Source organism: Triticum aestivum, chromosome 7D (assembly GCF_018294505.1).
Source record: "Triticum aestivum cultivar Chinese Spring chromosome 7D, IWGSC CS RefSeq v2.1, whole genome shotgun sequence".
NCBI classification, from domain to species: Eukaryota; Viridiplantae; Streptophyta; class Magnoliopsida; order Poales; family Poaceae; genus Triticum; species Triticum aestivum.
Window position 1 is genome coordinate 6782214 of NC_057814.1, and position 68978 is coordinate 6851191.

Genomic DNA, 68978 nt, shown 5'->3' on the forward strand with positions numbered 1-68978 from the left:
CAAGTACCGAACGCACGGCACCTCCGAGTTCAGCACACGTTCAACTCGATGATGTCCCGCGAGCTCCCATCTAGCAAAGCTTCGTCGGAGAGTTTCGTCAGCACGGCGTGATGATGGTGATGATGATGCTACCGACGCAGGGCTTCGCCTAAGCACCACTACGATATGATCGAGGTGGATTATGGTGGAGGTGGGCACCGCACACGGCTGGGAGAGATCAACAGATCAACTTGTGTGTCTAGAGGTGCCCGCCTGCCCCCGTATATAAAGGAGCAAGCGGGGAGGCCGGCCGGCCCCCTGTAGGCGCGCCAGGAGGAGGAGTCCTCCTCCTAGTAGGAGTAGGACTCCCCTCTTTCCTACTCCGACTAGGAGGGGAAAAGGAAGGGGGAGAGGGAGAAGGAAAGGGGGGCGCTGCCCCCCCCCTCTCCTAGTCCAATTCGGACCAGAGGGGGAGGGGCGCGCGGCCTGCCCTAGGCCAGCCTTCTCTCTCTCCACTAAGGCCCATAAGGCCCACTATTTCTCCCGGGGGGGGGGGGTCCGGTAACCGTCCGGCACTCCGGTTTTCTCCAAAACCACCCGGAACACTTCCGGTGTCCGAATATAGTCGTCCAATATATTGATCTTTACGTCTCGACCATTTCAAGACTCCTTGTCATGTCCGTGATCATATCCGGGACTCCGAACTACCTTCGGTACATCAAAACACAAAAACTCATAATATCGATCGTCACCGAACTTTAAGCGTGCGGACCTACGGGTTCGAGAATTATGTAGACATGACCGAGACACATCTCCGTTCAATAACCAATAGCGGAACCTGGATGCTCATATTGGCTCCCACATATTCTACGAAGATCTTTATCGGTCAAACCGCATAACAATATACGTTGTTCCCTTTGTCATCGGTATGTTACTTGTCCGAGATTCGATCGTCGGTATCTCAATACCTAGCTCAATCTCGTTACCGGCAAGTCTCTTTACTCGTTACATAATGCATCATCCCGCAACTAACTCATTAGTCACATTGCTTGCAAGGCTTTATGATGTGCATTACCGAGAGGGCCCAGAGATACCTCTCCGACAATCGGAATAAGAAATCCTAATCTCGATCTATGCCAACTCAACAAGTACCATCGGAGACACCTGTAGAGCACCTTTATAATCACCCAGTTACGTTGTGACGTTTGGTAGCACACAAAGTGTTCCTCCGGTAATCGGGAGTTGCATAATCACATAGTCATAGGAACATGTATAAGTCATGAAGAAAGCAATAGCAGTAAACTAAACGATCAAGTGCTAAGCTAACGGAATGGGTCAAGTCAATCACATCATTCTCCTAATGATGTGATCCCGTTAATCAAATGACAACTCATGTCTATGGTTAGGAAACTTAACCATCTTTGATTAATGAGCTAGTCAAGTAGAGGCATACTAGTGACACTATGTTTGTCTATGTATTCACACATGTATTATGTTTCTGGTTAATATAATTCTAGCATGAATAATAAACATTTATCATGATATGAGGAAATAAATAATAACTTTATTATTGCCTCTAGGGCATATTTCCTTCATGGTCGCCATAGTAGGAGGTGGTTCCCCTCCTTGCGGTGGTGGCTCCGGTCTCAGTAGTGACGTGGCTCAGCAAAAGGGTGACGAGGGTGATGCTACGTGCGAAAGCCCTATGTCGGCCTCGGTCGGCATCGGCGGTAGCGGCGCACTGCAGCGTCGGATCGCTCCCTAGAGGTGCCGTTGTGTGATGCACTGGTTCCTTCGCCTACTCTGTTCGTTCTCCGGGTGAAAGCCTTAGATCCAGCCCCTGGATCGGACGGCAGCGGCGTCCACGACGTCGTTACCACCTCGGTGGTGCCTGTCTTCGGAGACGTTGCTCCATGTTGCTTGCCTGAGGTTTGGGTGGTGTTTGGCTGGCTTGAGGTTGGTGGTCAGTGGTGGTGGTGCGGCTGGTGGTGTGTTTGTGCGGCCGGCTGGGGTCGACGGTGGTGTGTGATGTGGTGGTGGTGGCGCGGCCGGCTTGCGCTGGTGTGCACGGTGAACCGATTCGGGTGTAGACTCGGCTCCTTGATGCCCTTCGGCTTCGCTGGCGGTGCCGCTGTTGTGATGTAGCATCGGCTGCGGGTGGCTCTTCGTCCGGGTGTGGACTCGGTCTCTCGTTGCCCTTCGGCTGCACCAATAGCCTTGAGGCACCATGGATGGTCTCGGTTGATTGGAGCTCTTCATCTACGGTAGTGGTTTTCTCGTGCGGCTCAGTTGGTAATGGCTGCTCAAGACCCTCTCATGGTTGCCATTGTGTTGTGGCGAGCTTCGTGCTCTTGGTGTTGTCTCAGTTCATCTTTGCTCAAGGTCGGCGCAAGATGCCTCTCAAACTTACTATCGTTCCGTTTTCCTGTGGCGGAGCCCTAGTCAAGGTTTGTGTCTGGGATGACACTCATTGATTGTGGATGCTCCTGAGTTGTGTCATGGGGGCCGGTATGCTTGCCGATGCGTTCGGCTGTTTGCAAAGTCTTGGTATTGTGATCTCCCGACGACACCCCACATCTACTTGCGTCTCTCGTGGTGATGGTCTTATGTCTACTAGCTTGGTCGTGCCTTGTATGGTTTTCGGCCCAGTTTTCCTTAAAATGGGTCAATTTTGTAAGGTTTTCGATTCGGTTTTCCTTATAAACTGCATCACTCCTCTGGCATATTTGGCCACTTTGAGTAATATATTCAGGTGGAGGAACTCCTCCCCCGGTGATTCTCAAAAAAAAAAAACATTGTCTCTTCTTGGGTGCAGAGAATTCATTACAAGGAACCATAGTGGAATTAATCTCCTAAAAAGAGTGAGCATCACTTAATTCTGTCATGGCAAGGCTATTGACCGATGCTGTGAAATCAAAAGAACAAGCTGAATCACAATTGTTGTAAGGAAGAACCTGAAAGATTAGCAATTTTGATACAAAAATTTACCTGAGATGGCTGGTACACTACACGGATTGGTCTTTCCTGCCAAGAATGGCGAGGGTGAGTTCGCGCTAGTTTCCTCCATTTAGAAGAACAATTGCCTTCTCTTCTCTGCTTTCCTAGCAAAAATTTAAATGGAGGCACATATCACAAACTGGATACAGTCCGAAGGAAGTGCAGGCTACTGTGCTAAAAGGAGTGCTTCTGAAACTGAAGCAGCCCTATAGTGACAATTTTGATTCCAATATGTACTGAAAATTAGCATCCACTAAATTGATTGCATTGCAAATTATAAGCACCACAATCAGATGGAAATCTCTTGATTACAGTACATGGTAGCAAGGACCAAAATTGGAGCCGACTCAAGAAAAAAAATCCAGTGCAAGCACGTTCTAATGTGGGATGGTTAGGACATACAGTACTAGTTTTCTGTGGGAAAAAAATGCACTTACTACTAACCTGCCTCCCTTTAGATTAATGAACAGTAGATGTTGTGGCACCGAGAAGTCTCCACTGCCGTTGCTACTCCCCCAATATCACCACCAGAACAAGCATGGAATGGTGTTGTATACCCGGTACTTCTCGGCAGTAGACAGGGAGATATGTGGGGAAGCAATTTCCTGGTTAGGGTTAAGAACTGACTCGAACAAGGCCGCCGCAGTCCGCGGTAGGGGACTTCGTGGTTCAGAGGGGAGGTGGGAAAGATCTGGGAGGAAAAGGCCACCGCCGTCGACGAGGGTATTTTGTGGCTCGGAGTGTGGGCGGGGAAGTGCTGGCTGGCAGCGGCAGTCTGCAGGGCATGGCCGACGGCGCCGCCGCCGCCGCCGAGATTGGATTCGAGAACGGAAAAGAGCTGGCCTGAATGGGAGTTTTCTTTGAAGTACAAAATGTACAGGGCCTAAATGCAAAATGTACTGTAAAAGAGGCTGGAATCCCACCTCACCGTATCTGTACCATGCATCCAACATCCAATGGTCCAGGATGTTGGATCGCACGATCACAGCTCAAGTACTGATCCTATACTAGTCGTGCCCCCCCCCCCCCCCCCCCCCCCCCCCCAACACCGTCACCCCATCTTCGCTATCGATTTCTCAACAAAAAAAAACTTACTGTTGTGGCTGATGCAGCCGCGCACCCGCCAAAACGCTTGCACACAGCGTGAGGGCTGCACAATGTTCGCTCGGAGTTTCTTTCTACACAACGAACATTCTCGGTATGGTTTTTCAGCGCGATTTAATGCCTACCATCGGATTTGGCCCGTCGACGTTGCGCATACCGAGAACGTTCGTTGTGTAGAATTTTTGTTTTTCATATTAAAAACACGTTCAAATAAGGTCATTTCCAATTTCCAAGCCGTCGCGCCAAGTTCCATTTGCTGATTTGCGATCGTTATCAAACTGTTTATACACAACAAGAAGAAATCAAGGGGGAAAAAAACTGGTGGAATCAATGGAAGTCTAGAAGCTAGTATTATCACGCACGCGTCACGCTCGGCTCACGAAGGCCTCGCTCCCGACCTTGATGGCACCAAAACCACCGCCGCGAGCGGCCAGTCCGCCCACCGCCGCGCCGCGACTCGTCTGCTCTGGCCGTTTCAGCGCGCAGGCGCCGAACTCGCACGGCCCGTCCTCGGCGATGGTGACCATCGCCGGGCGCTTCCTCCGCGCCGGGACGGCCGCCGGTGCCTGGCTAAGGTGGACCTTCTTCTTCGCTGCCCCGACGTCCGCCGGCTCGGGCGCGACGCGGCGCTGTTTCGACGCGGCGCGGTCCGAGCTCGCCCGCAGGTGCATGGTCGTGGCCGGCCCGCCGAAGCCGCCGGGGCCGCGGCCACCCACGACCGCCCCCGCTGGCATGCGGGCGCGCGCATCCGGACATGCAGCTCACGTAGAGGTCGCACGCTCTGGACAGCGCGCGCATCGGCGCGCCGAGGCAGAAGAAGCACCCGCTGGTTTTCCCGCCACCCTTCTTCATCCTTCTGCCTGCGTGCCGGAGCTGCGTTGGCTTCTTGCAGAGAAACACAAGATCGAGCGCTGTAGATTGCCTGCCTTTAAACTCGATGGCTGGCTGCGTTGTGAGAGTGTACAATGGCACCTCGATCACCTCGTGATATATATATATATATATACGCTTCCATTAATTCCGTCGACGTTGCCCGTTCCGTCCGCGTGAACTGCCGCTTGGTGTTGACGTTTTTGCGTTCACGTTCATATCCGTGGGGTCGGCAGGTTTCTGTGCCGGCGGATAAGAGGGAAATGGTCAGAATCGGCAATAATTTTGATGGATTCGCAGGAATTTGTCCACGGGTTTGGAGGATAGGGTCGAGCTACAAGTTGATCGGCTGGCCAACTCTCACGCGCTGCTTCTGTTGATCCAGTGAATCATCATTGCGTACGTGCATGTTAGCCGTTTTTTGCGTGTCTGTTGCAATTCTACCGGCAAATATATCCTTATTTAGTACTAGTACTCCAATAAAACTTTTCTACCGTTGCTTGTTTCAGCGCACGTATACCATAAGACAGCAACCTCTACTGTTTCGATTGTCTGCTAGTAAACCATGTCTCCTGTCCTGAGGGAAGCTACCATCTCTTTTCCTTTTGTTTTTAAATTAAAATATCTGATTGGCCACTTGCCCCTTGATTTTGGCATAGAGAGGACCAAAGAGAAAGCACAAGACACGGACACACCACCACCATTAACATTTACATCATCCTTCCTTAAGCAAAGCAATTAGGAACGGGAGATGTGGACTTTGGAGCAGAGGAATTACTCATGTTTCTCGGGGTCAACTTTGAAAATTAACCTTTCCAAAAAAAACATTGAAAATTAACCACATCGCCGCCGTCGATTTTTCATCTACTGGACGGATGCGCACCCGTTTGCGAGCCGAAGCACCAGTCCTCCGATCCGCCGCCCGCCAGTCCATATCCCCTACCGCCTACCGCACGTCACTTGACCAGCCAGCCGCCCCACTCCACCTGCACCCTCCCTCCACTACGGCACGAGCTCCCGGCGATGTCGTGGCTCGCGCGCTCCATTGCGGCCACCCTCTCCTCCGTCCCCGACGACGACGATGACTGAGGCGGAGGGAGAGTATGGGCCCCAGTCCCCGCGGGTCGCCGGGATCCGGAACGACCTGGCTGAGATCGGGGGCAGGGTGAGGAGCGGCATCTCGATGCTGTCCAACGCCAACGCCGTGGCGGAGATCTCCAAGATCGCTTCGTCCTTCCTGCCTTTCGTGCCTGAGGAAGAGGAGGAGGAGGTGGATGCGGTGGGCGTGACGGAGGAGGTGGTGGTGTTCGTCTGGCACATCTCGACCTCTCCCGAGACGTGGCTCGATTTCCCCCTCTTCGTCAACGACCGCCACGCCGATGGTAAGACCCAGTTGCTTCAGACTTTTCTGCTCGAGTTTTATTTGCACTAGACTATTATTTATGTGTACTATGCACTTGTGTGGTTATGAGATGAGATGTAGGTGCAGCAGAAGACTCTGAATTCTGAAACTCAGATTATTAGAGAGGAATCAGGTGTTTTAATCTATGTCTTTGCAGTTCTGCTCAAACTGTGTTTATACTGCCTATGCTGTGGTTAATAGAATGGTGTATTTGCTAAGTGTGCAGACATGAGGGTGCCAAATCCACCACATCATGTTCAAACTGACTGTTTCTCGTCATTTTTGAAGGTTTGCCAAATGCCAATGAATTGTGCTGAATTAATTAACTAAGGCCCTATTTGATTCATAAGTCCTAGGACTTTTTTTAGTCCCAACTTATAAGTCCCTACTTGTTTGGTTCCTGGGACTTAACATATATGGACTAAAAGACCATATGACAACTAGAAGTCCCTCCTTGAGAGTCCTATTTCATAAGTCCCAAATGCCCACTTTAAGTCCCTACAAGTCCCTCCTGTTTGGTTTAGATGGGACTTAAAGGGACTTATTTAAGTCCCTACACCAATAAGTCCCTGTAACCAAACACCCCCTAATATGTTGGCACTCCATCTGATTACATTGGCGGATATTAGTTCGACAGAGTGGGTGCCTGAAATGAGTTACTGTGTCTAGTCTCAACGGGGCTTTAGTTTGAGTTTGTTTGTTTAAGTGAAGTGGTAATTAGTTGGAAGTAATTTAATGACGAAGTTTTGGAGTATAGATTGAGGATTTTAATACCCAGTATGCACCTTCTCATAAATGCTTATGATGAAAATTTGTCGCTTGCCATGTATTATTAGTATTGAATTGTTACAAAGCCACAATTTCTGCAAAAACATCAGGATTAACTATACCATTTACTAATCTACAAGACATCCCAAAGCCAGAGATGAATTAGAAAACATCAAAACACTCAAGTGACAAAGCTAGATGCAGACTCAAAGCACATATGCCAGCACAACTTAACCTGATGATTCACGTAAACGAATCAAATATGGTTGTTATAATAAATTGCTTGCTTGTACCATTAAAAGTTTTACTTATTAAGACACACACATGAAGTCCCTAAAAATAAATGAGTTGTGTCAATTGCCCACGCACCTTTGATCAAATAACTCAAAGAAGCACTTGACCTTGACTGCTTTCTATACTTGGTGGGAGTTAAGCTTGTTTTCAAGGAATCAAGGTTCCTGATGATATCAGTACATGTACACAATATAATCGAACCAAGTACATTTATCTAGCAATTTTTGTAGATTTTAGCTTTTGTACATAGACTTATTGCTAATCTTCCTGTTGTTTATGATGTAATCATAATTTTTCCTACTTACCAAACTTGCGGACCATGGAATTTTCATTGACTACTGTACTTCTTTGTACTAACTTGGCGTAGTAATCAGTCGCAAATATGTTTTTAGGTGACCACGAATACTTATTACTATATGCTTAACATCATGCTCTTCTTCTCTTCATTATGTGGGAGTTTTCTTGCCATTCATGCATCTTGTTCCATCATGTCAGTTGTATCTTACATATCATGCCTGACTGATTTGCTCAATTCCTTCGCTTATATCTGCTATGCTTTTGTGTTCAGATTTTGAACTGTCAGATACACAATATGAACATGCATTGGCTATAGAGCGTATAGTACCAAGCTTATCATATCTCAGAACCGAACTTTGTCCGACCAATATGAGTGAAGCATGCTTTTGGAAGATCTATTTTGTGCTTCTTCACTCAAAGCTCAACAAGCAAGATGCTGAACTTCTTTCAACGGCACAAGTATGCTCCCTTCTCTGTCTTATTATTTTTGTTGTGTTTTCCAAACATTCTTAGTTAATACAGATTATCATGCCATCTTGCTGCAATGCATGCAAATCTATAAATAGCTTTGTAAACAGAAACATGTGCCCATGCATCTGATTTTGTTTACCTGTTTCCAAATGGGGCCTCTCATTTCCAAATTTTCATCGCTTAAGAGTCACTTTTGGGGTTGTAGCTGACTAGCTGTAGTGGTGAAGTCTTTTATCAGGAATTCATCTTTTGATCCCTTCTATATCTGCAATACGTCATATTGCATGTTCACAAGAAAGAAGACATCAATCTGCATTCTCATTAAGCATGAGATAGTGAAATTCCCTGATATTTCGTTCTATGCAACTGTATGGAATTGGATCTGGATTGTTCATCCATTGTTGAATATGGGATTGAACATGCATGGTCTCGTAATATTGCGAGACTTGTCTGAAACGTCTAAGCTGGGAAATCAGGTCGATTTATCTGAGTACTGAGAACGAGCTTCAGAATATCTGTAGGACTTAATAGTGGCCCTTGTTGGCTTTATGAACAAGGATGGAGTGTTAAATCCACTTCCAGCCAAATATCAATTATGATAAATCCACCATGTACCATCATCATTGGAACAGTCTGGCTAAGTTTATATGATCTCTGTATGCTAAGTTGAGGAGATTGTTAATATATGATCTCTCTTAAATCTTTATGCATATCCAAGCTCCACATTGCCTTCTCATTGCAGATACATTAAGTCACTCGTCATGTTGAATCTATCGCCTGATCAAGTTGAATATAACTCCGCGTTGTTAATTTTTTCAATATTCTTGTGGTGGAAACAATAAGGATTGCTTAAACTAAGGTCTTCCAAATGGAAATATCAGTGTAAAATATAGCGTACTCCCTAGTCCCTAACCAGCAACCTGAACAGCAGGAGGATATGTTATGGGCCGTTAGAATTTGGATTGTGAACTAAGATTATCTTATTTTGTCTAGTATGTTTATGATCCATGGACAATTGTACTGTCAATATAGTTAAAGAATGGTGTACCATCATGCATGTGGAATGTTGTGGATCATATTATGATGTCATCGGTACCATATATACTATCCTGTTGTCAAGATAACGTATGCTGCATACTAATATATCACCCTTGGAAACTTACATTGACAACACCAGTGAGAATTGAGAAATGTCAGACTTTGTAGTAATGTTGAAAAGGGGTTCTCACGATGATCTTTTGCTAAATATCACCTTATTGAGATATTTCTTTCATGCAGATCCTGGAAGCAAGAGAAGAGTTATTGCAAAGCTCCCCAAGGATGAAAAATGTAGCGCCTGAGGGTCCTAGGGGCTCATCAGCAAGCAGCAATGTTCTATCTACCCAAGCTGAAGATAGAGAGTTGTCACCCTCAAGCAGCGGGGTACAGTACAGGGTCCTCTACGACTTCATCATGGTCTTCAACTCATAGAAGGTGAGCACCCCGTCTCCGTTGAGATCGAACCTACGCATCATGGCGCGGTACCCGCCGACGTCCCGGCTGGCGCCCGCCTCAGGCTCGTCGGCGTGATGGCGCGATGAGAAAGCCCGTGTGCACGCACGGTATATGTAGGCGTACAATACGTGTGCACGGCACAGTTGGCGGTGCCCCTGAACTCATCGAAGCGCCGTAGTACAATCAAAGGAAGTAGCATCCGCCCGCGTCGCCCCGGGCGACACGGGGGAACCCTAGCGCCGCCACCGCCAAGTCCCCCTCGCCCCCTCCCTCGCTTCGCCGCCGCTGGAGGGACCGCCGGCGGAGTCCGCGTGCGCCCCAGGGAAGGTGGCGGTGGGGCGTTTTCCCTCCCCGCGGCGTTGCGCGCGCATGCGCTGCCTGCGTTGCCTTGGGCGCGGGCGAGATGCAGGGCCACGGGAGTGGCTTCAGCGCGGGGAGAGGCCGGATCTTGGCCAGGCTTGGCCGGATCTAGCTTCTCCGCCCCGGTTGGACGCCCTCGATGTGGTGCATGCCGTGTTGACGGACAGTGCTCATCGACTCCATGGTGGGGTCGTGGACGCTGATCTGCGGCGGGTGGCGTTCGACGGCGAGGTGGGGCTCGGTGGCTTCATGATGGGGCTGTGAGATCCGGCGGCCAGCGAGGGCTGGATCCCGAGGCGGCGGCCCCGGACGGCGGAGGATGTGTCGGCGGCTGTGGACTCGCGACGGGCGACGCGGCGGCCATGGTGGTGGATGATCCGTGCACAAGACGCTTGATGGAGGCCATTGGAACATATCTGGGTGAAGACCTGCTCGCGGCTGCTGCCGAGGCCGACGATGGCGGCACTATTCGGTGTCGTTCCCTTGTTGAAGGCATCGCTGTTGAGAAGTTCCAGGCCACTATCTGCTACCTCCGGGGGAGACCCTAGATCAGTAGATCGGATGACGGCGGCATTATTGTGTCGTTTCCCTCTTGTGGCGTCATTCTTGGAGGTGTACACGGGCTCGAGGGACCAATGGACGGAATATTTGGTGGAGCGGTGATTCACCCTACACATTAATGGTGGCGTATCTCGGCGGCGTGGCGCAGTGGAGACTCGGCGTCCGATGTGTGGCGAGGGACTCGCGTAGGAGGGTGGCGTTATCTGGCGTCGATGGCAGAGAGGCCAGGCAAGGTGGATGCAGCAGTACAACACTGAAGATGGATTGGTGGCAGGTGGCTGCGGTGGCCTCATACCTGGCAGGCGTCCTGGTTGAGGAGTGCGCCGGACTGGTAGGTGCCCCATACCCGGCAGACGTCCTGGTTGGGACCTCAGGTCTTAGATGTTTAGGTTTTACTGCGATGTCTGTTTGGTATTAGGCCCAGGCTATCAACGCCCCTTCATCAATTGGATAGGAGTAGCGACAGTTGTTGCTTAGACGGTGGCTTTAATCTTACTGTTGTATGACTTTGTAAGGTCTTATGAGAATAATTAATAAAATGGCCGTATGCATCGCCCAGATGCAGAGGCCGGGGGCCCTCCTCCTTTTCTTAAAAAAAACAATCAAAGGAAGTTCACCAGGCCAATATTGAAGTTCAATTTTAAGTGGCACGGCGGTTCTAGACAAATCCATGGTTCTCGCCTCCAGGTTCTGCTATATATATTCCGTCAAACAAATTCACTGGTCCAAAATTTAACTCGCTCTTGTTGTCACCGTAGGAATTAGTTGCTGAAGTTAATCAAACACCATTCCCAGTTTGCTCGCCCAAACCAAAGATTCTCAGCTATAAATTCTTGCACAGAAGAGCTCCATCTCAATCAGCACCCAGTGAACTTGGCCAGAATTCCTATCATTAGCTTCCAGTGAATGGCTTACAAAGATTTTGGCTAGCTAGCTTCTGCTGCCGGTGCCATGCATGTATGCACGTGCGCGTGCTGAGTAGTTCATTCACATTTCGGTAGACCTGCAAAGAAATTAAGCGTCCCACTGCGTGTTGCCAAAGAGGGTATAGCTCCTTGGCGGACGCAACTTCGCGGCAGTTTTCCTTTGTCATTGCCATGGGATGAGACCGTCACATGCTTGCTCGTTTACAAGCCGAACCGCACCAGGCTCTCCTCCTCACTGTGTGTGTGTGTGTGTGTGCAGCTCACGCTGCGGCTGCTCGACACGTAGTCGGTGTTGGGGAGGCCCCACGCCGATCCAGTCGCTTTCCTTCCTTCTCTCTCTCGCTGCCTGGCCACTTAAACAGCCCCGGCCGGCCTCCACCACCAGCGTCGTCGTTGTGCTCTGCAATTGCCGCTCGAGCCCCTTGAGGAAAGAAGCATACCAAGCGACGAACCTCGCTTGCATCCGACCAGCGAGTGACGGTGAGTCCCCTCCATCTCCGGCCACCTTGCTAATGCTAATGTGCTTTTCTTCTTCTTCCTTCCTGTTGAATTAATATGGCGACATGAAATTAGAGAAGGGGAACTAACCTACGCTGGTGCTGAGCTTGGACAGCCATGGACGCCGGCAAGACGCCTCATCCGCTGCCTCTGAGCGCGGCCCAAAAGCAGATCCGGGATGATGTCCCACAGGTCTGCGGATGGGCGCTCTTCAACGCCTTCGCCATCGCCGGCGGCCAAGCATCCCTCTACATAGCTGGCTACACCCACCTCGCGTGCAACCAGGTAACTAACTACCTGCCCGTGTACTACCCCATGCTTGACATTGCGACCGATTCATCATGCGCCAAAGTTGATATGGTGTCCTCTGCAGTCATCATCCATTCTGCCCTGCCTCTGGATCGGGATGCTGTGCTGCGCCGCAACCCAGTCGGCCGCGGCGGCGCTGGCGCTGCTGCTCCCATGCCACCGTCGCCGGGCCATCACCTACCTCGCGCTCGCGGTCACTGTCCTCTTCCATTGCATTTACGCCATCCACTTCCGGATCTCCCTCGCCGCCTACCCAGGAGGATACATCTTCGGCTGGATCTTTTACACCGTGGTCATCTGCTACATGGTGGTGCGCGACCTGACCTGCCTGACCGATCTCCTTCGAGGTGATGGTTGGGGCAAGCAGTAGTGCAGTACGCGGTCTATTAGTTCAGCTAGCTAGCAGCAAGCTGCAAGGGATCATGTCCGTGGATCAGCTCATGAGGTACTGACGAGAGCCTAGTTCTACTTCTAGGGAATAATATAGAGTATACATGCATTAATTCCGCTGTGACGATTGATGGAGTTGTGCCGTATTTGCGAATCTAGTAGCTGGCTGGTGTAGTGTTAATATCCAGATCGACTCCAGTAGTTGGGCAATGCTTTGCCGGATATATAATTAGACTGGATGGATTGTGGCTATCTTTGATGTATTCGACCTTAATTTTCTCCATATGTGATCGTCAGACATGAGTTATATGCTTATTTAGCACCAGCTTCGGTATAATTGATGTTGCTGAAATTGCTGCTGCAGTGTATATCCATGTTGCTGCTTTGTATAATTCGACCTTTTAGTTTCACAGTTTTCCGAACCAAACAACTTCAGAAGGGAAAATGTGTAGACCCTTTTAAGTTATTTGCTCGAAAAAAAGAGAGTAAATACATGGAGCTAACTTTGCAGTGTATGTGAGCGCCCCATTACAAATACGTGGGAAATCCCAAATATGTAGGCACGAGTGAGTCAACTGACAAGTGTAATTCCCACATAAATACAGTTTATATAGAGCTATTGATGGATGACCCCACCGATGTATACATGCAAATATGGTTCACCCATGTAGGCTAATGGTCTAGACATAATTAGCTCCCGTTCTCATCCGATGACTCTGATTCGCTCCAAGGATCGGAGTAGGTGACCTCTCGGATGGTCGGGAGGCCAACATTTTCGTCGTCGTTCGTGAAGTAGATTGGTTCACCGATACTGCTTTCCTCGTCGTTCGTGAAGTAGATTGGTTCTCCAATACTGCTTTCGTCGTCCGAGATCGACACGACATCGACCAGGTTTGTACTGTCGCTGGTGGTGAAGCTGGTGACGATGCAGTCCTCTGGCGTATGGCCGATGAGGCAGTTGCCACAGACAATCGCGACGAGCTGAGAGGTTTGCGCGGGCCGCTCTGGGCATATGAAGCCGGAGCAACCCCGAGCCCCCGTTATCCGGGGAGAGGGCGCCGCCCACTTGTAAGGTTCCGACGCCCATGGCGAAAGAATTTGGGGGCCAGCTTGTATGGAGGTTGGTGGCGTGGACGTTAAGGCCGTGGGCGACATCATGATCTGTTGGTCTTGGGGCCTCCTCGGGAGGATGCATTTGTTGCTGGTGATCATGGCAGCTGGACACTAGTAGAAAAACGACCTTACGTGAGACATATTAGTCCCGGTTTGATTTTGGCCTGGTACCATTACTTCGGTTCGAACGACTATGCATTAGTACCGGTTCATGTTAAATCTTTAGTACCGGTTCGTGGCGAGAACCGGTACTAAAGGGGTGGTGGCAGGCTGGCGTCAGGCCGGGGCCCCACGAGCCCCTTTAATGCCGGTTTGTGACTAAAGGTCTACCTTTAGTCCCGGTTTGTGTCACAAACCGACACTAAAGGGGTCTTAACCTATAGTCCCGATTGGAGACACAAACCGGAACTATAGGGCAATTTTCAAACTCTACCCCATCCCCCCCCCCCCCCTATCGCCTTTTCAGTTTAAAAAAAAACAAAAGAAAATGAGAAAAACTTCAAAAATTAAAATTCTTCGAGATGTAGTTATGTTACTGCATCTACTAGTTAGGTAAATTTAAGAACATAAGTTTCGACATGTTTTGCAAAAAAGTGTGATGAAAAACTAAAACGACTATATCTTTTGCATACGATGTTGCAAAAAAGTATAATATATCAAAATGTTCAGCACGAAAATCCGCATCCGATTTTGACCGCCGTAGGCCGTTTTGCATATTTTCAGAATCCTCAAACTCTAAAAGGAAAAAAAGATATGCTCAAATTTCAGTTTTTTTGAATTTTGGTTAAATCTGGTCAAACTGTGGTCAAACTACTTATTCAAGAAATATTAGTGTTACTAAATAATTATTCAAGACTATTAGTGTTACTAAATAATTATTTTATTTTTTGTGAGTTTTGGTCAAATCTGGTCAAACTGTGGTCAAACTATGGTCAAACTACTTATTCAAGAAATATTAGTGTTACTAAATAATTATTGTTTTTTAAAATAATAGTTTCAAACTCAAACGGTGAAACATGTCACTTCATGCTCAAGCTAAACTACTGACGCTTAATAGGATTTACAACTTACTATTGTCAGCAAAACAATAAGTGCAGACTTGGAAACTAGGAGGAATAAAACTTGGAAGTTAAGAGTGCTCAGGCTAGAGTAGTGCAAGGATGGGTGACCGGCCGGAAAGTTAGACGATTTGAAATGAGTGATCCACACTTGAGCAGTTATGAGGGGTGATTAGAGACTAAATCGTCAAATAATTCAGAAAATTGAAAATTGAAAAAAAAATCATAATCATTTTCTTTTCCAAAAAAAAACCCTTTAGTATCGGTTGGTGTTACCAACCGGTACTAAAGGTCTCTCAGCCCCCGCCGCTGGCTCGTGCCACGTGGTGGCCCTTTAGTGGCAGTTCGTGTTGAACCGGTACTAAATCGTCAAATAATTCAGAAAATTGAAAATCGAAAAAAAATCATAATCAATTTTTTCCAAAAAATAAAAAAACATTTAGTACCGGTTGGTGTTACCAACCGGTACTAAAGGTCGCCCAGCCCCCGCCGCTGGCTCGTGCCACGTGGTGGTCCTTTAGTGGCGGTTCGTGTTGAACCAGTACTAAAGGTGGGGGGCCTTTAGTCCCCACCCTTTAGTGCCGGTTACAGAACCTACACTAAAGGGCCTAACGAACCGGTGCTATAACTCGGTTCTGCACTAGTGGGGTTCACCTTGGTTGTAGTGTATGGGTGGGCCGGTGGGATGACATTGACCCGGTCTGCTCCGTCGACGATGAAGGTGAGAGAGCCGAAGATTAGGCTTTCTCCCGGCTGCCGAGACACAAAGAAGATCCAATCTGAGATCAGTCTAGTCGGCACCACCCGTGCCTGGTGCGCCAACTGACGGTGCAAAACACCGTCAGATCCCTCGGTAGAGGTCCAAGCGCAGCTGGAAGTCTTAGATCGGGAGATCACAAAAGGGTTTTACCTTGGTTCAGGCCTCCGGAGAGTAATACCCTATATCCTGCTTGTTTTGGTTATTCATTGTGGAGGGATACCTCGTGCGAGGGGTTATAATGGTGTATGAGATTGCTACCGAGGGTTTCTATGTGAAAATACATAAAAAAATAAGGGTTCCCTAGCCTTCCCTTGTATAGGTGGTGGAGGCCTAGGGTTGACAGTGGTAGATGCAATGTCCTTTGCTGTTGGGGAACGTAGTAATTTCAAAAAATTTCCTACGCACACGCAAGATCATGGTGATGCATAGCAACGAGAGGGGAGAGTGTTGTCCACGTACCCTCGTAGACCGACAGCGGAAACATTATCACAACGCGGTTGATGTAGTCGTACGTCTTCACGATCCGACCGATCAAGTACCGAACGCACGGCACCTCCGAAGTTCTACACACGTTCAGCTCGATGACGTCCCTCGAACTCTGATCCAGCCAAGTGTTGAGGGAGAGTTTCGTCAGCACGATGGCGTGGTGACGATGATGATGTTCCACCGACGCATGGCTTCGCCTAAGCTCCGCGACGGCATTATCGAGGTGTAATCTGGTGGAGGGGGGCACCGCACACGGCTAAAATATCGTATATCAAAGTGTGTAGAGAGGTGCCCCCCTGCCCCCGTATATAAAGGAGCAAGGGAGGAGGAGGCCGGCCCTAGGAGGGGGCGCACCAAGTGTGGAGTCCTACTAGGACTCCCTAGTCCTAGTAGGATTCCACCTCCCATATGGAATAGGAAAAGAGGAAGGGAAAAAGAGAAGGAAGGAAGGGGGCGACCCCTTCCCTAGTCCAATTCGGACCAGACCAAGGGGAGGGGTGCGGCCACCCTTGAGGCCCTTTTCCTTCTTTCCCGTATGGCCCAATAAGGCCCAATACGTATTCCCGTAACTCTCCGGTACTCCGAAAAATACCCGAATCATTCGGAACCTTTCCGAAGTCCGAATATAGTCGTCCAATATATCGATCTTTACGTCTCGACCATTTCGAGACTCCTCGTCATGTCCCCGATCTCATCCGGGACTCCGAACTCCTTCGGTACATCAACATACATAAACTCATAATAAAACTGTCATCGTAACTTTAAGCGTGCGGACCCTTTGGGTTCGAGAACTATGTAGACATGACCGAGACACCTCTCCGGTCAATAACCAATAGCGGGACCTAGATGCCCATATTGGCTCCCACATATTCTACGAAGATCTTTATCGGTCAGACCGCATAACAACATACGTTGTTCCCTTTGTCATCGGTATGTTACTTGCCCGAGATTCGATCGTCGGTATCTCGATACCTAGTTCAATCTCGTTACCGGCAAGTCTCTTTACTCGTTCTGTAATACATCATCCCGCAACTAACTCATTAGTCACAATGCTTGCAAGGCTTATAGTGATGTGCATTACCGAGTGGGCCCAGAGATACCTCTCCGACAATCGGAGTGACAAATCCTAATCTCGAAATACGCCAACCCAACAAGTACCTTTGGAGACACCTGTAGAGCACCTTTATAATCACTCATTTACGTTGTGACGTTTGGTAGCACACAAAGTGTTCCTCCGGTAAACGGGAGTTGCATAATCTCATAGTCATAGGAACATGTATAAGTCATGAAGAAAGCAATAGCAACATACTAAACGATCGGGTGCTAAGCTAACGTAATGGGTCATGTCAATCACGTCATTCTCCTAATGAGGTGATCCCGTTAATCAAATGACAACTCATGTCTATGGCTAGGAAACATAACCATCTTTGATTAACGAGCTAGTCAAGTAGAGGCATACTAGTGACACTTTGTTTGTCTATGTATTCACACATGTATTATGTTTCCGGTTAATACAATTCTAGCATGAATAATAAACATTTATCATGATATAAGGAAATATATAATACTTTATTATTGCCTCTAAGGCATATTTCCTTCAGTCTCCCACTTGCACTAGAGTCAATAATCTAGTTCACATCGCCATGTGATTTAACATCAATAATTCACATCACCATGTGATTAACACCCATAGTTCACATCTCTATGTGACCAACACTCAAAGGGTTTACTAGAGTCAATAATCTAGTTCACATCTCTATGTGATTAACACCCAAAGAGTACTAAGGTGTGATCATGTTTTGATTGTGAGATAATTTTAGTCAACGGGTCTGTCACATTCAGATCCGTAAGTATTTTGTAAATTTCTATGTCTACAATGCTCTGCACGGAGCTACTCTAGCTAATTGCTCCCACTTTCAATATGTATCTAGACCGAGACTTAGAGTCATCTAGATTTAGTGTCAAAACTTGCATCGACGTAACCCTTTACGACGAACCTTTTGTCACTTCCATAATCGAGAAACATATCCTTATCCTTTTCAGGTATTTCAGGATGTTCTTGACCGCTATCCAGTGATCCACTCCTGGATTACTTTGGTACCTTCTTGCTAGACTTATAGCAAGGCATACATCAGGTCTGGTACACAGCATTGCATACATGATAGAGCCTATGGCTGAAGCATAGGGGACATCTTTCATCTTCTCTCTATCTTCTGCAGTGGTCGGGCATTGAGTCTTACTCAACTTCACACCTTGCAACACAGGCAAGAATCCTTTCTTTGCTTGATCCATTTTGAACTTCTTCAAAACTTTGTCAAGGTATGTGCTTTGTGAAAGTCCAATTAAGCGTCTTGATCTATCTCTATAGATCTTGATGCCCAATATATACGCAGCTTCACCGAGGTCTTTCATTGAAAAACTCTTATTCAAGTATCCCTTTATGCTATCCAGAAATTCTATATCATTTTCAATCAGTAATATGTCATCCACATATAATATCAGAAATGTTACAGAGCTCCCACTCACTTTCTTGTAAATACAGGCTTCTCCAAAAGTCTGTATAAAACCAAATGCTTTGATCACATTATCAAAGCGTTTATTCCAACTCCGAGAGGCTTGCACCAGTCCATAAATGGATCGCTGGAGCTTGCACACTTTGTTAGCTCCCTTTGGATCGACAAAACCTTCTGGTTGCATCATATACAACTCTTCTTCCAGAAATCCATTCAGGAATGCAGTTTTGACATCCATTTGCCAAATTTCATAATCATAAAATGCGGCAATTGCTAACATGATTCGGACAGACTTAAGCATCGCTACGGGTGAGAAGGTCTCATCGTAGTCAATCCCTTGAACTTGTCGAAAACCTTTCGCAACAAGTCGAGCTTTATAGATAGTAACATTACCATCAGCGTCAGTCTTCTTCTTGAAGATCCATTTATTTTCAATGGCTTGCCGATCATTGGGCAAGTCAACCAAAGTCCATACTTTGTTCTCATACATGGATCCCATCTCAGATTTCATGGCCTCAAGCCATTTTGCGGAATCTGGGCTCACCATCGCTTCTTCATAGTTCGTAGGTTCGTCATGGTCTAGTAACATAACTTCCAGAACAGGATTACCGTACCACTCTGGTGCGGATCTTACTCTGGTTGATCTACGAGGTTCAGTAATAACTTGATCTGAAGTTTCATGATCATCATCATTAACTTCCTCACTAATTGGTGTAGGTGTCTCAGAAACAGGTTTCTGTGATGAACTACTTTCCAATAAGGGAGCAGGTATAGTTACCTCATCAAGTTCTACTTTCCTCCCACTCACTTCTTTCGAGAGAAACTCCTTCTCTAGAAAGGATCCATTTTTAGCAACGAATGTCTTGCCTTCGGATCTGTGATAGAAGGTGTACCCAACTGTCTCCTTTGGGTATCCTATGAAGACACATTTCTCCGATTTGGGTTTGAGCTTATCAGGATGAAACTTTTTCACATAAGCATTGCAACCCCAAAATTTTAAGAAACGACAACTTTGGTTTCTTGCCAAACCACAGTTCATAAGGCGTCGTCTCAACGGATTTTGATGGTGCCCTATTTAACGTGAATGTAGCTGTCTCTAATGCATAACCCCAAAACGATAGTGGTAAATTGGTAAGAGACATCATAGATTGCACTATATCCAATAAAGTATGGTTATGACGTTCGGACACACCATTATACTGTGGTGTTCCAGGTGGCATGAGTTTGTGGAACTATTCCACATTGTTTTAATTGAAGGCCAAACTTGTAACTCAAATATTTGTCTCTGCGATCAGATCGTAGAAACTTTATTTTCTTGTTACGATGATTTTCTACTTCACTCTGAAATTATATGAACTTTTCAAATGTTTCAGACTTCTGTTTCATTAAGTAGATATACCCATATCTGCTCAAATCATCTGTGAAGGTCAGAAAATAATGATACCTGCTACGAGCCTCAATATTCATCGGGCCACATACATCTGTATGTATGATTTCCAACAAATCTGTTGCTCTCTCCATAGTTCCGGAGAACGGCGTTTTAGTCATCTTGCCCATGAGGCACGGATCGCAAGCATCAAGTGATTCATAATCAAGTGATTCCAAAATCCCATCAGTATGGAGTTTCTTCATGCGCTTTACACCAATATGACCTAAACGGCAATGCCACAAATAAGTTGCACTATCATTATTAACTTTGCATCTTTTGGCTTCAATATTATGATTATGTGTATCACTACGATCGAGATCCAACAAACCATTTTCGTTGGTGTGTATGACCATAGAAGGTTTTTATTCATGTAAACAGAACAACAATTGTTCTCTAACTTAAATGAATAACAGTATTGCAATGATCAAATCATTTTCATGCTCAACGCAAACACCAAATAACACTTATTTAGTTTCAACACTAATCCCGAAAGTACAGGGAGTGTGCGATGATGATCATATCAATCTTGGAACTACTTCCAACACACATCGTCACCTCGCCTTTTACTAGTCTCTGTTTATTCTGCAACTCCCGTTTCGAGTTACTACTCTTAGCAACTGAACCAGTATCAAATACCGAGGGGTTGCTATAAACACTAGTAAAGTACACATCAATAACATGTATATCCAATATACCTTTGTTCACTTTGCCATCCTTCTTATCCACCAAATAGTTGGGGTAGCTCCGCTTCCAGTGACCAGTCCCTTTGCAGTAGAAGCACTTAGTCTCAGGCTTAGGACCAGACTTAGGCTTCTTCACTTGAGCAGCAACTTGCTTGCCGTTCTTCTTGAAGTTCCCCTTCTTCCCTTTGCCCTTTTCTTGAAACTAGTGGTCTCGTCAACCATCAACACTTGATGTTTTTCTTGATTTCTACCTTCATCGATTTCAGCATCACGAAGAGCTCGGGAATTACTTTCGTCATCCCTTGCATACTATAGTTCATCACGAAGTTCTACTAACTTGGTGATGGTGACTAGAGAATTCTGTCAATCACTATTTTATCTGGAAGATTAACTCCCACTTGATTCAAGCGATTGTACCCAGACAATCTGAGCACATGCTCACTAGTTGAGCGATTCTCCTCCATCTTTTAGCTATAGAACTTGTTGGAGACTTCATATCTCTCAACTCGGGTATTTGCTTGAAATATTAACTTCAACTCCTGGAACATCTCATATGGTTCATGACGTTCAAAACGTCTTTGAAGTCCCGATTCTAAGCCGTTAAGCATGGTGCACTAAACTATCAAGTAGTCATCATATTGAGCTAGCCAAACGTTCATAACGTCTGCATCTGCTCCTGCAATAGGTCTGTCACCTAGCGGTGCATCAAGGACATAATTTTCTGTGCAGCAATGAGGATAATCCTCAGATCACGGATCCAATCCGCATCTTTGCTACTAACATCTTTCAACATAATTTTTCTCTAGGAACATATCAAAAATAAACACAGGGAAGCAACAACGCGAGCTATTGATCTACAACATAATTTGCAAAATACTATCAGGACTAAGTTCATGATAAATTTAAGTTCAATTAATCATATTACTTAAGAACTCCCACTTAGATAGACATCCCTCTAATCCTCTAAGTGATCACATGATCCATATCAATTAAACCATGTCCGATCATCACGTGAGATGGAGTAGTTTCAATGGTGAACTCACTATGTTGATCATATCTACTATATGATTCACGCTCGACCTTTCGGTCTCCGTGTTCCGAGGCCATATCTGTTATATGCTAGGCTCGTCAAGTTTAACCTGAGTATTCCGCGTGTGCAACTGTTTTGCACCCGTTGTATTTGAACGTAGAGCCTATCACACCCGATCATCACGTGGTGTCTCAGCACGAAGAACTTTTGCAACGGTGCATACTCAGGGAGAACACTTTTATCTTGAAATTTTAGTGAGAGATCATCTTATAATGCTACCGTCAATCAAAGCAAGATAAGATGCATAAAAGATTAACATCACATGCAATCAATATAAGTGATATGATATGGCCATCATCATCTTCTGCTTGTGATCTCCATCTCCGAAGCACCGTGCTCGTGATCTCCATCTCCGAGGCACCGTCATGATCACCATCGTCACCGGCGCAACACCTTGATCTCCATCGTAGTATCATTGTCGTCTCGCCAACTTATTGCTTTTACGACTATCGCTACCGCTTAGTGATAAAGTAAAACTATTACATGGCGATTGCATCTCATACAATAAAGTGACAACCATATGGCTCCTGCCAGTTGCCGATAACTCGGTTACAAAACATGATCATCTCATACAACACATTATATCACATCATGTCTTGACCATATCACCTCACAACATGCCCTGCAAAAACAAGTTAGACGTCCTCTACTTTGTTGTTGCAAGTTTTTACGTGGCTGCTACGGGCTTAGCAAGAACCGTTCTTACCTACGCATCAAAACCATAATGATAGTTTGTCAAGTTGGTGCTGTTTTAACCTTCGCAAGGACCGGGCGTAGCCACACTCGGTTCAACTAAAGTGAGAGAGACAGACACCCGCCAGTCACCTTTAAGCAACGAGTGCTCCGAACGGTGAAACCAGTCTCGCGTAAGCGTACGCGTAATGTCGGTCCGGGCCGCTTCATCTCACAATACCGCTGAACCAAAGTATGACATGCCGGTAAGCAGTATGACTTATATCGCCCACAACTCACTTGTGTTCTACTCGTGCATAGCATCAACGCATAAAACCAGGCTCGGATGCCACTGTTGGGGAACGTAGTAATTTCAAAAATATTCCTACGCACACGCAAGATCATGGTGATGCATAGGAACGAGAGGGGAGAGTGTTGTCCACGTACCCTCGTAGATCGACAGCGGAAGCGTTATCACAACGCGGTTGATCTAGTCGTACGTCTTCACGATCCGACCGATCAAGTACCGAACGCACGGCACCTCCGAAGTTCTACACACGTTCAGCTCGATGACGTCCCTCGAACTCCGATCCAGCCAAGTGTTGAGGGAGAGTTTCGTCAGCACGATGGCGTGGTGACGATGATGATGTTCCACCGACACAGGGCTTCGCCTAAGCTCCGCGACGGTATTATCGAGGTGTAATCTGGTGGAGGGGGGCACCGCACACGGCTAAAATATCGTATATCAAAGTGTGTAGAGAGGTGCCCCCTGCCCCCGTATATAAAGGAGCAAGGGAGGAGGAGGCCGGCCCTAGGAGGGGGCGCACCAAGTGTGGAGTCCTACTAGGACTCCCTAGTCCTAGTAGGATTCCACCTCCCATATGGAATAGGAAAAGAGGAAGGGAAAAAGAGAAGGAAGGAAGGGGGCGCCCCCCTTCCCTAGTCCAATTCGGACCAGACCAAGGGGAGGGGTGCGGCCACCATTGAGGCCCTTTTCCTTCTTTCCCGTATGGCCCAATAAGGCCCAATACGTATTCCCGTAACTCTCCGGTACTCCGAAAAATACCCGAATCATTCGGAACCTTTCCGAAGTCGGAATATAGTCGTCCAATATATTGATCTTTACATCTCGACCATTTCTAGACTCCTCGTCATGTCCCCGATCTCATCCGGGACTCCGAACTCCTTCGGTACATCAACATACATAAACTCATAATAAAACTGTCATCGTAACTTTAAGCGTGCGGACCCTTTGGGTTCGAGAACTATGTAGACATGACCGAGACACCTCTCCGGTCAATAACCAATAGCGGGACCTAGATGCCCATATTGGCTCCCACATATTCTACGAAGATCTTTATCGGTCAGACCGCATAACAACATACGTTGTTCCCTTTGTCATCGGTATGTTACTTGCCCGAGATTCGATCGTCGGTATCTCGATACCTAGTTCAATCTCGTTACCGGCAAGTCTCTTTACTCGTTCTGTAATACATCATCCCGCAACTAACTCATTAGTCACAATGCTTGCAAGGCTTATAGTGATGTGCATTACCGAGTGGGCCCAGAGATACCTCTCCGACAATCGGAGTGACAAATCCTAATCTCGAAATACGCCAACCCAACAAGTACCTTTGGAGACACCTGTAGAGCACCTTTATAATCACCCATTTACGTTGTGACGTTTGGTAGCACACAAAGTGTTCCTCCGGTAAATGGGAGTTGCATAATCTCATAGTCATAGGAACATGTATAAGTCATGAAGAAAGCAATAGCAACATACTAAACGATCGGGTGCTAAGCTAACGTAATGGGTCATGTCAATCACGTCATTCTCCTAATGAGGTGATCCCGTTAATCAAATGACAACTCATGTCTATGGCTAGGAAACATAACCATCTTTGATTAACGAGCTAGTCAAGTAGAGGCATACTAGTGACACTCTATTTGTCTATGTATTCACACATGTATTATGTTTCCGGTTAATACAATTCTAGCATGAATAATAAACATTTATCATGATATAAGGAAATATATAATACTTTATTATTGCCTCTAGGGCATATTTCCTTCATTTGCCGCCGCCCTTGTCTTGAAGGATAAGAAGGTTCCAACGCCCTCCTTAGGGTTTCTCCCTTGTCTTGGGCCTTGTGGGCCCTAGTCAAGCCTGAGGCCGGGCTCCCTTGGGTGAGCCACCCCCGGTGTATGACACTTTCAAGGAGGTTTTGCAAGCGATAAATACTTGCATGATCCCATCTGGTTGGACTGATACTGCGATTGTGATGATCTCTAAGGTTAATTTTCCAAAGAAGGTAACCTAATTTAGGCCGGTCAGCTTGTGTAATGTGGTATATAAAATAATTGCGAAGTTGGTTGCCTCTCGCTTTAAAGTTTTCCTACCTGATATTATTAGGCCGACTCGGAGTGCTTTTGTCGTCAGCTCTTTCTTTGCCGTCAGTTTTCTATAAGCTGATGGCAAAGACCTTCTTTGCCGTCAGCTAGCACACATCAAAGAACTGGCTGACGATAAAAGATCCTGATTCCAATAGTGCTGGTGGATTGATACGGATAATATTTTAGTGTCTTACATGTGCTTCCATACAATCAAGAACAAAAGAGAAAGTAAAGAGAGATTGTGTGCTATAAAACTAGATATTCACAAAGCTTATGGCCAAGTTGAGTGGCCTTTTCTAAAGGATATTATACCGAGTCTTGGTTTCCGTGAAAATTGGGTAAAATTTTATATGCAATGCGTCTCAACAGTTGAATGCCGAGTTTGGTTTAATGCGGAGGAAAGTGGATTTTAGATGCCTATAAAGGGTTTAAGGCACGGTGACCCATTGTCACCTTACCTATTCTTATTGTTAACGGAGGGGATGACTGCTCTTCTCATACTCGCAGAGGAAAATGAAAATATTTCAGGAGTGAAGTCTGTAGAAATGTGTTGGGTAACGTAGTAATTTCAAAAAATTCCTACGCACACGCAAGATCATGGTGATGCATAGCAACGAGAGGGGAGAGTGTGTCCACGTACCCTCGTAGACCGAAAGCGGAAGCGTTAGCACAACGCGGTTGATGTAGTCGTACGTCTTCACGATCCGACCGATCCAAGTACCGAACGTACGGCACCTCCGAGTTCAGCACACGTTCAGCTCGATGACGTCCCTCGAACTCTGATCCAGCCGAGCTTTGACGGAGAGTTCCGTCAGCACGACGGCGTGGTGACGATGATGATGTTCTACCGACGCAGGGCTTCACCTAAGCACCGCTACGATATGATCGAGGTGGATTATGGTGGAGGGGGGCACCGCACACGGCTAAGAGATCAATGATCAATTATTGTGTCTCTGGGTGCCCCCCTGCCCCTGTATATAAAGGAGCAAGGGAGGAGAGGCGGCCGGCCAGGAGGGGGCGCGCCAGGAGGAGTCCTACTCCCCCTTCCTTGTTGGATTAGGAGAAGGGGGAAGGAGGAGGGAGAGAGGAAGGAAAAGGGGGCGCCGCCCCCCCTCCTTGTCCAATTCGGACTAGAGGGGGAGGGGGCGTGCGGCCTGCCCTGGCCGCCCCTCCTCTTCTCCACTAAGGCCCATGTAGGCCCATTAAACCCCCGGGGGGGTTCCGGTAACCTCCCGGTACTCCGGTATAGACCGATAACCCCCGGAACCATTCCGGTGTCCGAATATAGTCGTCCAATATATCAATCTTCATGTCTCGACCATTTCGAGACTCCTCGTCATGTCCGTGATCACATCCGGGACTTCGAACTATCTTCCGTACATCAAAACACATAAACTCATAATATAACCGTCAACAAACTTTAAGCGTGCGGACCCTACGGGTTCGAGAACTATGTAGACATGACCGAGACACGTCTCTTGTCAATAACCAATAGCAGAACCTGGATGCTCATACTGGCTCCCACATATTCTACGAAGATATTTATCGGTCAAACCGCATAACAACATACGTTGTTCCCTTTGTCATCGGTATGTTACTTGCCCGAGATTCGTTCATCGGTATCTCAATACCTAGTTCAATCTCGTTACCGACAAGTCTCTTTACTCGTTCTGTAATACATCATCCCACAACTAACTCATTAGTTGCAATGCTTGCAAGGCTTAAGTGATGTACATTACCGAGTGGGCCCAGAGATACCTCTCCGACAATCGGAGTGACAAATCCTAATCTCGAAATACGCCAACCCAACAAGTACCTTTGGAGACACCTGTAGAGCACCTTTATAATCACCCAGTTACGTTGTGACGTTTGGTAGCACACAAACTGTTCCTCCGGTAAACGGGAGTTGCATAATCTCATAGTCATAGGAACATGTATAAGTCATGAAGAAAGCAATAGCAACATACTAAACGATCGAGTGCTAAGCTAACGGAATGGGTCAAGTCAATCACATCATTCTCCTAATGATGTCATCCCGTTAATCAAATGACAACTCATGTCAATGGCTAGGAAACATAACCATCTTTGATCAACAAGCTAGTCAAGTAGAGGCATACTAGTGACACTCTGTATGTCTATGTATTCACACAAGTATTATGTTTCCAGTTAATACAATTCTAGCATGAATAATAAACATTTATCATGATATAAGGAAATAAATAATAACTTTGTTATTGCCTCTAGGGCATATTTCCTTCAGTCTCCCACTTGCACTAGAGTCAATAATCTAGATTACACAGTAATGATTCTAACACCCATGGAGCCTTGGTGCTGACCATGTTTTGCTCGTGGAAGAGGCTTAGTCAATGGGTCTGCAACATTCAGATCCGTATGTATCTTGCAAATTTCTATGTCTCCCACCTGGACTAGATCCCAGATGGAGTTGAAGCGTCTCTTGATGTGCTTGGTTCTCTTGTGAAATCTGGATTCCTTTGCCAAGGCAATTGCACCAGTATTGTCACAAAAGATTTTCATTGGTCCCGATGCACTAGGTATGACACCTAGATCGGATATGAACTTCTTCATCCAGACTCCTTCATTTGCTGCTTCCGAAGTAGCTATGTACTCCGCTTCACACGTAGATCCCGCCACAACGCTTTGTTTAGAACTGCACCAACTGACGGCTCCACCGTTCAATGTAAACACGTATCCGGTTTGCGGTTTAGAATCGTCCGGATCAGTGTCAAAGCTTGCATCAATGTAACCATTTACGACTAGCTCTTTGTCACCTCCATAAACGAGAAACATATCCTTAGTCCTTTTGAGGTATTTCAGTATGTTCATGACTGCTGTCCAGTGATCCACTCCTGGATTACTTTGGTACCTCCCTGCTATACTTATAGCAAGGCACACATCAGGTCTGGTACACAACATTGCATACATGATAGAGCCTATGGCTGAAGCATAGGGAACATCTTTCATCTTCTCTCTATCTTCTGCAGTGGTCGGGCATCGAGTCTTACTCAACTTCACACCTTGTAACACAGGCAAGAACCCTTTCTTTGCTTGATCCATTTTGAACTTCTTCAAAACCTTGTCAAGGTATGTGCTTTGTGAAAGTCCAATTAAGCGTCTTGATCTATCTCTGTAGATCTTGATTCCCAATATGTAAGCAGCTTCACCGAGGTCCTTCATTGAAAAACTCTTATTCAAGTATCCCTTTATGCTATCCAGAAATTCTATATCATTTCCAATCAACAATATGTCATCCACATATAATATCAGAAATGCTACAGAGCTCCCACTCACTTTCTTGTAAATACAGGCTTCTCCAAAAGTCTGTATAAAACAAAATGCTTTGATCACACTATCAAAGCATTTATTCCAACTCCGAGAGGCTTGCACCAGTCCATCAATGGATCGCTGGAGCTTGCACACTTTGTTAGCTCCCTTTGGATCGACAAAACCTTCCGGTTGCATCATATACAACTCTTCTTCTAGAAATCCATTCAGGAATGCAGCTTTGACATCCATTTGCCAAATTTCATAATCATAAAATGCGGCAATTGCTAACATGATCCGGACAGACTTAAGCATCGCTACGGGTGAGAAAGTCTCATCGTAGTTAATCCCTTGAACTTTTCGAAAACCTTTTGCAACAAGTCGAGCTTTATAGACAGTAACATTACCGTCAGCGTCAGTCTTCTTCTTGAAAATCCATTTATTCTCAATGGCTTGCCGATCATCGGGCAAGTCTACCAAAGTCCACACTTTGTTCTCATACATGGATCCCATCTCAGATTTCATGGCCTCAAGCCATTTTGCGGAATCTGGGCTTACCATCGCTTCTTCATAGTTCGTAGGTTCGTCATGGTCTAGTAACATAACTTCTAGAACAGGATTACCGTACCACTCTGGTGCGGATCTTACTCTGGTTGATCTACGAGGTTCAGTAACAACTTGATCTGAAGTTTCATGATTATCATCATTAACTTCCTCACTAATTGGTGTAGACATCACAGGAACCGGTTTCTGTGATGAACTACTTTCCAATAAGGGAGCAGGTACTGTTACCTCATCAAGTTCTACTTTCCTCCCACTCACTTCTTTCGAGAGAAACTCCTTCTCTAGAAAGGATCCATTCTTAGCAACGAATGTCTTGCCTTCGGATCTGTGATAGAAGGTGTACCCAACAGTTTCCTTTGGGTATCCTATGAAGACATATTTCTCCGATTTGGGTTCGAGCTTATCAGGTTGAAGCTTTTTCACATAAGCATCGCAGCCCCAAACTTTAAGAAACGACAACTTTGGTTTCTTGCCAAACCACAGTTCATAAGGCGTCGTCTCAATGAATTTCGGGTGGCGTGAGTTGCGAAACTATTCCGCATTGTTTCAAATGTAGACCAAACTCGTAACTCAAATATTCTCCTCCACGATCAGATCGTAGAAACTTTATTTTCTTGTTATGATGATTTTCCACTTCACTCTGAAATTCTTTGAACTTTTCAAATGTTTCAGACTTATGTTTCATTAAGTAGATATACCCATATCTGCTTAAATCATCTGTGAAGGTGAGAAAATAACGATACCCGCCGCGAGCCTCAACATTCATTGGACCACATACATCTGTATGTATGATTTTCAACAAATATGTTGCTCGCTCCATAGTTTTGGAGAACGACGTTTTAGTCATCTTGCCCATGAGGCACGGTTCGCAAGTACCAAGTGATTCATAATCAAGTGGTTCCAAAAGTCCATCAGTATGGAGTTTCTTCATGCGCTTTACACCAATATGACCTAAACGATAGTGCCACAAATAAGTTGCACTATCATTATCAACTCTGCATCTTTTGGCTTCAATATTATGAATATGTGTATCACTACTATCGAGATTCAACAAAAATAGACCACTCTTCAAGGGTGCATGACCATAAAAGATATTACTCATATAAATAGAACAACCATTATTCTCTGATTTAAATGAATAACCGTCTCACATCAAACAAGATCAAGATATAATGTTCATGCTCAACGCTGGCACCAAATAACAATTATTCAGGTCTAAAACTAATCCCGAAGGTATATGTAGAGGTAGCGTGCCGACCGCGATCACATCGACTTTGGAACCATTTCCCACGCGCATCGTCACCTCGTCCTTAGCCAATCTTCGCTTAATCCGTAGTCCCTGTTTCGAGTTGCAAATATTAGGAACAGAACCAGCATCAAATACCCAGGTGCTACTGCGAGCATTAGTAAGGTACACATCAATAACATGTATATCACATATACCTTTGTTCACCTTGTCATCCTTCTTATCCGCCAAATACTTGGGGCAGTTCCCCTTCCAGTGACCAGTCTGCTTGCAGTAGAAGCACTCAGTCTCAGGCTTAGGTCCAGACTTAGGTTTCTTCTCTTGAGCAGCAACTTGTTTGCTGTTCTTCTTGAAGTTCCCCTTCTTCTTCCCTTTGCCCTTTTTCTTGAAACTGGTGGTCTTGTTGACCATCAACACTTGATGCTCCTTCTTGATTTCTACCTCCGTAGCCTTTAGCATTGTGAAGAGCTCGGGAATCGTCTTATCCATCCCTTGCATGTTATAGTTCATCACGAAGGTCTTGTAGCTTGGTGGCAGTGATTGAAGAATTCTGTCAATGACGCTGTCATCCGGAAGATTAACTCCCAGTTGAATCAAGTGATTGTTATATCCAGACATTCTGAGTATATGCTCACTGACAGAACTATTCTCATCTATCTTACAGCTGTAGAACTTATTGGAGACTTCATATCTCTCAATCCGGGCATTTGCTTGAAATATTAACTTCAACTCCTGGAACATCTCATATGCTCCATGACATTCAAAACGTCGTTGAAGTCCCGGTTCTAAGTCGTAAAGCATGGCACACTGAACTATCGAGTAGTCATCAGCTTTGGTCTGCCAGACGTTCATAACATCTGGTGTTGCTCAGTTTTTGTAGTACATATATTGAAATTCAGAAGTTTAATCTTTGAATTATGAACATAGGAAATGTCTGATGACGACGATAGGATCCCAGAGTGCAACTACTGCGGCGACGACCGGGGTCTATGCGACAGGACTCACCTGCAAGACGGTTGACGCTTCAGTATTAAGCTCGACGAGACCTTCGGTGTTGAAACGGTACGCAACGATGACAAGTTTTTTTTCGTAATTAAGCATGACTGTTTTGCACCCGTGGATCCGCCGGACAAATTGTCGAAGCAGAGGCCGCAGGCCAGGTGGTTGTGGAAGAATCCGGAGAGGGCCTGCGACGCCGTCTTGATTATTTTGGGGTCGGAGCAGAGCTTGAGCCACTGCTTGGACACGCACTTCAAGCGGCAGAGCGACCAGTACAACAGCCGTGCCAGGATCTCAACGAGGGGGCCCTCAGAGACGATCGCCGCCCACGGCGGCTGCCTCTGCTTCCTCCTCTTCTACAAACGGAACAAAGAAAGATTAATTAGGCTCCCAGCCGATTCCGTTCCATGGACCCGAGAAAGATTGATTGGAAGATGAGGTGTGGAGCACTGGAGCAGACTTGAGAAGCTACGGCGGGGAACGGCGGCGCAGGACGGGACTCGTCGCGGCGGCGGATCGCCGGCGGGTGGCTCTGCTCCTTCCCCGTGCAGTCATGCTTGCTTGTTTCTCCACCCCCTGGTGGCATCGTGGATCAGTGCCTGGAGGCCCTCGTGGGAGCAAGTTCCGGAGCTCGCCGGAACTCTAGCTAGGGTTTGGAAACCGGAAGGGCAAGAGCGGCGGCCGCGGCTTGATGGCCTTACGATTCTTCCAGAATTCCCCCGAGATAACCGCATGTATATCTGGAAAAGTGATTTTTTCAATAAATAAACTACCTTTTTTAAAAAAATTGCCAGATCTAATATAAAGATTAACAGAAAGTGCAATACTCCTCAAACATAATAAAATTTACATCGAGGTCCATGGACCACCAAACAACCATGGCCGCCGCTAGAAGAAGCCGTTGTCGCCGCTCTGACATTGTCGATGACAACCGGGAAGTCTTCGTGCACGTACCACTAAGGACCAGCGTCCCGGAGCCGCAGTCGTCGTCGTTGAATCCTTGAATCGATTTGAAGAATTTGACACCAAATATCGACGCTGCATATGCACAGCGAGAAACCCTAACCTCGCCGAGCTCGCAGGAATCTGCGCCAGAGCTCCATCAATTCATCCTAACGGACAAACTTGAGAAGGATCGAAGTCCGGAAGACTGACTCGAAGAAGAAACATGGCCATTCGTCCAAATGTCGCCCCTACGAGCTCTAAAACCCTACCTATCTACTAGCATGAGCCGAGGCACCAGAAATATCCTCCTCGCCACCGGCCGCCAGAGCTGCGGGCGGAGGGGAGGTGAATTCATGAGCTCGCCGGCGGAGATCCAGGGGAAGAAGATTTTTTTTCTAGTCGCCTTGCGAGAGGGAAAAAATAAATAAGCTACCTTAATTGGATGTGTAAAGTACCACGTTTCGTCTCTCCAAAATCTTTTGCCCACCCATTTTCCTGAAACTAATTTTCTTTGTCCATTTGCAACCTTCAACAAAAAATAAATCATAGATGTAGCGTGCCAAACAATTTAACGTTAAGTTTTGAATGACAAACAATTCAACAAGTTTCATCACTGAATGCAACAGACTGAACGAATCAAAGTTAGCCGACGTTTTCATGACGCGCATTGATGTTGCTATGCATCGTGTGAAACCACTTCTTGGCGTCGGCATCGGAAGACTTGGTTCGGACTATCAAATATAGACAAGCGGGGGAAGAGTGGGGGACACCCTACCACCCAACAAGAGACTGCTGCTGACCTAAAAGAAAAGCGACCGATAATAAAAGTATTTAAATCTGGGTGTCTATTTTATTGTCCATTTGGGACTCGCGTCTGACTCCCGGCTCGTTCTCGAGCGACCTCGGTGGACCCGCCACCACCTACCTCCCGCTGCCCCATGCCCTTGTTGTTGTTAGATGTTAAGCCCTACATGATGGATGATGGTTGCATGCTCATGCTCGACGTGCTCACTCGCCTGTGCTCTTCCTCCCCCTTCACAAAATGGTTGCTTTGATATCCCATCGAACCGCAACAATTACCTAGCAAGATCTGCATGGGACATCACTGTCGGAGTTAAATCCGGCTGATCTGTAGGTAAGGGATCCTAAACTAGGCGTCTTGGGATGATGGTAACAGAGACACATGATTTACCCAGGTTCAGTCTCTCCGAAGAGATAAAAGTCTAGTTCTGCTTGTGTTATATTGCATTAGAGTGTGTACAAAGTACGTGTAAACTAACAAGAGATTGTATGATGAGATGTAGATTGCCCTCTATCGACTAGCCCGATCCCAGCTTATATGAGATACCGAATGCCTAGGATTACAAGAGTCCTCGGTTGCGTCAGTGGAGAGGAGTCCTCCATGGATACGGAGTCCTTGTCTTGAACGTCAGGGCTTCCATTATCTTCTTCGTAGAGCGTCATGAGCCGACCAAAGTGGCCCAAAACGGAACCAACCTAGAGGTCCTCAGCCCGGCCCACAAAGCCGGAAACCGACATGGCGAGAGACCCCTGGGTCGGGACACCGTCAGCATGGAGAGGAACGGTCTAGCTCGCAGAGGGGATTAGGATCCCCATGGTGTAGATGAATGAGGATGGCGGCCTGCTTTCACCCGTGACGAGCGAGAGAGAGAATGAGAGGTCGCCCCGGCAGACTGGCGGGGCTTTGTAGAGGCGTCGAGCCAACGGGCCAGCCCCGGTAGCCAACTCCACGAGGCCAAAAAAAACAGCAGAAATGATGCGCCCTGGGTTCAAACTCGCAACGCTGGCTCGTCAGTGCGTAAACCAAGCCGATGGAGCTAAACACCTTTTATGAATAGTAAGCAGCGCAAACTTTTAAGTAGTTAGACTCACATAAAATTCCTAAAAAAGATGGGCTCCGTCAGCATGGAGAGGAACGGTCTAGCTCGCAGAGGGGATTAGGATCCCCATGGTGTAGATGAATGAGGATGGCGGCCTGCTTTCACCCGTGGCGAGCGGGAGAGAGAATGAGAGGTCGCCCCGGCAGACTGGCGGGGCTTTGTAGAGGCGCCGAGCCAACGGGCCTGCCCCGGTAGCCAACTCCGCGAGGCCAAAAAAAACCCAGCAGAAATGATGCGCCCTGGGTTCAAACTCGTGACGCTGACTCGTCAGTGCGTAAACCAAGCCGCTGGAGCTAAACACCTTTTATGAATAGTAAGCAGCGCAAACTTTTAAGTAGTTAGACTCACATAAATTTCCTAAAAAAGATGGGCTCACAAGGATTCAAACACGGCACCTCTTGGAAGTAAGCAGTGGTACATAACCACTGGAATACATAATTTTGATGTTTCAAAGTTGCAACGCGGCTTATAATAACTGTGAAAGGCGACAAATCAATTTTTTTGAGAATTTCGAATGTGTTTTTATTTAGGAAAGCAAATAATTATTGAAACAAAAACACTTCAAAATTGTGAAAAAATTTACAACTTGGAAAATTGTTTGAAACGCGAACATTTTATGGAAAAGTGCAACGTCTTTCAATCTTGAACAAGTTTTAGAAAAAGGGAGGAATTTTCAAACAATTTTGGAAACTCTGAAAAAAAATTAAAAGCAAACAATTTTTGCACATGTGAACAGTTTTAGAAACTGTGAACAAAATTAGAGAAAGGCAAACGAATTCAATATCATGAACAGTTTTTTGAACTTGTGAACAAAATTTGAAAAACCAGGAACATTTGTGAACTTTTGAACAATTTTAGAAACCCTGAACAAAATTTAGAACGATATTTTTGAAACTTAAGGATTTTTTTAATTGCTAAAAAAATTCATTTATGAGCAAAATTGTAAAGACAAAAAAAAATTGAACTTAGAAAAATTGAAACCCAGAACTAAATTAGGGAAAAGCAAACATTTTTTCAAATATGTGTACAATTTTATTAAAATAAAGAACATGTTTTTTTTGTTGTTGAACAAAAATTAAAAGGAACATTTTTTAAACTTCTGAACGTTTTTTGAAAAGCGTGAACATTTTTTAAATTTAAGTACAATTTGAAAACGAGAACATGTTGTGGAGTTTTGAAAAATTATGAGCAACACAAATACTTCTTTTTTGGAAAAAAAAAAGAGAAAACTTGACAAAATGAAAATGAAAATGGAAGGAAAAAAAAGGGGAAAAGTGGGAAAATGAAAAAGAAAACAGGTCGGGGAATCTCCTTGAAGGTTCCATAAGCGGAAAACCCCGGCTGCGAACCACCTAGAAACTTACCAAAACCAGGAGCGCTGAAACCTATAACGGGCCGGCCCATCCCGAATGCTCGTTGATCTTCCCTTTGCGTCGCTCCGCAACTTGCCGCAGCGAGCGGCAAATAGGAAAACACCCCACAACGACGGATCGACTGGACTCATTCGCGCAACGGACTGTAGTTAGCAAATTGGTAACTGGGCTGAGAGAAAAGGCCCAAATAACTAGAGGGCTCAGTTTTTTCTTCTGGAGTAGCTGCCACAGTTGGCCCATAAAAAAACTGCGTTAAAGAACAAAACTGACAGCACATCTAGCGGCCAGATCACGTGAACGGACGGTCATGAGGGACTGGGTTTAGGTTCGGTTTTACTGTCCTAAATTCCTATATATTGTTGCACGCCCTGACACACCATGATGTTTAAATTTTTTAGAATGCAACAAATTTGCCCACAATGTAAGAACTTGGTATTTCGAATGTCATGGAGTTCTTGATTCACTTTTAATTACTGTTTTAAAACCTAAAATTAGAACTAAACATTTCAAACAAATGCCAAGAAAAAGGAACAAAGAAATATTGTTCTAATGGCTTGCAATGGGTGCGTTCCTGGGAAGGATAAAAAAGAGCAATGCCCCTGGCCAATTTTCTCTGCTCCTCTTCTCTCCCATCTCCTCTCCATCTCAGTTCAACAATCAATATGAAGCCATGAACAACAACACTCAAACAAGATGAAACCGCAGCAACAGTAAGAAGCAATCAACCACAAAACTACATACATTTACTCTGCTAATGTTCAGCGTGAATTTGGAAGAACAAAGAAAAGACCGTCTGTCTGTGGAATCAAGCACACCGAATGAATCGTGCTACGCTAGGAAAAACGAGAGCAAAACAAACCGAAAAACGACTAAGCAGCTCCAAATCGCAGCTCTATACACACCACGTACGTCACCGGCGGCTCGACTCAGCTCAGGCTTCACCCGCCGAAGAAGGAGAAGAAGCCGCCCTTCTTCTTGGGCCGCTCCTGCTCCTCGACCATGACGGCCGTCATCGCGTCCCGCTCCACCAGACGCCACGTCGCCTGCTCCAGGGCGAGGCCCGCGGGCGTGGGCGGGTCCGTCAACACCAACGGCACGCCCCTGTTTGTGCTGCGGATCACCTCTGAATCTTCTGGCACAACGCCTAGCAGAGGTAACCCGAGCATTTCTTGCACGTCGAGCGCTGACATCATGTCCTCCCCCCTCACCAGGTCTGGCCGCACTCTGTTCACGATGATCTTGATGTCCTTGATTCCGTCGCACTCCAGCAGCCCCGCAACGCGGTCTGCATCACGGAGTGCCGTGATGTCGGGAGTGGTGACAAGCACCGCCTCTTCAGCAGGGGCGATGGCTGTGACGAACCCGGCATCAACACCTACAAGGCAAAAGACCAAGTTCAGCAGGGGCAAGATGCACGTTTCAGGCAACTGCATGAAACAGGGTCGAATGCATATGCAGAGGCTGGGAATCATCAAACATCTTGTAGAACAACTGTTGTTACTGATAATGATGCAAATTATACAGAATTATGCTATGTTCACTGCTACATTACAGATAGAGTACATGATACTACTAGCCACCAGGCAGTTTGTTAAAACGGTAGTTTATGACAAGTCCAAGCAGTGAAACTCGAGTAATGCTGCTTGAAAACAGCAGTAAGAAAATGCAACTAAGATACACCGTTGTAAGAATAACCCGATAAATGGCTCAAATCTGACAAATCCAGATACCATCCTCGTACCATAAGTGTGGACTAGCATCATGAAACAACCACAGATTCAGAACAAGTCCTGGCTCTGAAATCCTTATAATCTAGGGAGGGGTGAACAAACAACAATAGTTGCATTCCTCAAGCAAATGGGTGAACAAACAACAACACTGACAATTAACCATACTAGCTATTATACGGGGCTGTCCATTTCATAAGAGTAATTTGTACACAGTGTAGGTATTACGGTATAATCATACGAGTAAATGAGTAATTGATTGGCTACACTAGAGAACATAATGGATTCATGGTAGAATCATCATACTGACAAGACCATGTTGACATGAATTGGTTACGGTTTGGATTCTTTGGGGGGCAATGGGAATGCGGAATTCACGCGGGGAAAAAGGCCGGACCTGCGGGGCAGTCGATGAGGATGAAGGCGGGCGGGTCGGCGCCGCGGCGGAGGGCGTCGGCGACCCAGGTGAGGGTCTTGGAGCCGAAGGCGAGGGGCAGCTTGGAGCGGGGCTTGGAGAGGCAGAGCAGGTGGAGGCCCCGGAGGGAGCGGTGGCGGACGAGGGCCTGGTCGAGGCGGCAGTCCCCGGCGAGCACGTCGGCGGCGGTCAGGTTCACCCGGTTCTCCAGCCCCAGCAGCAGGTCGAGGTTGCGCAGGCCGGCGTCGGCGTCCACGGCCACCACGGGGAGCCCGAGCCGCGCCAGGGAGGCGGCCAGGTTGGCCGTGGTGGTGGTCTTCCCCACGCCGCCCTTGCCCGAGGTAACCACCACCACCCGCGGCGTCGGGCCCGAAAGCTCCGGCGCCGTGCGCCCCCCGCCGCCGTTGGGGCGCGCGGAGGCCCGCGCCGGTGGGGCGGGCAAGGGGGGCCGGGGCGGCAGCAGGAGCCGCGGCGGGAACGCCATTGGCGTGCGGCGGCTAGGGTTTCGGGAGGATCTCACGAGGTGGCGGCTGCGACCATGGCTGAAGGAAACCACACTACGCTCCAACACAGTACCGCTGCTTCAGAGTTCAGACTAGCAAAAAAAATGCCCATTTTACCCTCACAAAAACAGAGTGAAAAATGGCACAGCCTTTTCTTTTCTTGGTTATAAGGTAACATTTGTTCTTTAAGATTGACCAAAACATACAAATCTTGGATTTGTAATGATCATGTGACAAATTTCAGTAAGTATTTTACCGCAACAAACTGAAAAAACACCATCAAGTTCAGCATGGGGTGCATTCCTCCCGCTCTGTTGAGCTGAAAAACATTGTGTAGGGATGAAATCCATCCATGTACTGGTCTTTTTATTTGTTGAACTTTAACTTTGTGTCACGGCCTTTTATCCCAGTTGATGTGAATGGTTAGTTTTTCTTCACACAAAAAAACTAAAACGTCAGAGGGGACCAAATGCAAATATGTTATTGTTAATCTGGTCCTTTTTTTAGTATTTATACAAAAATGAAAAACAAATAGCCAGACACAGACACGGACACAGGTACAGATGTGGCTGCTACAATGACAGCACCCAATGTATCCTCCATCCCTCCCTCCCTCCATCCTCACCAGATCATCATCAGCAACCCATCCAACCATTTCAGACACAAAGTACTACATACATGGCGCACGCCGGCACCAGCGAAACTTCCTCCCCGACGAGCTATTTTATCTTGTAGCAACCGCAAACGCTAGCGCAAGTTCATGGACACAGAACATGGTGGTTTGTCTGGGTATGACAGGCACAACAGGGTCGTTCTTCATCTGTATCTCAGGTTCATGTCGAGCTCGGGCCCGTACATGCCGCCGCCTGGTACAGGGCCGGCCATGGCTGGGTGTATCTGCTTTGATCTGGCTGTGAGCTCCATCTGCATCAGCCTCTCGAAGGCGTCTGGGTGGTTGCCTCGCACCTCTGGACCCGATGGACCTAAATAAAGAGAAAACAGAGTTGGATCATAAGAAATTCAGGATAAAATTGAACGGTTTGGATGTCGCGTGTCTGATAACTCAAACTGGAAAAACAAGAAGCCATTTTCCTGAAATCAGGGAGAAACAAGGAGATAGTAAACTACCTTTAACTTTGAGAATAAATGATTTTCTTTTCACGTTTTAACAGTAAATGAAGTTCCGACGGAAGTTCATAACCACCAAAAAGACGCAGAATTCAACTCGAATCAACCAATTCAGATTGGTAAAATTTCAGGCACAACTTGAATGAGTCGAGTGGATTTTGTGGAGTGTAACAAGAGATGTCAGATTTTGGAAGTAAACAAATCGTTCTTGTCTAGTCACCAACAGCAGGCCAGAGCCTCTCTGCCATCAAAACTTTGACACAAACAAAACACTGACGGAATAAACTGCAAGTAAACACAAAGTACGAAATGAACTTGTACAGACTCTTACCTGGTGGCATCAGTCCAAAGTCTCCATAGCTGGGCTGGCGAGGGTGCATATGGAAATTATTTACATTGTTCATCTCAGGTCTATAACCAGCCGCCTGATGCACAGGCTGAGATGGCAGGACACCTCTTGGCAAGCCTTCTGCTGGAAAACTTCCACTCATGCGCTGCAGCATAAGATGATGGGCAGCAGGATCTACATGAGGGACCCCTGGAGCATTTAGTGTGTGTTGCATAGGATTCATGTTAGGTGGGAAAGAACGGCGGGGATCATGCCGTATCGCTTGTGGCATGTCAAATGGGGCTTGCTGACTCCTATTACCAACGCGATCCAGCATCGGACGAGGAGCCAGTGCAGGTTGCCTACCACCCTGTAGAAGATGGTAAAGATTCTGAGACTCAACCTGATAACGCTGTTCGTGGGAACGAGGCCCCAGAGCATCAGGGCCAAGTACTTGAGCAGGTTCTACATCACCAGGCACAAGGCTTTGAAGCTTATAGTTAAGATCATCAACTGCCTTCTCCGGTAATTGCACCTCCACCCTACCGGATCTCAGTGATGGCAACATATCAGGCTTTCGAACACCGAAAGAGTCATTCATTGTAAACAAACTGTCTTCCTCAGGCAGATTAATTTCCAACCCATTCTTGTCAAAGCTAGTACCCTGACTTGGACCACTGAATGGTGTATTCCTGTACTCTATTCCAGTTCTTGGTTCTTTAAAAGGATCTCCACCTTCATTGCTGTTAAAGGGCTCTTCACCAGGGTAGTATCCTTCATGACTAGATGCAGATCCCCGAACAGAAACTGGCGCATCCTTGGAATGGAGCTCATTCATAAATGCAGCCCCAAATAATGCTTCCAAGGTCACGCTCTTCCCTGAAGCAGGAACAGTTTCAGTTTTGTTAATCGGAACAGTTTCAGTTTTGTTACTCGGAACAGTTCCATATATACCACCATTGGCCCTGGCATTTACATCAGAACTCTGTGGTTCATCGGCTGATCCTATGTGGAAACCAAACGGAGATGATCCCTTGCTATCTGTTCCCTTCTGTAATAATGAAAGAAGATGATGTGATGCATGATTGTCTACAGCTACTTTCTGCTTGGCGGCCGGCTCATCCAAAACAGCCTGATGCCTCTGTACAGCACTCTTCTGAGTAGAACCGCTGTTGCTAGCAACCTGTGCCAGCATCGCCTGCTCAAGATCCTCACATGTCATCATAACTGGAGCTGGCTCTGGGATACCAGCATGCCTGTACTGCTCCTGGATACCACCAGCAGGTGCAGAAGATGGAAATGGTAGTAGCCTTGATGAAGCATCGAATTTATCGGTAGTTAATTTTGATGATAAATTCTGATGAATAGCACCATCAGACAAAGTTGGACCAGGAGCTATGTTTTGTGGGCCTGTTTTGTCATTGTTCACAATCATGGAGAGCAGGCTCTTTGATGGCAAGTCCTCTGAAGGTTTTGAATCTACAGTAAATACAAATACAAAAATTATCAAACGAACCTTGTAAAATAAAAGGAGAAGTGTAAACATGTCTTTTAACCTAAATTTAATTTGCATACTGGAAAGGGGGATATGTATACAGAATTTATTTCTGTTAGGAAATTTTCATGGCATGGCTATCCTACTTCTATTAACTGACACATAGCATATGACACAATTATGAAACAGGATTACCTTCATCACGAAACCAGCGAGCAAATTTGGATGATTCTGGTACAGAAGAGGCCATCATATCAGCACCCGTATTCAGCTGTTGACTCTGAAAAAAGATGGCGGAGACAGAATAAACACACGGCAGTTAATAGATATCTGAATGCCCAACAAATCTGTAACTTCCTTCTTACTGGAGAACCTTGCAGCAACGTGGCAATAACCAGGAATATTTTCACTTCTGCACTGTGACCACCAAATGCTACTTTTAAGCACGAGCGCATAACAGGTTAAGTTATGGGTATGATGCCATCTAAAGAAGTAAAAGGTCCAAGAAGTTTATGTCACCATCAGCTATCAACGTTCAAGACTACATGTAGATGACTTACATAATTTGATAGAAAATGTCTCAGCAGCCATTCATCCCCAGAAACAAAAATCGTTTGGCACAGAAAAATATATCATATTTGAGGAAGACCCATTGGCATTTTGTGACGACATGAACAGCATAAAACTGTCATAACATCAGATATAAAATTACAGAGGTGCAAATTCAGCCAACAGCACATTTACATTCAGAGGATAAGGTTGGTCCATGTCACAGGTCATAACTGTACAAAATGGTCTTAATTTTGTAATATGTGAGTATTTAATGCTTATATACAGAGATGACAGAGATCCACATGAGAAAACCGCACATGTCGGAATGTAAGAGTGAGCACAACAAAATAAGTATTAGTTGGCATATTACCTCAACATATGTCGGTAAATTGCCACTGCCTTTTGACAATGCGTTGCCAAAGAACTCCTCCAAGATTGAGATTGAATTGTCCTTGCCAACTGAACCACCATTTTTTGACATGCCTTGTTTCTCAATGGAGTACTTATCATCCATTGCATCAGCTTCCCAGTCCTCAGTTCCTTTCAGAATTTTAGGAACAAATTCAGTTGAAGAGCTAACGCCTCCAGATGGAAGTGTGTGCTTTTGATGTACACCAATCTTGTCAGTAATGCCCTTCTTTTTGTTGCTTGCAGTGATGTCTGTTGCTGACTGGTTTCCCTCTACTTGGCTACTAAATAGCACAATAGTCGGTAACTTATCCTCTCTAGCAGGAATGTGAGCCTAAAAAAGAGCAAACACAACTGAGAAACAGTGTCACATTGGCAGATAGTAATATATTGTTAACATGTTTTGCTACAGAGATGGCAACTAGAATCCCAAGAGTGCAATTCCCTTTATACTGATGAACACATCAATCTAGTAATTGCGGAAATCAGAACAATATCTCATAGTGCATGAGTATCATAAACTATAAAGTAACTGCTTTTCACCTAGTGTTACACACTCATGTCAGTAAAAGATATAAACCAGATGAACCGATTAGATTTAGACACGAGTAAAAACTGTCAGCAATAGTAAAAAGATTTTTTAGACCTATTTTGATCACAGAGAAGAAGATGTGATGGTTCAGTAAACTAATTTTTAATACCAGATCTTGTTAGCAACTACATGGTACAGAGCTGGTACTTAGATGATAATTGCATGCATTTGCTGGCATCTAACTATATTACTGAAACAATGTCAAGCTGTGCACCTTTGGTTCAAGTGCAATGTTGGACGACTGGGACTGAACCTTTTTCTCCACAACTGCATTTGAGAAACCAGGCGGGACAAGTGGCCTCGCCGCAGGAGCTGGTAGAACAGAAGATGTTTTAGTGGTATCTTGATGAACTGAGGGCACTATTCCATCTGGCTTCCCACTGTTAGTTGCGGAACCTAAGTTTTCAGTAGAATTCTGTAACATCGTCATGATATCATCACCAGGACCAGTCTTCTTTTCTTGTAGAGATTTATGTTGCTCTTTCCTCATCAATTCAAATGATGCTGCACAGAAGGGCAGCATCAGATATTGTAGATGACTACAGCAGAAACAACATACATTATATGTCGCAGTAATAAATACTGACCCCTTCGTTTCTTTTCTTCTTCTGCTCTATCGTCATTTGAGCATTCAAAAGACCCAAATGTTTCATCATTCATTGAGTCAACATCTTTTCGTGAAAGAGGTCCAGCCTGTCATTTGTGTGTAATGTATTCACTAAACAATTGTAGTTGACCTATACAATATAAAGAAAGATGGAGACACGCGTGGAAGCTCAAACCTTGTAAGGGCGTGGTGGCTGATAGCGCTCAGCTGTTCTGTTTGGCTGAGGCGCATTCCCACGATCCTTGGCCGCCAGCGGCCCTGCATACCCTGATGGTCTAGGGAATCCACCGCTTCCCAGTAGGCCATCATGTTCTACTTTTTGCCAAGTGCGTTTGTATTGGGTTCCATTATTCCTATCTACAGACATAAAAAGAATTCCACAGCAGATAAGAAGAATGCCAGTTGACATTTCTAATAAGTGCATAAATTAGGATGCACAGGAGAGAAAATTAGTATAGCTAACTAATACACAGTATGACCATGTAATTAATTGACTTCATCTGTTTACTATTCTTAGCGACATCGACGCACACACAAGCACAAACCAGCACATCGGGTTTCTTTTTTGAGACACAAGAGTAAAAAGTACCTGATACGCAACAAAAATATCATTTCACCAACACAGAGTGGTCATATCGAAAAGGTCAACATAACTACTATTCCCGGTATTAGCTAATCGTTCACATGTTCCCAGAGCTAAAAGGAAAGCAAGTACTGACAGCAAACACTTGCCCGAAAAGAACGCATGCTTACCCTGCGTCAGCGAGTCGCGGTCAGGAAAGTCCCCTTCCCGGTCGCTCGACCCCGTCGAGCGAGTGTCCCACCTCCCGCCGGAGCTCCCGCCACGCGACGAGTAAGTGTAACCCCCGGACCCGTCGGACCTTCCGAGGGGCGTCGTGTACTGGCCCCTGTTGCCCCTCTCGTACGCCACCGACGACGCCTCCTGCAGCTCGCTGCTCGCAAACAGAGATAAAGGTTGTCACCACCTGAACGCCGCAGACAAAAGAAAGCAGTTATACACACTAGTAGGGGGGCAAAGCGACAGGCGGTACTTGAGGAGCGACAGGTTGACGCCGGGGGGCAGGTTCTTGCAGCGGTCCGACTCGCCGATCGAGATGAGGAACTCCCTTGAGTAGACCGTCCTCATGTTCCTGCGGGCACAGACAGACAAACGTGCAAATCGCGCAGCGAATCAGATGAAAGGGTTCATGTCGCAGGAAGACCGGCACACTAGCAGCAACAGACAGCGCAGGGCACACTGACGAGTACTACTCACTTGGGGGCCTCGGAGCTCATCGCGCAGCAACAGCAACAGCAACACCTCTAGGCTCTAGGGGCTAGGCTAAAATCTCTGTCAGCAGCAGCTAATTAACCGGGGCGGGCGGGAGGGAGGGAGGCGCTGGTCGGGCTCAAGCCGCGGCCGCCATCCTAGTAGGTCGAAGGAAATCTAGCTCATCCCACGGCGCGCGCCGAAACCCAACTCCCTCCGGCGCCGGGGGCGAGAAGAACCCGCCCCGGACGGTGGCCGACGAGAATCCTCCTCCTGCAGCACGCGAAACCCGCATCAGGGCAGAGTTAGACGGGGGAAAACGAACGAGGAACCGCGGGCCTCGCGATTCCGAGGCGAATCTGGGCGGGGGAGGCCCGGAGCGGGGGAGCCGGGCCGCACGCACCTGGGTTTTCCGGGGATCCGCGGCCGGCGACGCGTCGGAGACGGCGGCGGGGGGCGCGGGGTGCGGCGGATTTGGGTGCTCCGATTGGCCGGGGTCGGGAGAGGGGGAGGGAGAGATCGGACGGGGATGATGATGGCGAGGAAGAGAGAGAGAGACAGACAGAGGAAGGAAGCTAACAGGAGAGAGAAAACATTTTGGAGAAGGGCGGCGCATTTCGCGTCTCGCCCCTCCGTGCTCCGCGTATTTGCTTTTCAGTCCCTGGAGCAGGTGGGGCCCGGGCGTCGGTGGGAGTGGGGGGAACTCGTGGCCAGGAGCGGCCGGGCTCCCCGCCACGTCACCGTCCTCGTCTCGCCTTCCCCACGCGCGCGGGCAGGTGAGGGGTGGAGGACTCTGCTGCTGGCCACAGAAGAGTTCCATTCCATTCCATTCCTCATCAACAGGCTAGAGAGAGAGAGAGGGAGAGGGGATCTGAGGCGTGGGTGATGGCGGCGGTGATGGAGTCGGCGGCTATGGCGGGCGGGGGCGGGGAGGGGGAGGGGGCGGAGGGGGCGGGGAGGGTGAGGAAGCCATACACCATCACCAAGTCGCGGGAGAGCTGGACGGACCCGGAGCACGACAAGTTCATCGAGGCGCTCCTCCTGTAAGCAGATTCCGCCTCCTCCACCCCACCCGTCATGTCTTGTCTGCTGGTTGGGTTCGGGCTTAATTAGGTCCGGCTGGTCGGAGCTCGTCCATCGGCTCGCCGGCGTGCTAGATCGCCGGGTTTAGCCTAGGATCCCGCCTGCCCGCCGGCCCGCCGGGCTAGCGGCTAGAGTAGAACATCAGGCAGCTGCCTGCCTGGTTGATTTGGATTTGGACCTCAGGCTGTACTGGACGACTCGTCCCACGTCTAAACTGAAAGAATCCCCATGGAACTTGGCAGGTGGGAGCAGGATCTCTTCCCTTAGGACGCTTGGGCCCAGCGGTTAACTGCTTAACCTGTTGATCGATGCTATGCTCGATGCGGAACGCACTGGCGTCGTAAATCATCCATCCATCCATCTGTTACCAGCAAACCATGGGCCATTTACATTTGATTTTTACCATATTTTCACTAATTAATCATATTGCCCTGCACTACTTCACTTTGTTAACTTGTTCCGACCGTGTGGCCTCCACATCGTCCTCCGTCTGCCGGAGCGACTTAACATTGAGGTTTCATGTAGCCGTTTCATAGGTTCAGATAAATCTGTGGACAGAGCACAAGACTGCTTTGTGTTGGCACCTTAGGCCGTCTGCTTCTCGAGAGGCTCGTGTGGCAACTGAAATGGCTCTCTCTGTATATTCTGACTATCCTCGTTACTTACATGTATCTCATTATTTGTGTTTTTGTATAATAGGTTCGATCGTGATTGGAGAAAGATCGAAGCATTTGTTGGCTCCAAGACAGTGATACAGGTATATACATGTGCTCTGTTCTGCACCCACCTTCTGCTTCTGTTAGCTGTTTACTTGGTTATCATCTCACAAAATATGCCTAGTCGTTTGGCTTGGCAACCAACATTTTATACTAGCTGGTATACATTTTCCAGGTCTGTTTGGTTGCAGTCTTTTATCTTCTTATTCTCTGAACGTGGTCATTATAAGTTTATTATAGCTTTGCCACTCTTGACTTGTTCCAATAAGTAGATGCACTTGCTCCTTTGTTATATATTTGTGCCTGACAAACTGTGCGGTGATCTAAATAAACAGTTCTGTTCACAGATCAGGAGCCATGCGCAGAAGTACTTTCTGAAGGTCCAAAAGAATGGAACAGGTGAGCATCTGCCACCACCTAGGCCGAAGAGGAAGGCGGCACACCCGTACCCACATAACAAAGCCTCGAAAAAGGGTAATCATTTTTCATCCCTCATCTGACTAACCTGAATAACTTTCAATGAAAAAACGGTCTAATATGATATCTTGGAGCTCCTGCAGCCCCTGAAGCTGACTTGCCACAACAACCTCCTCATATCGTGGAGCAAGGATGTGCTATACCTATGGATGCACCTACTGTCGCTACAAACTCAAGTGCAAACGACACATTTCCTTCCTGGGACGATGTTCTTACCCAGCCTTATAGCCCAAGACATACACAAGGTTTACAATTGTGTTAACTACCGCATATTCTGTCTATGGTCAATATTTTTACAAGGTACCACTAACTTGTTTGCTCTTGTTGAACCGACAGATTTAGGCGCTGCAAATAATAGCTCTAGTAGCATAGAGTGCCAATCTGGAACTTGGGCAACTTCTGATGCGATTGAGCAAGAAACTTGGCCAACTTCCGATGCGATTGAGCAAGAGATTATACTTCCAGCACTGCATGGTGAGCTTCTCTTTGTACATCATACATCTATACAGTTTGTTAACATGCTGGAGACTGTTGTCGACATCTATACAATTTTTTAATAAATTCACAACCCTATGGATTATGGTGGCAACTGTTGTGCCTATACTAAGATTCATCTGATTATATTAGATGTAAACTGGAATGCATGATATGTGCAAATTCTATTCCATTTGTTAAAGTGCCTGGTATGTGCAAATTCCATTCCACATATCTGGCAGATGTGCATGATATGAGAGTACACTAACAAGGCTAGTTTAACTGCCATTCATTATTTTTTGAACCTTTTAGTTTGTGGTGTCAATCAGTGTGTTTTTCCCTTTTTAACTCTGTTGGAGCCTTCTGCATTTGGCTTACCTTCATTCTGTCCATCAATTCTTGCAATTTTGCCATAATGCTCTTGATGTCTGGGTGATAAATGATGTACCCTGTTACAATATGAAAATGTAATGATGTGCAGTATTTCATATTACCCTTTGATGGCCTTGATATTAATCAACATGTTTGCCTTTTTGGTCTATCAGTTCCCAGTCTAACAGTTGTTTTGTACTTATTCTGGTTAACTTGCAGCCATGCCAGACTTTGCTCAAGTATACAACTTTCTTGGGGGCGTATTTGATCCAGATACAACAGGACATTTGCAGAAGTTGAGAGAGATGGATCCTATAGATGCTGAAACGGTATGCCATTTGCTAATCTCCCCTCTATAATTGATTCATCTGCCCTGCTATAAAGCTATTAATATCTGCAAGCATGAAGGCCAGGTCATTTTGTTTGCATTGTTTAGTGACATCCCAGTTACTCGCAAGCTGCTATGTCAGTACCTCGATTCAGTCAGTGTGATATAAAAACCTATGAAACTGTTCCGGACAGGTGGATTCTGGGGTGAAGTTTAATTACTCATTGTTGCACATTGCTCCTTATCAAGGATATTTAGCTGTTGTAATTCTTATATATGTTACTTATATGTTCACCGCAAATGCAGATGCTTACTTTGTTCATTCTTTTAACAGTTAAAATGTACTGTCAGGGAGTCGCTTTTATTACCTAATAACTTCTACTCCATTACAATGATCTTTTTATGGGCTAATCTACAGGTACTACAACTGATGAAAAATCTATCGGTAAACCTGTCTGGCCCGGACTTTGAGACACACGTAAGGACTTAAATTATTTTTTCTTGCACACCATCTGCTTAATATTTACTCCGTGATCCAACATATTTGTCTACCTACTGTAAACAAAGTAGCTGATACTACTGTAGACTAGAAGTAGCTTGCGGTATTGTCGAACAGTTCTCGAATTGTTTTCCATCCCGACATCCACATTAGTGTCACAACTATTTTTAAAAAACTAATTGTTTTAGCATAATAATTTTGCTTCATTTGTGAATCTGCCACAACTTGTAGTACTAATCCATTATATGCGAAGATTCTTTTTTGTGACTGTTCTGAACTGAATCAACACAGAACCAGTTATGGTCCACTCCATGTTGCACAATAATCGAATCGGTGCTATCCTGTTATGTAAAATAAAAGTAAATGGCAGGATGGTGTTTCGCTTGCTAGGTGCTTTGTCAGGAATGAAGCATATAGTATATAATATTGTGTTTCATGAGATCATTTCATGCTCCCTAATATGTTGCGATTCATCTTTCTTGGAAATCCAGCTGAGCATACAGCATCCCTGACTGTTGCAGAGGAGGATGCTCTCGTCGCACGGTGGCGGCATGTGCTAAGCCAAGCACAAGATCGTAGGAAATCCGGGGTCTACTCAGACCCTTCGCATTCCATTCATGTAATCTCTAGTCACCCTCTTCCTGAGCACGGATCCATGCTTGCGGCATTGCTAATTTCGCTAAGCGCATGGACCGCTCTGCAGGGTAAGGAGCAAATGAGGGGAGAGGACAGTACATTGTTGTCAGAGGTGCGACATGTTGCAGTATCGCTTGTTGTCAGAGGTGCAACATGTTTCTGCATCACCACGTGCCTATGTTTGTACATAGTTCTTGGAGATCTTTTCGGGCTTTTAGATGTTGGAACTTTTATCTATCTGTTGATGAGGCTTTGTGGCATGTATAGTCAGGGCATGGTTGCGCATGTTGTTTTGGAGAGGGGAGAGGGGAAAGTGTTTATTGCCCACGAAGGAAGACCGTTTCTGTGTGTAATTCTTTGTTTTGAGCTGATTTTGTTTGTAAGTCCATTATCTTCATCGTCATATGAGGACGGATTTGGACTATGTATGCAGTGAACTCTTTTCGTCTCGTCTACTATCATTGATCATGTTTTTTCCGAACGAAAAATGATAATCAAGTCGTCAATCAGCTACTAGCATTTGCCAAAGTTGCTTTGTTTTTTAACCCCAAAAGAACTGGACTTGATTAGCTGCTTCAGAAAAGAACAAAATGCTAACAGTTTTTTTATTTAGAGTGGAGTCAAAGGATGGAGAGAAGTGGTGGTCGTGGTAGGCCCGCCACGATCCAGCCGGCCCAGCAGCCTTGGTTAACCCTACCCACTACCCACCACCACCTACCTACCCCAGTGGCCAGCCCTATAGACGACTTCCTGTCTCCTTCCGGCGGCCACCTCCGTCCATCGCTCTCCGCCGCCGCCGCCACCCGGACTCTAAATCCCTTGCTCCTCTCCACCGGAAACCTTGACCGGCCGAGGAGGCAGCACATTCACACCGGCGGCGTGATCTGGTCTGGTCTGCTAGATTGATCGTTCATTCACTCCATTGATGACGCTCTCTGCTTCCCCGCACTCCCCGCCGCCGTCTACCTCCCGGCCCCCGCTCCTCTCCTGGCCCAGCTAGCCAGCCGGCGCGAGCGAGCGAGCTCCCCGTCCACCGTCCAGCTATTAGCCAAGCTCCTTCGAGGCCGGCAATGGCGGCGCCCAGGCCCAAGTCCCCGCTCGACCCCTGCGGCCGCCACCGGCTGCAGCTCGCCGTCGACGCGCTCCACCGCCAGATCAGCTTCCTCGAGGTAACCAAGCTCCTGACCTTAATCGCTCTTCCTGGTTGGCTCCCGCACTACTGCCATGATAAATGATGCCCTGCTGTTACTCAGTTATTCCGCAAGAAAAATTACAGTACTAATTAGCAGCTGAGCATGTACAAATGATCGCCATTTCTTTATAGGTATGAGTACTCTATTATAGGTATCTAAAGTCCGCTACCAACACACAGTTTGGTTGTCACTTCTAAGTCAGTTCCAAGTGTTCTTTTCTACTACTACTAGATTCTAGAGTAAGTGTTAAAATATCCCCCCAGTTTAGCAGTAAGCATACAAAAATGATCAGCATTTCTTTATAGGTTGGTTGCCAACACACGGTTTGGTTGTCACTTCTCAGTCAATTCCAGGTGTTCCTTTCTAGTACTCCCTCCGTTCCAAATTAGTCGTCGTGGTTTTAGTTCAAATTAAAACTAAAACCACGACGAGTAATTTGGAACGGTGGGAGTAGTAGTAGATTCCAAGTGTTGTTAAAATATCCCAGACAGCAGCCTGAAAAGTTGACACATGCCCTCTCCTCCTTGTACTGTATTGCTAGTAGCTATACTAGCTAGTAGCTACTGCTTTTTTTCAATAAAAAAAATCATTTCTATGGAATTCAAGAAACTGTTCTTCTGTGCCAGGGGGAGATCAGTTCCATTGAAGGGCTCCATGCTGCCTCCATATGCTGCAAAGAGTAAGCCGCTGTCTTGTTCAATTCTTATACTATCAATTTCCTTTTTGAAATTTAAGAGGTAACTTAGGGAGCGAAAACAAGAAATAGTTCTCCGGCTCCAAGAATGGAAAACAATCCATGGCAAGTGAGCCCATGTTTCCATAGAGTTGTACAGATGCGTGCAAGACATCAACATGGATGTGTGAAGGCAACACAGATTTTAGTTAAAACCTCTAAATAGAAGTTTCGCGTTTTAGCCAAGAAATGTCGCTCTCAGTGGAGATTTATACAATAATACTCCCTCCGTCCCAAAATTCTTGTCTTAGATTTGTCTAAATACAGATGTATCAAGTCACGTTTTAGTATTAGATACATCCGTATCTAGACTAATCTAAGACAAGAATTTTGGGACGGAGGGAGTAGATTACTATCTACGACCATGGGCTTCCACACCAATGATTGAAAATAGTATACACTTACAACTGAACATTATGCAAATCCGGTAGCAATAGTTTGGGAGATTTGGTTAGTTGAAATTTGATTAGGATGATTGATTGTATTTAAATACGTGAATATGTTTTGGAATTGGACTTAAATTACATAGGGTTGCGGTGTGCTTTTATTTTCATCTCCAGTCTTGGTGCCACTTATTACTTTATTCTTCTTCATAAATGAATATCAGTGTAAGCTGCATACGTAGCAGTCAGATCATGCGTGCAAAAGGCAAAAATATGTAATTCTTCTTCATGTGTCAATCAGTTCACACAATTGTGCCAATTTTAAGTTAATTTTCTTCTTGTTCATGACATATGGAGGTGATTGATCGTCGTTTGCCCCTTTGATAAAATTTGCAGGGTCGATGAGTTCATAGGAAAGAATGCCGATCCATTCATCACGATGTATGGATTTTCAGGTTGAGAAATTGTCTTGGCCTACAAGATATCTTTGTTCTTACTAGTATCTCTCTTTACAAGCTTGCAGTTCATCTGAGAAGGGAAATGCTGATCAATCTCATCGCTTCCCAAAGAAGATTCGGTAATCATTTCCTCCCTGCAGATCTTAATATATGTTGATGGTTGTCTTGAAAGAAAATGACGCCGGATCAACCCAAGCTGATGCAAATTGTTATCCTAAACTGCACTTGAAGCATTTAAAAGTTTGAAATATTGCTAATTTTCCGGTTTTTACATCTGCACTCTACAAACCTTAACAATTATTTGTCAGCCAGTAATGCATGCATCGATTTGAACTCGTTTTTAGTTAGCCGTTGTAGTGAACTGACCGAGGGGGATGTTAATGTTTGTGTCTGCAGAACCCGGTGGGCGTGTTTGAGCTGCTTCCCGTGGATCTGCGGCGGCGGGTGCTCCGCCGTCCAGCTCAAGGGGCCGAGCTGCTGCTGCGGATGCCCCCGTTGCTGCGTGGGGAGCGGGGGCTGCGGCGGCGGACCCTCGTGTGGCTGCTCATGCTCCTGCGCCGGTTGCTCCTCCTCTTGCGCGTGCCCTGCCTGCGCCGGCTGCGGCGCCGCGTGCTGCGGCGGTGCCCCTCGCCCTCGCTGCTGCCTGTGTTCATGAGGCGCCCTATTGAGATTTTTCCTCTTCTTTGTTCTTGCTGTGTGCGTTGCCTGTAGGCTCAGGCTCGGCTGGTGTTTTTGACGGGCATGATGATGATGATGTATTTCTGGCTCAGTTGGCGCTGTGGATTTGCCTGGTTTTACTTGCCACAGCGATGGATCCCTTGTGCTTTCGTCCTTGCTATAGTCTCCTATGTTGTAATTAAAGGTTTGGAGATAACTGCAGAATGAACGGTTCTTCTCACTGATGATGGTTAGGGTGTATATATACCCAGTTAGAGCATTTCTAGTGTAAAAGGCCTCGGAGATGCGTTGGATGGCATCGTCATACGCCGCGGAGGGCCACTGCACAAGGCAGCCGATGTGCATCCCGAGGTCATCGGCACCTCGCGCTCGTCGCCGCACCCCGTCGGCTGGCCACGAGCCGCTCGCCACCAGGGCCATGGCGGCGGCCGATGTCGATGCCATCGCGCCCCTCGCACTCGACGCGGGCTGCCAAGGAGCTGCTCGGCACGTTGCCATGGCGGTGGCCAGGACCCAATTGTAATCTACATTTTGCTTTTAGGGGGCTTTATGCTAATTTCAGGGACCCTGTTGTAAATTTAACTAGTGATAAGTGGGCTTCTACATCTGAGCTGAAACGATTTTTACGGGATTTGTTCTGGCAGAACACACGCCATACTGTTACAGTATATCCGAAACGATTTTGCAGTATGAGATTTTACGAGACCTGCTAGAGATGCTCTTAGCGGATCTCCAACGCGGTGCCACAAAACGTCCAGACTGACGCATCCAGACTTTTTTGTCATCCAATGTGATGCGGCATACGTCTCGCGTGTTCGAGTTCCTGCAAGTCAGATGTAATGTTGGGGAGGTTTGCGGGAGTCAGGACCTTTGCCACGTAGGATTCCGACAACCCCTCCCCCCTCCAAAAATAAACCCCACTTGGAGCCCCCGTGCGATAAAGTCCGCGCATTCCCACCCCCTCCAGCCGATTGTCGCCGCCCTCCACCCATGTTCCTGCCCTTATCGCCATCGGCCGCCACATGGATTCGTTTGTCCATTGCCGGAGTTGGAGAAGGAGGATCCGAAGCTAGTGGCCACCCAGAAGATCAACTCGGCGACCCACAACACACGCCACCGCGTCGAAAGGTGCAAGGAGATAGTGGCTTTGGCGAGCGAGGACTAAGCGCGTCGCCGCCACCGTCGATGCAGTTTCCACCCTAGGCAGCGGAGATGAAGCCGATACTACTATGCCGCCACACAGCTGGGTCATCAGCACCCGTCTGCGGCCACTTCCGGCACATCCGTGCCATGAGCCATCGGCGTCCCTCCACTTTGCTGACTCGTCATTGCTGCAGCTTGTCCAGTCACAAATGTCGAGCATGGATCAATTGAGTGCCCACTCTCTATTCGCCGGTATGTCTCAACCGGGCACGACGTCGACAGATAATGGGGAGATATTGGACATCATCCGTGACGAATGTAGCTTCGAAGACGGACAAGTGGACGATTGTGCCACAAGCAGTCGGGCGCGTATAATGAGCAGCTGGGTGCATACATCGAGCAACCGAAAACGTACGCACGGCAGTCGGACTCAAACGCCGACAAGACGGGCCTTGATCCAGATGATTGGCCGGCTGGTGGCGACCCAAAGAAGAAGGAGAGGGGAGCAAGTTTCAATTTGAGGGAGTACAAATTGTTGTGTGATGCTTGGTTGGCCACTAGCGTCGTTCATTTTCAAGGCACGGAACAAAGAGGCTCGACCTTGTATGTTCATACTTGGCTCCATGAGCACAAGAACTTTGATTTCTACCGCTCGGAAGCGATCCGGGATCGTACGCCAAAGTCACTCACACATCGATGGTACACCATCCAAGAGCCCGTGAGCAAGTATTGTGGCCCTCTCAATACACTCGTAAACCAATGGCCAAGTTGTACGCTAATCTCTGAGCAAGTAAGTTGTTATATGTGTTGGTCATTTGTCAGGATATGCTATATATGTTGACCATGCCTCTTTTGCTAGCCCTCCCGTGCGGTCACATTGTATTTGAAGGTGGAGAAAAATAACCTCATCCTCATGCATTGTTGGTTGAAGTTGAATGAGCAACCTAAGTGGCTCCTATCCAATTTTTCATACCATCAAGACCGACGGCATCGGCAATGAAGACGAAGATGGTGACCCAACAGACCCAACAAAAGGAGACCCGACCAAGAAGGTCAAAAAGGGCAATCCGAGGGAGGAAGTGGGGGTACGAAGTAGGGGAAGGGGAAGCGAGAAGGGGTGGCGACCAAGATGATAGAGAAGGTCAAGGGCATCATGGAAAATAAGGAGGAGGCATGTAGTGTCATGACGTCAAGGAGGAAAAGAAGGCGGAGAGGTTTGACATCTTCATGGAGGTGATGGAGAAGAAGATCAACCTCGAAGAGAAGAAGACCAAGCTCAAAGAGAGGAGGCTGAGCTTGCGGGCGCTTAGGAGGAATCCAAAATGTTGCCATGAAGATGAACGATTTGGATCCCGATGGAGGGAAGATCGTGCAAGCCGTTCATGCAAATATGTTGAAGCGCTTGGCAGCAAAAATGGTGAAGGAAAAAGGTGTGGAGGAGTCGGCAATAGAGTGATAAGGAAGGAGGCACGAATAGCCAGTCTGAGAGGGCACAGTTTGCACAGACTGTCGAACTATAACTTTTGTTATCAGATGCATGTAAACGATTACGAACATCTGCCACTTTTTGGTTGTGAAGATTACATACGTATGCACTTATTTACTCATCACAACTGCTATTGATCAACATTTGAACTTTTGTGATTGGGCGGACGTGTTGGGAACAACGTTGGATGGCCGGCTCCCGTATCTGTGTCCATGGACGCGTCCGCAGATGGATAGTGAGTCTGTTTTGCGGCACCATGTTGGAGATTCAAGGTGGTTTTCAAAAGGGATGGTTACCAAAAGTGGCAAGTACATAATCAACACATGCTAAATTAACTTTATCACTATCCTAATCAATTTTTGATCTTGCAAATAGCCATAATCTTGATAAGAACTCCTCTGAACAGTGACGGAGAAAATGTGAGTAGTATGGGGTTTGATATGTTGTTCAAATTCCTTCAAACATAGTAGGGAAATGAGGAGAAAATGACACACCATATAAATGTTATTTGCCTTGTTGACAACTCATGTGAGAGAACCTTTGAAAAGAAAACCCCATACATGAATTTAGAGAGCGGTAAATATGTCTTGTATATTCTTTTCATATTCCATGAGAGCTCCAATTAAGGCAATGCTGAAATCGCCAGCAAGGAAGGACCACGAGTATTGATGATCGGGGAGTTGCTCCATTGCCAACCCAGCGCCCATGCTCGTTGGAAGGGTGGTCGTTACCCATGCCGGAGTGCAAGGAGATGAGAGATACTAGCGCATCGAGCATGTATGAAGGATTGGACAAATTCTTCACTGAAAGGGTGTCCATTGCCCAAGGGAGTGCGGAGAAGAGAGATATTAATTGAGTAGTCATTGCCCAAGGGAGTGCGGAGAAGAGAGGTATTAATTGACATGATATCACGACGAGAATGACAATAATGGGGGAACCAAATGCCGAGGACACTTGAAGGCTCACAAGAATGCAAAAAAAAGAGTCTGCCAAAAGGGGATGAGCGACACCACTAATATGGGAGAACAACGCCTCATGGCTGGATGAAGCCAAACAGTGATTTATTCACATCCCCAAGCCCACCATAGAGGGAGGGAAGGCATGACATCGCCACCAAGGTGGGATATGCCACCCAAAGGTGCCACCATTGTTAGACAGTTGACACCGACACAGATTTCTCTAGCCTTCTACTAGTCACCACACACCCAATCAACCATACACGGTCTCGAGGGCATGACTTGTGACTTCTAGGTCGGTCTACAGTCGGGACTGAGCCCGAGGCAGAGGAAGCCGAGGGTGCAGGGGCACATTTGGATCTAAGGCAGAAGGGGGGAAGTTTCAACCTCCATGCATCTTAACCAGACCAACAACTCAACTGCTACACCGATAGAGACTCCTAACATGGTGTATTATATTGTTGGCACCGTAGGGTGATTGAGGCTGACACGGTTCAAGCTTTTAGATCCATGCCCGATCCAGGCCACTGCAGCTCGTCGGAGGTCATAGCCAGACAAGGAAGAGAGAGGAGGGGGCTTCAGAGCAACCACCTTGTGGAGGGGGAGAAGCCCACAGGTGAGTGAACATGTTCAGCATGGGCATACCACTGTCATACGTTATTTAGGGCTTAGCATTTAACGATGATAAAAAAAGGCATGGTATAATATGGGTAGGTGGTGGTGGGGTCCTCCAGGGTTGCTCGAGGACATCCCAAGAGTTAGACGTGAGTACCAAATGGACAACAAACAAACACCAATGAATTACTCATACAGGTCGCTTTTCTTGCAGGTCAGCGTCATATGCTCTCGTTGGGTGGTAGGACAACCCCACTCTTCCCCTACTTGTGTGTATCAATAGTCCGAACCAAAAAGACCCTCCAATATCGACGCCAAGTGGTTCCCATGATGCATAACAACATTAATGTGCGCAATTAAAACATCAACCAACTTCGATTCGTTCGGTTTGTTGCATTTAATGATGAACTTGTTGAATTGCTTGTTATGCAAAAGTTATGGTGAAATCATTTGGCATGCCATATCCACCGTTGATTTATTGTTAAAGATTGCAGATGGACCAAGAAATTTAGTTTCAGAAAAGAGGAGGCGGGTATTTTTTTTGAAGAGACCAAGCGTGTTAATTTGCGTGCAGGTAAGGTAGTTTATTTTTTTTCAGAACACAATCCAGACGTAGACGCTCATGCGTGCTTACACTCATCTCTATGAACACACACGTACATCCTACCTTTATGAGCACCTCTGAGAGACTGAGCCGGCATATCATTTTGAGATAAACGAAGTCACCATAGTCGTCTCGTAGTCAACAGAGACGTCTCTTTCCACTGAACGCACATCGCTAGAAATCCTCAAATAAATCCAGGATATCACCGTCCTCCTAATTATCCCATCATAAGTTGGTTCGCGATAAGGTAGGGTAGTTTATTGAAAGAAAAAATAAATCACTTTTCAAGATATACATACGGACGGTTATCTCGGAGAGTTCTGGAAAAATCGTGAATGCCATCGAGGAGCACGAGCCGCGGCCGCCGCCGCTCTGTTGCCCTTCCGGCTTCCAAACCCTAGACTTCCGGCGAGCTCCGGAACTTCCTCCCACGACGGCCAGCCACCGATCCACGAGTCCACGAGGAGCGCGATGCCAGCCGGGGGAGGAGAAGCAAGCAAGCATGGCCGCACGGGAAAGGAGCAGAGCCACCCGCCGGCGATCCGCCGCCGCGACGGGTCCCGTCCTGCGCCGCCGTTCCCCGCCGTAGCTTCTCAGGTCTGATCCGTACCTCTTCTTCCAATCAATCTTTCTTGGGTCAATGGAAGGGAATCGCCCGGGAGCCTAATTAATCTTTATTCGGTCCGTTCATAGAAGACGAAGAAGCAGAGGAACCAGAGGCAACCGCCGCCGACGGCGGCGGCGGCGGGGAGCGTCTCCTCCGAGGGCCCCCTCGCCGAGATCCTGGCGCGGCTGCCCTACCGGTCGCTCTGCCGCTTCCAGTGCGTCTCCAAGCAGTGGGCCGAGCTCTGCTCCGACCTCATCAAAAGCATCAAGACGGCGCCGCAGACCCTCTCCGGGTTCTTCCACAACAACTTGGCCGGCAGCCTCTGCTTCAGCAATCTGTCCGGCGGACGCCCGCTGGTCGACGCTTCGCTCCCGTTCCTGCGCGAGAGCTACCAAAGATTCAAGCTCCAGCAATGCTCCACCAGCCTCCTCCTCTGCAAGTGCTGGGAATCGGAAGACGACGACGAATTCGACTTTGTCGTGTGCAATCCGATGACCGAGCAGTGGACCGTGCTGCCTCCTATAAAATGGCTGGGCGAAGACGACGAAGACCCTGAATGCTTCGAGCTGATGTATCCCTTCCTGGTTTTCGACCCCGCCGTCCCGTCTCGTTTCGTGGCGTTTGCGCCCCTCATGGAGTCGGTTGACGTCGTGGCGGTATACTCGTCGGATACCGGACAATGGACTCCAAGCAGCGGGTGGGAAGACATAGCGTATCCCGCCATCAATCCGGAATGTGCCGTCCTCCTCAATGGCATGATGCATTTTCTGCATTTGACGGTCGACGAGCCTTTGATAGCCGTGCTGGACATGGAGGGGGAGGTTTGTCGGGAGATTGCTATCCCAGATGACATGCTAGGAGCCATACCTGGTTATGGTTCGGTGGGGTGCTCTCAGGGACTCCTTCATGCTTGGTATGTGGATCCTCATGATTACCAGCTCTCTGTGTGGGTGCTCAAGGATTATTGTGCTACTGATGAAGAAGAGTGGACTCTAAAGCATACCGTCGACATCCCGCGGCTCTTTGGAGAAACGGAATCCGATGAGGAAGAGGATTATCGCCGCCAAGAGGATGGGGCCCATAAGTACAATGTGTTTGCAATTCATCCGGAGCATAATGTTATCTTCCTTACTGACTGGAAGGAGGTAAATCTGTCGTATGATATGGACAGCAGGCAAGTGCATCCCATGTGCACCACTGGAGATTTCCTGGGTGGTCTACCTTTTATTCCCTGCTTTGCGGATTTTGCTCGACCTTTGCAAAAATCACTCTTCTAGTTGGTTCCGTGGCACTGGTTTGGATATGGCCTCCTAGCATTCCAAATTATATGCGCTCTCCAGATGTTTTGTGGCGTTGAACAATGTTGGTCACCGGTAGAGATTTTGTAAGCGATAACCGATCCAGTGGGTAATGCGTGCTTAGTTGTATGAATGACTTGGTCACCTAAATTTATTTGCGTTTATGTAGTACTGATTAATGTGGTCACTTGTTATCTGTTCGCGTCGGCTGAATGTGAGTTTACGTTATCCATGTTTAGAAGTATTTATATTTCTGCTGTTATTTCCATTTCTGTCAAGCAAATAGATATTCGATATGACTTGCTGTCCATCTATGCTGAACATTGGTGACGCCTTGTTTCTGTAGCAGTAACAGAATTTTGCGGATGGTTGGTCTCGTTCTATGCTGCATATACAGAGTGTAAAGAGATGCTAGTGTCATTTATGAAACCAATATGGAGATTTTCTATATAGTATTAAACAGTACGTATGCATCTTACCAGATATAGTGAGCATGATTATTTCTTTATTTTGTTCAGGGGAGAGAGCAAAATGATTCGGCCCGTAGCTAAAACTAAGCACTCTCTAAGTTTGCTGTTTGTCACTAGCTACCAGTGTGTTTCTAATTAATTTCCTTTTTTGAACCTGTTTTTGCGGGGATTGAACTTCTGATTGACCAGTTTTTCCTACTTGAATCCTGACCATACTGTTGAACTGCTAGTGTTGTCAAGCCGCAAATGATTCAGGGGAGGCAGAACAACAACCGCCGCCGATGAAGAGTAGCGTAAGTCGGAAGGATCGAACCTCAAACCTCAATGTTCAGCGGCTCATCATATGTATCAATAAAAACATCTTCAGGTAGGGTGCCTAAGTTACTGAACGAAAGCCACATAGAAGGAACATTGAAGAAAAAGAAGGGGCAATTCAAACGGCACATGCATCATGCAGAATGCTGGGATATATATGGTGTCATGGTCCATATGGTATCTGGTTTACTAAATATGGTGTCATGGTCCATATGGTATATGGTTTACTAAATATGGTGTCATGCTCAAGTATTTAGTATGGGTTGATTGGGTTCCAAACTAGTACCTGAAAGTCTTGCAGTTATCACATAGTATCTGTTACAAGATCGGCTGGCTCCTCACCCAGGTGAGGATCCACACATGAGACTTGCTGCTCAAAAATAAGATCGTCGAAGAGTGTGAGGCTGGGTGTGTGACATCCGCCGTGCCCCTCTGGAGAGTGCTGACCATTTGATCTTCCACTGTCGGTTTGCCGCCTCCTTCCGGTGGACCATCGGCATCCACGTCCCCGACGGTGCCACTATCCGCGAGATCCACCCGGCAGCCGTGTCTGTGGCCGTCGCCCCCATTCAGGTTGCAGCCAATGCCTTTGTTCTCCTATGCCGCCGACATATTTGGAAGCACCGAAACCTTGTTGTGTTCCGGGATCAGCCGTCGCCTCTTGTCTGCCTAAGAAAGGACTGCCATGACGATGCTATCCTCTGGCGGCCATGCCTTCCCGACGCTCACCGTCCGATGGTGGATGGCTGGCTCTCGTGTCTTCAGGGCGATACCCCTTAGTTGTTCTTGTAACTGTTGATGATGGGTCTCAATTTTCTCCCCATCTTTACCTCTGCTGCAAAACTTTTGAGGTGAGGTCTGCCTCCCCGTTTGTGACATTTAAAACTCCCAATGTCAAAAATCGTCTTACATTATGGGACGGACGGAGTAACTGTTAGAATCTTCGATGCTTGAGTTAGTTTCTTGTATGGCGCATTGAGCCTACAGTTAGCCTCTGGGTGGCGAAGACTTCAGAAGGAATGGAATTGAAAAGACAACGTCATCAAGCATTCAAGCCATAAAGCCGCACATAACGTATTGATCACATGATTTTGCTGAAAAATAAGAACTTGTTTAGAGGCACCAAACAAGATTAATGCAAAAGATCTTGTTGATCTGGAATCAGGACAGGAAGATGTCACGGCTCACCGAGAAGAACACATTTGGGATTGAGGTTGCAGAGCCAGCACATCACATCTGAGCAGTCCAGAGATCACAACCGTAGCCGTATCTTGCCTCCCTCCTGCAACTGCAAAACTGGTGTCATGCCACAGATGATAACATGGAGAGAAAATGCAACATGAAACCCAGAAGCTCCCTTGTGCTTCCTCTTCCCCACTGCTTTGCTGCACCAACGGAGTTTCAGTGTTACTGCAACACGCATGCATTGCTTCATTGCAAGTTACAAATTTCTGCATTGTTGAAGTCGAAGCAAAGGAAACATTCAGTTGCTGCTCGTCCAGCAATAGGACTGATTGATGAAAAATTTACATAGGCGACGAGAGAGAAGTTAACTAGTAAACGGAACACCCATTTCTTTACCTAATAATAAAGGACGGACCTGATTGCCTCTGCTTGCCGCTGATGAGCTCGCCGGCGAGACCTGATTGCTTTTTATTTTATTGTACAGGAACCCGATCGCTTTAAAAAAAATTGTAAGGACCTGATTGCATTTGTAAAGTGGACCTAAGCGCGTTTAAAATGTGGACAAAATGGTCGATTTGCAATGTGGACGAAACGGTCGATTTACAGACATGGTAGTTTTTAGGGAAATTTTAGTAAGAAAGTGGTAGTTTTCGGTACAAATTTGTAAAGTGGTAGTTTGTGGGTACGGTTTCACGAATTGTGGTAGTTTTTCATTAAATACTCCCAGGATTGGTGCCAGCGAGGCCCGGAGGCGGGGGCAGTTCGCCGGAGGTGCCGGTCGCCGGATGCCGTGGGAAGTGAGGTTCGGAGGTGGGGGTAGTTCGTCGGGGAATGGGAGGCCGGCGGCGCTCGGGGTGGGTAGTGGGAGTACACGGGGTGGTTGGACTGGAATTCGGGAAACACCTCCGTAGCTCCTTATAAGGGCGCTGTGATCAGAATCAAAGTTTATAGACCACATCACATGCAAAATCAAAGTTTGTAGACACACATTAACATCACATGCACGTTTCTAGAGCACACTACATGCAAAATAAATGTTCTGAGCCGCACATCACATAGCACACATCCTTTGACACTTCCTCTAGTCTTGTGGAGGACGAGGAGGGGCATCATTTCCACCCCCTTGCATATAAGAGGGGGGAATCATGTGAGCATTGTTCATCGATATATGATGAATGGGGCCAAATTAAGAGAATGTTCTACCTCGAGATTTAGCTCGAGCATCTTGAACCTTTCATTTCTTTCTGTCCATTTGATACCCCAAAGACGGCAGATGAAGCGGAAAACCCCTAAACGCCGACGAAGAGGCCATCGTAATGGAGACAAAGGTAATGGCGACGCTGGTTACAGTGACACCGTCAACAACGACACCACACAAGACAGCGCCGAAAACCAGACTGCCGGCAGCGACGTTGGCAATGGCAACAACAACAACGACAATCCGATGAACATGGACGAAGACGACCCAGAGGACGTTGACTATTATCCAGAGTCCGAGGAAGATAGAAGCCTCGGTGCCGACGAGTTTGATGTTTTTGAGCAACCCCTCGAGGCACCTCAGCTCAAGACTTCCCGCAAGCGATTGGCCATCACGACCAAAAGCATTAAGAAAAAGACCCATCAGCTCAAATCCGATCAGGATGAGCTTAATCATAGATGGGTCAAACTCCTCAGGGACGAGCAGGACCTGGAGGATAAGCTTGCGAAGACCGGGGCTAATAAATTTTACCCCCGAAGAAACTTGCTTCCGGAGCTTGACAAGGAGGATGAAGACAACATGTTATCCAAGCGCGAGTGGGCCGAACAGGACGACCGCCTACCTCGGGGCCGGGATAGGCCGACTGGTGGTAAGAAAAATATCCCCGATCTAAGGGAGAAGCTTCCTCAAAGGAAAGCAGCTCCATCTCAGTCGATTTACAAAGCAAGGGAATGCCCACCCGCTGGACATGCTGGATATCTGGCTTGGCTAGCCAAGAACGACAATATACGCGACTATACATGTGATCGGAACGTAACTATGACCGATATCGATCACGCTATAGTCAGGATCCAAGGAGCTGCCCAACCGATGTGTTCTACAGACAAGGTAATACAACACCAGTTCATAGACGGGTTTAAACCCATTAACATCAAGCAATATGATGGCACAACGGATCCCGTTGTAAGGATCAAGGATTTCCTCATGCACGTGCACATGGAGGAAGTCGACGATTTCCATGCCATCAAATACCTACCCTTGAAGCTCAGATGATCAGCTCGACATTGGCTTAATAGCCTCCATGAGGACTCTATCAGCAATTGGGAAGACCTCGACGAGGCATTTTGAGCGAACTTCCAAGGCATATATGTCCGACCTCCGGAGGCCGATGACCTTGCTCACATCGTGCAAAAACCAGGGGAGTCAGCCCAAAAATTCTGGAATAGATTCCTAACTAAGAAGAACAAGATAGTGGACTGCCCGGACGTCGAAGCAATAGCCACATTTAAGCACATCATTCATGACAAATGGCTGGCTAGAGACCTTGGGTAAGAGAAGCCGTGATCTATGGCGGCCCTCACCCAACTCATGAACCTGTTTTGCATCGGTGAAGACAACTGGTTGGCTCGGAAGAGCAACCACGGTGGCGATCCAGGCACCTCCGAGGTGTGCGACTGCAATGGAAAACCTTGGCTCAAAAGAAACAATAAACGGCAAAACAGAGGCAGTAGCAGCAACGCCGAGGAGACCGCAATCAATGCAGGTTTTACCAACCGTCGTGCTGGCAACAAGAGGAAGCCTTTTCAAGGAGGCACAGACGGTCCAAGTACAGTCGACAAAATACTGGATAAACCAAGTGCCATTCATAGCAGTCCTAACAAGCCAGCCACGCACACCACCCGTAACTGTTGGGTGATTAAACTGGCTGGAAAAATGGCGGCCGACAATCAAGGCAAGAGCCAAGCTCGTAATGAGGATAGAGACCAGCTAGGCCCAGGCAACGCCGGCCAAAAATAGTTTCCTCTTGAAGTCATAGACGTTAACATGATATATGTCATGCACGTTAGTAGGAAAGAAAGGAAGCGTGTGCTCTGTGAAGTGTACGCCGTGGAGCCAGCTGCACTAGAATATAATCCGTGGTCAGAAACCCCGATCATCTTCGACAGATGAGACCATCCAAGTATCCAACCAGCATCCGTCATGAAGACACGACATCATTGGTACTCGACCCAATAGTTGATGGCTTTCACCTAACCCGAGTCCTCATGGACGGTGACAGCAACCTCAACTTAATATGCACACACAGTTAAGAAGATGCATATAGACCCGACGAGAATCAAACCCAGCACCACCTCTTCAAAGGAAACATACCTTGGATTGAAGCACAGTGCTCGGGATGGGTGTGTTGGGAAACTTAGCAGAAACTAAAAAATATCGCCCTAGGAACACCCAGGAACAATATGAAGATGCATAAACAGTTTGGATCACGATTGTTACCGACTCCGGAGTGCAGCGGAAGCAGATGAGTCGGTGTAGATCGTACTTGTAGTCGCTCAAACCGCCGATGAACGACCCCGCGAAGCACCCACGAACGCCCTCGAATGGAAGACCGAAAGCACGACCCCTCTACTTGGTTGCAAGTGTATGGTCTTCACGATCTGGCAACGCTTCGCCGTCCAGAGCTAATCATCACCGGAGAATTAGAGGGAGGAGATTAGAACCACATCTAACTTCTAATTATGAGGATTAGAGGATCTAGGTCAAGCTCTAATTGATCAACTAGGATCAACTAGAACTAGAGGACTAGAGGAGGCAGGAGACAACTCTCGCTCTTCATGCTACGGCCTGCTACAAGACATCAAACGAGCGCAACCAGTCTTCTCAACCTTTAGCATCAGTAACGTGGGGAGAGCATGCAATGCACTCGCCCATGAGCTCGCCGCGGCAACCAGATTTCTTGGAGATCAGGAGAGGATCGCCGACGTACCGGATAGCCTTCGGCCTCTTATGATTTCTGAATTTGTGGTTTATTTTGAGTAGTTTTTTACTCTAGATCTAAAAAAAAAAAACTAGAGGACTAGAGGAGGATCCAAAAGTTGTGTGTCCAAAAGTGTCCAAAAGTTGGAGGAGAGGGAGGGGGCGTCACAAGGGGGGAAGGAAATCTCCCCCTTAGGCCGGCCAAGGAGGGGGTTTCCCACACCAATTCGACCTCCCCTTGGCCTTGAGAAAAACTAAGGGATGGCGCCTCTCTTATTGGGTCCTTGTGGCCCAATACTCATTCCACTACTTAGCCTTTTAAGGTATGTTGACATTAAATTAAATATAAAAGCCTCCTAACAATTACTAGAGCCTTTAATTATTAATTTAACATTTCCTGAAACATTTTTCACCTATATATTATTTATTGGTAATACCCGGTATTGCCCGATAAACTCCGAAACTCGTCCGGTGACCCCGAAACGCTTTCGGTTTCTCTCGAAACTATTCCGAATATTAACGAAACAATTTCACAAATAAATCCTCTATACTCTCGACTAACACTTAGCAGATCATGAATACCTTAAGCTTGTGACCCCGTAGGTTTGGTAAATCATAGACATGAACGAAACCCCTTCATTCAATGACCGATAGCGGAACCGTGGAGGTCCATATGGATCCCTAGGATCACACGAATTACATTCGGGTGAACCTTTGGCTATCATGTGATGTTCCCTTTGCTTCGCGATACTTTACAAAACCCTAGGTGTGCTTGTATCCTCTTGAGTCATACACATGCTCACTATACCGTCATCCTCATTGCCGGTTTTGTTCTTCTTTCTCGTTGAAGTGTTCCGGCATCCCCGTGACATAGTCACTTGTGTCTAGCCAGATGATGATGGATGCCGTCACCGAGAGGGACCTAAGAATATCTCTCCACTGTTGGAGGAGCAAATCCCACTCTCGAGCTATCTAGTCCCTTGTCAAACTTTTCGATGAACTGTAAGTTGTTGTTATGATCACCATGTTACAAATGACGTTTGAGCAACCGCAAAGTCCACCGTATGATAGGAAGTGACTACGATATTCTCATGGTCCGAGGAACTAAAACACATGTTAACACTCCGTGTTATAACAATTGTTTTGAGACGACATTATCTCAAAATATAACAAATAGGTTTGGGTCGATTCAATGTGATCGTTCTTATAACGTCATACGCTTAGTGTTGTTTTAGGACTATCGTTACACTTAACCATACCCTAAGATCCGAAAAACATGATCACCAACAACACTAGAGTCTGTCTTAGAGGCGAGTCTAAGAACCTATTCTTTACCATTTATTATTCCACATGTGCATAGGAGTTTTCCACCGAATCACATATTCAAGGATCATAGCAATTATACACTACTAGGGAAAAGCCTATACACAGAATCTTATCAGCAGCGCGCTTTAAAATAAGGCGTTGCTGCTACGTAGCAGTAGCGCGCGCAAACAAAACTCGCTGCTGAAATTAATATAGCAGTAGCGCGCCCGCTCTAAGACGCGCTACTGCTATAATTCCCACGCCGCCGCCGCGAGGCTAGTTCTAGCAGCAGCGCGTTAGCACGAAGAGCGCTGCTGCGACGGATCATAGCAGCAGCGCATTTCACCAATAAGCGCTACTGCTAAGTTTACTACAAAAATTTAGTCCCACCTCGCTCCGTGAACAGAGTTTCTACCACCTTAAATATGTTACTTCTCAAACTTTGACAAGCACTTGGTCTTCATTGAACTCTATGTGTAGAATTTGTGGCCGCAATATCAGTTTTCATCGGTTCCTAAACCGGTGAGGACTCATATTGACAAATCAAATTGTACACAAAAAGATCGTTGATGATCAATGTATTTTTGATGTCTATTTTTACATGCTGACACATAGCAATAGCGCGTTCTTTGTGAAAGGCGCTACTGCTAGGTAGTTTAGCAGTAGCGCCTAGCGCGCTACTGCTAAGCCATTTCATCTCCCACCCCCACTCTCCTCTCTATCCGATCCACTCACACTCACACACTCACTGGATCTCCCCCTCAACCCCCCGCGCCGGTCCTCCCCCGTCGCCCCTCCTCCCTCTGTGCCGTTGTCACCTCCTCCTCCTCGCTGGACTCGGTACCGGCCTCCTCCTCCGTCCTCCCCCCACTCGCCGCTGGACGGCCCCTCCTCGCTCCGCCTTCCTCCTCCGTCCTCCCTCCACTCGCCGCCGGCCGGCCCCTCCTCGCTCCGCCTTCCTCCTCCGTCCTACTCTCTTCTCCCTCCTCGAGTCGCCCCTCCTTCTCCCTCCTCCCTGCTACATTTTTGATTTAGTAGGCTAGTTCATATGCAACATTTTGATTTAGTTGATATGATTTAGTTGATTTAGAACATTTTGATTTAGTTGATTTAGTAGGCTAGTTGATTTAGTTGATTTAGAATATTTTGATTTAGTATGCTAGTGGATTTAGTAGGCTAGTTGATTTAGTTGATTTAGTATGCACCATTTTATTGTTATTTTTTCTGTACATGGATAGGTAGATGCTTTTTTTTTGTAATAAGTTATTTTTTGGCAAAATGTTGGTGCCAATTTAGTTAAATTTTTCACTTGTTTTCTAATCAATTATCTTAGGCAATAGGGGCCAAATTAGATGAAGTGTCTTGGTAGGTGGTACCCTGATTTGGTAGATATTTGTGAAAAGTTTTTTCGGCAATAGGTGCCACCGAAATGCTTTGGTAGGTGGTACCTTGTCATCTAATATGTTACTAGATCTTAGGATTATAATTGTCCATCAAATTGCTTCTGGCGGAAGAACCAAAAATATCACATGCTACTGTTTTTCTTTCCTGTGAAGTGGATCGTTAATCCTTTGCTCATATTGCTTTAGGAAAATGGCGCCACCACCACCGCCACTATGTCGACTGTGCAAGCTGTTCGGCATCTACTTCCAGCCGAGTTTTCGTCATGCGGCGGTAAGAAATTAGATGAAATGTAACAACTATTTTATTTTTAGTGTTGGCATTACTTCATTGTGTCATTTTGCTTTTTTTTACAAAGATAGTCCCATGCAATGTGAGGTTGAAATTCAACAAGCTGATAGGAGACACTGTGACATTTGAGGCTCCTGGGGGGCCGTACACTATGGAGATCGAGAAAGGACGCAATATGTCGCAGATTGGAGGAGATGGATGGGCCCGTTTCCTCGCCCGCATCCGTCTTATTGGTGATGAGTTGATCAGCTTCTCCTTCAGAGCAGAAAGACCCAAGCTGGCTGTCATTTATCTCAACCTGGTGGAAGATGATGAAGATGACGAAGATGATGAAGATAATGAGGACCCACTCGATGAAGATGATGAGAACCCACTTCATGAAGCCATCGTAGCTCAAAGAATGAGGCTGAGCGAGGAGGAGGTGTGCAACCTATGGGACATAATTCCGCCACGTGATGACTTTGTCGGGGTAATTTGAACGAAAACCACCACGAGTAATTTGGAACCGAGGGACTACTACCTAGTAATGCTTTATGAAATTGATATCTAGTAGTACCTAGTATCTGGAAATTGCAGTTTATTGAAGCTGAAACGGTGTAGGAAGCCGGGGGGAAATTATGAAAGATATAGCAGTAGTGCGGGGCTAGGAAATCGCTACAGCTAATTAATAGTAGCGCGTTCCGAAAAAGCGCTGCTGATATAGTCAATAGTAGTAGCGCGGGTACAGACCGCGCTACTACTAACAGTTAGCTGTAGCGCCTTATTGGTAGCGCGGCTGCCCGCGCTACTGATAGCCTCAAAACCCGCGCTACTACTAGGGTTTTCCCTAGTAATGATAGCATGGAATATAAACTCTTAATTATGAAAATGGAAATATAAGGATAAAATATTATTGCCTCTCGGAAATATTTCCAACAGGGTGACCCTATACGTGGTTTTCAGCACATTGAATTTTTTTTGAAGTGAGGAGTTAACCTTCGATATTGCCCCCTTTAGGAGTGGCTATCACGCACTCTTCGAGAACAATTTTCCCCATTTCATGTTGTCCAACACCGCGCCCATCT

At 46.7% G+C, this 68978-nt stretch overlaps 8 protein-coding genes and 1 pseudogene across 17 annotated transcripts; 5 read left to right on the plus strand and 4 right to left on the minus strand.

Annotated features, from left to right (window-relative positions):
* Positions 1-4409: 4409 nt before the first annotated feature.
* Positions 4410-4932, minus strand: LOC123165662 (uncharacterized; annotated as a pseudogene).
* A 1057-nt stretch (positions 4933-5989) lies between these two features.
* Positions 5990-9652, plus strand: LOC123170570 (uncharacterized). Its single transcript, XM_044588428.1, has 3 exons — positions 5990-6332; positions 7983-8170; positions 9461-9652. The coding sequence occupies exons 1-3, from the start codon at positions 6032-6034 to the stop codon at positions 9650-9652; spliced, it is 681 nt and encodes a 226-aa protein (XP_044444363.1). The 5' UTR covers positions 5990-6031.
* A 1884-nt stretch (positions 9653-11536) lies between these two features.
* LOC123163805 (uncharacterized) lies at positions 11537-12963 on the plus strand. 2 transcript variants are annotated; one of them, XM_044581190.1, is made up of 3 exons: positions 11537-12003; positions 12137-12306; positions 12395-12963. In XM_044581190.1, the coding sequence occupies exons 1-3, from the start codon at positions 11700-11702 to the stop codon at positions 12698-12700; spliced, it is 780 nt and encodes a 259-aa protein (XP_044437125.1). In that variant the 5' UTR covers positions 11537-11699; the 3' UTR covers positions 12701-12963. The 2 variants fall into 2 exon arrangements, with proteins under 2 accessions (XP_044437125.1, XP_044437126.1); XM_044581191.1 differs by lacking the exon at positions 11537-12003 and having other exon boundaries at positions 12113-12306.
* An 18048-nt stretch (positions 12964-31011) lies between these two features.
* On the minus strand, positions 31012-31595 carry LOC123170571 (uncharacterized). Its single transcript, XM_044588429.1, has 3 exons — positions 31470-31595; positions 31115-31365; positions 31012-31015 (listed from the first exon to the last, which is right to left on the minus strand). The coding sequence occupies exons 1-3, from the start codon at positions 31593-31595 to the stop codon at positions 31012-31014; spliced, it is 381 nt and encodes a 126-aa protein (XP_044444364.1).
* Positions 31596-35941: 4346 nt separating this feature from the next.
* Positions 35942-37955, minus strand: LOC123168220 (putative septum site-determining protein minD homolog, chloroplastic). The gene is made up of 2 exons (XM_044586093.1): positions 37353-37955; positions 35942-36603 (listed from the first exon to the last, which is right to left on the minus strand). Exons 1-2 carry the CDS (start codon positions 37852-37854, stop codon positions 36167-36169), a joined length of 939 nt encoding a protein of 312 aa, XP_044442028.1. The 5' UTR covers positions 37855-37955; the 3' UTR covers positions 35942-36166.
* Positions 37956-38335: 380 nt separating this feature from the next.
* LOC123169372 (uncharacterized) lies at positions 38336-44825 on the minus strand. Of its 3 annotated transcripts, none has more exons than XM_044587206.1 (11): positions 44657-44825; positions 44260-44526; positions 44036-44134; positions 43737-43936; positions 43159-43340; positions 42964-43069; positions 42591-42880; positions 41747-42118; positions 41020-41104; positions 39333-40808; positions 38336-38856 (listed from the first exon to the last, which is right to left on the minus strand). In XM_044587206.1, the coding sequence occupies exons 2-11, from the start codon at positions 44277-44279 to the stop codon at positions 38690-38692; spliced, it is 2997 nt and encodes a 998-aa protein (XP_044443141.1). In that variant the 5' UTR covers positions 44280-44526; positions 44657-44825; the 3' UTR covers positions 38336-38689. The 3 variants fall into 3 exon arrangements, with proteins under 3 accessions (XP_044443141.1, XP_044443143.1, XP_044443142.1); XM_044587208.1 differs by having other exon boundaries at positions 44253-44526; XM_044587207.1 differs by having other exon boundaries at positions 44247-44526.
* A 298-nt stretch (positions 44826-45123) lies between these two features.
* Positions 45124-49287, plus strand: LOC123164552 (protein REVEILLE 6). 6 transcript variants are annotated; one of them, XM_044582077.1, is made up of 9 exons: positions 45124-45296; positions 46036-46093; positions 46388-46526; positions 46613-46774; positions 46866-47003; positions 47595-47704; positions 48122-48181; positions 48694-48821; positions 48906-49287. In XM_044582077.1, the coding sequence occupies exons 1-8, from the start codon at positions 45139-45141 to the stop codon at positions 48712-48714; spliced, it is 846 nt and encodes a 281-aa protein (XP_044438012.1). In that variant the 5' UTR covers positions 45124-45138; the 3' UTR covers positions 48715-48821; positions 48906-49287. The 6 variants fall into 6 exon arrangements, with proteins under 6 accessions (XP_044438012.1, XP_044438007.1, XP_044438010.1 ...); XM_044582072.1 differs by having other exon boundaries at positions 48724-48821; XM_044582075.1 differs by having other exon boundaries at positions 46400-46526; positions 48724-48821.
* A 214-nt stretch (positions 49288-49501) lies between these two features.
* Positions 49502-52504, plus strand: LOC123164553 (guanine nucleotide-binding protein subunit gamma 3). Its single transcript, XM_044582079.1, has 5 exons — positions 49502-50007; positions 50658-50710; positions 51544-51588; positions 51671-51724; positions 52002-52504. The coding sequence occupies exons 1-5, from the start codon at positions 49909-49911 to the stop codon at positions 52258-52260; spliced, it is 510 nt and encodes a 169-aa protein (XP_044438014.1). The 5' UTR covers positions 49502-49908; the 3' UTR covers positions 52261-52504.
* Positions 52505-57370: 4866 nt separating this feature from the next.
* Positions 57371-59242, plus strand: LOC123168544 (F-box protein At5g65850). Of its 2 annotated transcripts, none has more exons than XM_044586425.1 (2): positions 57371-57684; positions 57784-59242. In XM_044586425.1, the coding sequence occupies exons 1-2, from the start codon at positions 57559-57561 to the stop codon at positions 58969-58971; spliced, it is 1314 nt and encodes a 437-aa protein (XP_044442360.1). In that variant the 5' UTR covers positions 57371-57558; the 3' UTR covers positions 58972-59242. The 2 variants fall into 2 exon arrangements, with proteins under 2 accessions (XP_044442360.1, XP_044442359.1); XM_044586424.1 differs by having other exon boundaries at positions 57378-57684; positions 57781-59242.
* The last annotated feature ends 9736 nt before the right edge of the window (positions 59243-68978 follow it).

Coding starts and splice junctions, on each gene's coding strand:
- LOC123170570 (XM_044588428.1), top strand. CDS start 6,032: ATGACTGAGGCGGAGGGAGAGTATGGGCCCCAGTCCCCGCGGGTCGCC. Junction 6,333..7,982: donor CAACGACCGCCACGCCGATG/GTAAGACCCAGT, acceptor TTTTGTGTTCAG/ATTTTGAACTGTCAGATACA. Junction 8,171..9,460: donor AACTTCTTTCAACGGCACAA/GTATGCTCCCTT, acceptor TCTTTCATGCAG/ATCCTGGAAGCAAGAGAAGA.
- LOC123163805 (XM_044581190.1), top strand. CDS start 11,700: ATGAGACCGTCACATGCTTGCTCGTTTACAAGCCGAACCGCACCAGGC. Junction 12,004..12,136: donor CATCCGACCAGCGAGTGACG/GTGAGTCCCCTC, acceptor GAGCTTGGACAG/CCATGGACGCCGGCAAGACG. Junction 12,307..12,394: donor CCCACCTCGCGTGCAACCAG/GTAACTAACTAC, acceptor TGTCCTCTGCAG/TCATCATCCATTCTGCCCTG.
- LOC123170571 (XM_044588429.1), bottom strand. CDS start 31,595: ATGCCACCAGGGGGTGGAGAAACAAGCAAGCATGACTGCACGGGGAAG. Junction 31,366..31,469: donor TCCCCGCCGTAGCTTCTCAA/GTCTGCTCCAGT, acceptor TTCCGTTTGTAG/AAGAGGAGGAAGCAGAGGCA.
- LOC123168220 (XM_044586093.1), bottom strand. CDS start 37,854: ATGGCGTTCCCGCCGCGGCTCCTGCTGCCGCCCCGGCCCCCCTTGCCC. Junction 36,604..37,352: donor CCTCATCGACTGCCCCGCAG/GTCCGGCCTTTT, acceptor TTTGCCTTGTAG/GTGTTGATGCCGGGTTCGTC.
- LOC123169372 (XM_044587206.1), bottom strand. CDS start 44,279: ATGAGCTCCGAGGCCCCCAA. Junction 40,809..41,019: donor TCGCTGGTTTCGTGATGAAG/GTAATCCTGTTT, acceptor TATTTACTGTAG/ATTCAAAACCTTCAGAGGAC. Junction 38,857..39,332: donor CTTTGGACTGATGCCACCAG/GTAAGAGTCTGT, acceptor CTCTTTATTTAG/GTCCATCGGGTCCAGAGGTG.
- LOC123164552 (XM_044582073.1), top strand. CDS start 45,139: ATGGCGGCGGTGATGGAGTCGGCGGCTATGGCGGGCGGGGGCGGGGAG. Junction 46,094..46,387: donor GCTCCAAGACAGTGATACAG/GTATATACATGT, acceptor CTAAATAAACAG/TTCTGTTCACAGATCAGGAG. Junction 47,004..47,594: donor TATACTTCCAGCACTGCATG/GTGAGCTTCTCT, acceptor GTTAACTTGCAG/CCATGCCAGACTTTGCTCAA.
- LOC123164553 (XM_044582079.1), top strand. CDS start 49,909: ATGGCGGCGCCCAGGCCCAAGTCCCCGCTCGACCCCTGCGGCCGCCAC. Junction 50,711..51,543: donor GCCTCCATATGCTGCAAAGA/GTAAGCCGCTGT, acceptor TAAAATTTGCAG/GGTCGATGAGTTCATAGGAA. Junction 51,589..51,670: donor GCCGATCCATTCATCACGAT/GTATGGATTTTC, acceptor ACAAGCTTGCAG/TTCATCTGAGAAGGGAAATG.
- LOC123168544 (XM_044586424.1), top strand. CDS start 57,559: ATGCCAGCCGGGGGAGGAGAAGCAAGCAAGCATGGCCGCACGGGAAAG. Junction 57,685..57,780: donor TCCCCGCCGTAGCTTCTCAG/GTCTGATCCGTA, acceptor GTCCGTTCATAG/AAGACGAAGAAGCAGAGGAA.